Source organism: Salvelinus fontinalis, chromosome 16, assembly GCF_029448725.1.
Source record: "Salvelinus fontinalis isolate EN_2023a chromosome 16, ASM2944872v1, whole genome shotgun sequence".
Taxonomy (NCBI): Eukaryota; Metazoa; Chordata; class Actinopteri; order Salmoniformes; family Salmonidae; genus Salvelinus; species Salvelinus fontinalis.
This window is the reverse complement of record NC_074680.1, coordinates 13,452,075-13,524,163: the sequence shown is the minus strand read 5'-3', so window position 1 is coordinate 13,524,163 and position 72,089 is coordinate 13,452,075. Positions and strand designations below refer to the sequence as shown.

Genomic DNA, 72,089 nt, shown 5'->3' with positions numbered 1-72,089 from the left:
CAAGCATACTTCCAAAGTTGTGGCAAAATGGCTTAAGGACAGCAAAGTCAAGGTATTGGAGTGGCCATCAGAAAGCCCTGACCTCAATCCCATAGACAATTTGTGGGCAGAACTGAAAAAGCGTGTGAGAGCAAGGAGGCCTACAAACCTGACTCAGTTACACTAGCTCTGTCAGGAGGAATGGGACAAAATTCACCCAATTTATTGTGGGAAGCTTGTAGAAGGCTACCTGAAACGTTTGACCCAAGTTAAAAATTTTAAAGGCAATGCTACCAAATACTAATTGAGTGTATGTAAACTTCTAACCCACTGGGAATGTGATGAAAGAAAGAAAAGCTGAAATAAATCATTCTCTCTACTATTATTCTGACATTTCACATTCTTAAAATAAAGTGGTGATCCTAACTGACCTGACAGGGAATTTTTACTCTGATTAAATGTCAGGAATTGTGAAAAACTGAGTTTAAATGTACTTGGCTAAGGTGTGTGTAAACTTCCGACTTCAACTGTATGTGTGGGGAATAGAGATGAAGTAGTCATTCAGAAATTATGTTAAACAATATTGTTGCACACAGAGTCCATGCAACTTATTATGTGACTTGTTAAGCAACTTTTTTGTCCTGAACTTATTTAGGCTTGCCATAACAAAGGGGTTGAATACTTAGACACATTTTTTATTAATTTGTAAACATAATTCCACTTTGACATTATGGGGTATTGTGTGTAGGCCAGTGACAAAATGTTTATATTTAATCCATTTTAAATTCAGGCTGTAACACAACAAAATGTGGAAAAATTCAAGGGGTGTGAATACTTCCTGAAGTCACTGTATTACAGAGCGGAGTTGGCAAAGTCAGATTGAATCAACAGCACACCACAGAGTGGTACATCCCAGACTAGTTCAGCAAAGCCCAGGCCAATGCAGCACTTCATAGCCCAGACCAGTCCAAGCCAGCACAGCTCTGAGCAGTACAGTCCAGTCTAGCACAGCAAAGACTCTGCAAAGTTTGCCATACTGCTGGAAACTGTCTGTCGTGGAAATACTAATCAATAATGAGGAGAGACAAGGTAAATCACCAATCAGGATATTACTTTATTCAAAACGTATTAATAACATTGATTAATTATTGCAAAAATGAAGCAGGTCGACGAACCACCCCTAGATGATTCGTTGAGAGCCCCACAAATGGATTTGAGCCACAGCATTTTATAGCACAGTATCCTCCTAGCATGTTCCTGAATTTTCATTTCAAACAACTGATGCATAAAATGGGACACAAGGTTAGGATTTGTATGAAAGACACTAATAATTCACAGCAGACTGTCACGATCGTCTTCGTGAGAGAGAGAGGACCAAGGCGCAGCGTGTGCAAAATACATCTCTTCATTTTGGAAGAGAGAAAAACACGAAAACGAACACTATACACAAACTAACAAAACAACAAACGACCGTGAAGCTAAATAACGTAAGTGCACAGACAAGCAACAAACGTTCAACATAGACAACACCCCACAAAAGCCTACTGCCTATGACTGCCTTAAACATGGCTCCCAATCAGAGAGAGTGAATGACAGCTGTCTCTGATTGAGAACCAATCTAGGCAGCCATAGACATAACTAGACAACACTACTCTAACTCTGCCCCATACACATACAACACCCCTAGACATTACAAAACACATACCTTCCCCATGTCATACCCTGACCTAACTAAAAAACATAAAGAAAACAAAGAATACTAAGGCCAGGGCGTGACAGTAACCCCCCCCACACCCCCCCCCCCAAAGGTGCGGACTCCGACCGCACAACCTGAAATAGAAAGGGGAGGGTACGGGGTGGGCCCCATCATGGCGGCGGCTCGGGTGCGGGACGTGGCCCCCACTCCACCATTGTCAATACCCGCCTTGGTAACCTCCTCCAAATGGCCACCCTCCAAATTAACCCCACCGGACTAAGGGGCAGCACCGGACTAAGGGGCAGCACCGGACTAAGGGGCAGCACCGGACTAAGGGGCAATACCGGAATGAGGGGCAATACCGGAATGAGGGACAACACCAGAATGAGGGGCAACTCCGAAGTGAAGTGCAGCTCCGGACTGAGGGGCAGTCCTCTAACTCTGCCCCATACACATACAACACCCCTAGACATTACAAAACACATACCTTCCCCATGTCACACCCTGACCTAACTAAAAAACATAAAGAAAACAAAGAATACTAAGGCCAGGGCGTGACACAGACAGTATCTACTGTAAAGACTGTTCTCATTGTGTAGAAACCCATACCCAAGCCATCGCTCCCTGGTACCTTCCAGCACACAAACACCAACTCATGCAATGGAATGCGGTCTTTAGGTTTTTATCACCAAAGGCATCGAAAATCCACTATAGCATTAAGCCTCCAGAGGCCCAACTCAGAAGAATACAGACACAATATTGTTCTAAGAACCCCATATTCTGTTGCATAAAACAACCATTTGATGCAAAAACAGTATTATAACAAAATATTGTAATTTCGCCCACAACATGTCATAATATGAGCACTTAAAAAAAGATTCCCATTCATTTTGGTGAAGGACAAAAAGCTAGCATGTAAATCCTGTAGGGATGTGGGGTCACTTGGGATATATAGACAGAGTTGGTCCATTTGTGCAGACAATGCCCCAAAAAATGGGATCTCTGCGAAATAAAATATATGAACACTGATTCACAGAGCCATAAACTTGCACATGAAATTCTTCAAAGAAAAGAGCTGCAAAAGAGCTGAATGCTCGCTTTTTAAGAGTATATTTTTTCTACCAAATCTCTTCAGAACAGCTTACTATGTCACCTAAAAAAAATGTCCCTTCACTGACCATCCTGGGCTGATAGACCTAGAGAAGGTCAACAGTGGTCACATGGGTCGAGTCCTACATTCAAACGTGACATGTTGAGACAATATGCATTTCATATCAAAAGAGATGAGACAGGCTTTGGTGGCCAGTATCAAAAACACTAGGCCAAAACTCACTGTTCTCATCAATGAGAGCACTTATCTTAGCAAGAGGTCTTGTTTGGTTGTCTACCTTAGAACATCCATACACAACTCAGAACCACTGAGCTTTTTCCCAGATCTTCTAGAACTGGAGAATACCAATGCAGAGGGAGTCACAAATGCAACGCTCAACTGCCTTCTGACATATGGCCAGTTTCCACATCTGATTGGCTGGCATTGTTTAAATTGTCTAAAGAGTTGTCTGTTAGGGATGCAGTGAAGTGTCGTACAGAAATCAATCACTTTACATGTCTTATAGACAAGTTGTAATGTCTTTATAAGGTGTTTAATGTCTTGGGGGTACGGTGGGTGGCGTCATCATATAGAACTGTTAAAGCAATCTGGTCGATGCATGGTGCACTTTACAATTACTTCTGTGCTGCCAGTGAAGATCAACACTGCTGCTACTCGCTGTTTATTATCTATGCATAGTCACTTTACAAATGACCTCGACTAACCTGTACCCGTGCACATTGACTCAGTACCGGTATCACCTGTATAGAGCCTCGCTATTGTTATCTAAATATCTTGTTACTTTTTGATTTTTTAACTTCAGTTTATTTCGTCATTATTTTATTAACTCTGTTTCTTGAACTCCATTGTTGGTTAAGGGCTTGTAAGTAAGCATTTGTATTCGGCGCATGTGACAAGTATCATTACATTTTATGAAGAATATGGGTCTCATGATGGATGCGTGAAAGGAGTTGAAAGACATCAGAAACTTTACGGTCAAGAGACATTCGTTTGACAAACACAGTGAGTCACACAATAAAATAACAATAATGAGGCGATGTACAGGGGGTACCGGTACCGAGTTAATGTGCAGGGGTACAGGTTAGTCAAGGTAATGTGTACATGTAGGTAGGGGTAAAGTGACTATGCATAGATATTTATGCTCTTATTCATTCAGTTGTGGGGGGTTGAGTTGAGTCAGGTCTCTTTCTCTCCCCCCTCTCTCTCTTTTCTCTTCTCTCCCCCTTGTGGTGGATATCTGGAGCAGTGCTCGCAATAGTCTCTCACTTCGATTTTCTATGAATTTACTATTCTAACTTGGAGAAAAAGGAATGGGAATAATATCAAGTAAGGAACATGTCTTGCCCTCAGCTCTCCGGCCTGCTCCGGCCCATGTCAAGCACGTAGACTTACTGGCCTACTATGAAGCAACACAGGGTGTGACCCCGTCGGTGCTGGATCTAGGTAAGCACCTTTCTCCGCGTTGGCTGGCAATGTCCTGAAATCGTTTATTTTTGTGCTCAATTTTATTAGGCACAATCTTGTGTTTACTAATTTAGTTGCAACACCCCTCTCGTTTTTGCTCTCTTACACACACCTATTGTAATTATGTATTACAAAGAAATGTGCGCACAGTTCTTTTGCAAATAGCCATGAGTTAAAAGCATTTAGACTGCAGTGATACTGCTACCAAATCTTGTCCTATGCTTAGGCTACTCATCACATAAGGAATTGGATTTTGTTAGCCTGCATAGACGCATCATGCATGCAATGCTTTATTATAAAGGTGATCATTTTTTTCAGTCAGCACCCCCTGCTCAAAACAACTTCCCGCGGCTATGCCGTCTTCTCCTTGACTCCTCCGTCCTCCTCTCCTCCTTGACCGGGAGGAGAGAATCCTCCCAGCGTCTAGCATGGACAGTGGCGTCATGCCCATAGGGGGCACAAGGGCATGTGCCCACTCAGATTTGTCCTGTTTATGTTAAAATAATTACTAAACTTCCTTTTTAAGTCCACGTTTTATCATAATTAATCATAATTATTGTGGAGGGGGCACACTAACTGGACCCCCCTATTCTCCCTAGTAAGTGATTAATTCCTAGTTGCACTGAGCAAAGAAATGCTAGGCAGGCCATTGGATAGATACTCTAGTGTGTGCAGTATCGTCAGTGGAGGAGGAGAGGGAGTGTCACGACTTCCGCCGAAGTTGGTCCCTCTCCTTGTTCGTGCGGCGTTCGGCAGTCGACGTCACCGGTTGTCTAGCCGCCACCGATCCACTTTTCATTTTCCATTTGTTTAGTCTTCATTGTACACACCTGGTTCTCTTCCCATAATTATGTTCCTTAATTAACCCTCTGGTTCCCCCATGGTTTTGTGCGTGTTTGTTCATTGTAAGTTGGTCTCATTTGTGAGCTTGTTTATTTTTCCTTCTTGGAATATTCGTTGTTTTGAGTAGTTACATTTATTACTCATCTCTGTGTCCTGCGCCTGACTCCGCCTTGCCTGCTACACCTAGACGCCTTACAGTAGAGTGACACACAGAGCGTTTGATTTGATTTTAGCTGCCGGTGATGGGAAGGACTTGCAGGAGGTATGTTTGTACATTTATTTGATTAAGCTATTGATTCCTTCTTGATGAATAAATACAAAAAAAATGTTTTTTTTGTTTCTCTGTAATACCAGCCACCTAGCAATTTCATGAAGTTAGCTTTAGCTAGCCAGCTAGATAACTGTTGGAAGATTGGGAACCAATCGATCTAATAAAACTCAAATGAACTCAAAAGGTTTTCCTTAATGGAAGCTTCTCTAATGTCAAACATGTAAAGCGTGGTGTACCGTAGGTAAAGCGTGGTGTACCGTAGGTAAAGCGTGGTGTACCGTAGGTAAAGCGTGGTGTACCGCAGGTAAAGCGTGGTGTACCGTAGGTAAAGCGTGGTGTACCACAGGTAAAGTGTGGTGTACCGCAGGTAAAGTGTGGTGTACCACAGGTAAAGCGTGGTGTACCGTAGGTAAAGCGTGGTGTACCACAGGTAAAGTGTGGTGTACCGCAGGTAAAGTGTGGTGTACCGTAGGTAAAGCGTGGTGTACCGCAGCTCTCTAGGCCCTGTACTCTTTTCTATTTTTACTAATGACCTGCCACTGGCATTAAACAAGGCATATGTGTCAATGTAGGCTGATGATTCAGTTCTTAACTGACTTGCCTAGTTAAATAAAGGTTAAATAACAAAACATTAAACTATATACACATCAGCAACCACAGCTATTGAAGTCACTTAAACCCTTAACAAAGAGTTGCAGTCTGTTTAGGAATGGGTGGCCAATAATTAACTGGTCCTGAACATCTCTAAAACTAAGAGCATTGTATTTTGGTATAAATCATTCCTTAAGTTCTAGACCCCAGCTGAATCTGGTAATGAATGTGTAATGGGTGCGTGCTGGTGGCAGGGAAGTCAGGCGCAGGAGAACAAACTTGGTATAAACGGAGTTGTTTAATAAGTGCTCACAAACTCCAAAAACTAAAATATACAAAATAATAAAAGTGTGTACAAAACCTGTCGCACACCAGAACATAACTTGCACATAACATACAATCAAACAATCACCGACAACGACATGAGGGGAAACAGAGGGTTAAATACACATGTAATTGATGGGGTTGGAACCAGGTGTGACGGAAGACAAGACAAAACCAATGGAAAATGAAAAATGGATCAGCGATGGCTTGAAGGTCGCCGAACACCGCCCGAACAAGGGGAGGGACCGACTTTGGCGGAAGTCGTGACAGAATGGTGTGCCTGTTGAACAAGTTGAAAGTAAATTACTTACTGTTACCTTAGATTGTAAACTGTCATGGTCAAAACATATATATTCAATGTTTGTAAAGATGGAGAGAGGTATGACCGTAATAAAGAGATGCTCTGCTTCTTTGACACCACCCTTGTCGTGGCTGAATCAGAATTAGTTAGGTAACATATACTGTATAAATAAGATGTTTTAGATATCTTTAAGCTTGTCATTAGAATGTCTTCTTTTGGACTATACTGTTGGCAGTTGAATTTTCCTTTCTCTCTAGTGAAAAGTCACTTGGGGCCCAGAGAGGGGAGAGGTCAGGCTTGTCTTTTACATGTCTGGTAATATGTGAATCATCTGTGAAACCATGTGAAGGGCTCCATTATGTCTGTAATCCAGTCACTCCCTTCTTTTTCCTTTCTGGGGAGGAGTATGGCAGTGTCTGGAACCATTATACCACCTCTTCTGATGTTGAATTTATCTTTCATGGTATATGACCTAGAGGTTCACTCCCCTTAGTGAGCTTCTCCAGGAGTGGGGAGAAGAGGGGGTGTATTTGAGATGGAAGTATCTAGAATTGACAATTGATATATGCCATTGGATGAGGTAATGTTTTGGTACCAAGCACGAGATTGGAACCTCGTTTTAGGAGACCAAACTGAACGATAATTTATAGCTAATGCTATCTAGCTATGGGATACTCCTCTTTCAAGTAAAAGGTTCTTTGTTATGTTCCTAAGATCTGTTATTCGTCTTGTAAATTGAGAGGGGTGTATCTTGGCTATAAAAGATTCTAAGAATTGTGTTGTAAGCACTCAGAGAATTCATTTATAGACACTGAATTGATCAGAGTCAAAAAGGGCTATGGTGAAGCTCATATATAATTAAAGATGGACTTTATAATATAACTGACTTGTGTGTGGTTTGCTCTCTCTCCATTGAGTAATACCAGAAATTTCCACAACACCCTCCAAAAAGCAAGTCCTGCAGGTTCTAGTTTTGTCTTATCTTGATTATTGTCCAGTCGTGTGGTCGAGTGCTTCAAGGAAAGACCTAGTTAAGCTGCAGCTGGCCCAGAACAGAGCGGCACGTTTTGCTCTTCATTGTAATCAGAGGGCTGATAGAAATACTACGCATGCCAGTCTCCCTTGGCTAAGACTTGAGAGACTGACTGCCTCACCTATTTTTATAAGAAACATTGTATTGACAATTCCAAATTATTTGTATAGTCAACTTACATACAGCTCTGACACACACACTTCCCCAACCAAACATTCCTCCAGGGGTAATTTCACTATCCCCAAATTTAGAACAAATTCAAGAAAGCGTACAGTATTATATAGAGCCATTATTGCATGGAACTCCGTTTCATCTCATATTGCTCAAATGAACAAACATGGTTTTAAAAAACAGATAAAACACTTGACACAATGCCTCTCCCCTATTTGACCTAGATAGTTTGTGTGTATATTGATGTGTAGGCTTTTGCAACAGCTAATGGGGATCCTAATAAAATACCAAATACCTCCTACCTAGCTACCAAGCCATTTTAGGCTATCAATCCAGTTTGAGTAGCTTGTCTATGTTAGTTGGTATGCCTGCTAGACTTTAAAAAAGCAAGCGATTAAATATTCTTCTCAATATTTTAGCAGAGATGTAGATTTAGTATGAACCACCAGTCAGGATACAGCTAGCTCAAGGTGAATGCTTAAATATGCAGAAAGATACTTGGTTTAAATGGAATCTGGCATCTTATGAGTATCCTAGCAACGGTTCCATTTGGGAATCTCAATGACAGAGGTTTTAGAAGATAACAGGAAATGGGTTACTAAAACTGTGCTATCTAGAGATAGTACATTTGATTCCAAATCCAATTCCGGATTCGAAAAGCATGGGAATGTTTTGTATCTTTGAAAATGTCTAACTTATTGCGTTAGTGGTCAAAACGGTAGTTGTTCAGGAAAAGTTACAGCTGTATTGCAAGTTCCATGGTCAATATTTTGATCCCGCGAACAGACAGACATGAATATCAGAGAAGACAAATATTACATACCCTCTAACTTAGTCTGAGGTAGTGGTCAAAACAGCAGTTTACAAAAATGTTAGATTTTGATGCTGAAACTTTTACTTTATCAAAATACATTTTGTTCCAACGCCAGATTTGAGTAGCAGAGAATTAGACGGTGTAACTTTGTATAAGTTGTTGCAAAGTGGAATTAGCTGATGTGGAACACCGTACAAAACACAGCTATGCTTCCGCCATATTGAAACAATTAGTGACAGCAGAAAGGGTTCAAGTACAGTTTGACAACCACAAGTGTGACTCTTACAATGTGTGAGTGAAAGTACATATACTTCTACAAATGTATTGTAAAAGCCCATCAATGTGCAAAACTGAGGCAAAGAAAAGGTCACATTTATAAGTTTAGTAGCCTACTCAAGGAGGTGTCTTGAAATATTGGAACACTACACCTCATATTTTTAAATGTATTGTTAATCACTTAGCACGAGGGGAAGTGGAATAAGTATTTCTGAGCAGCCTACTAGAGAAGTCTTGCATTTAGCAGGCAAAGATGAGCATGTTCAAAGTGCCATGAAACTGAAAGTTGAGCTAGGCACAGAAGGCAACCCAATTAAGCTAGTCACATGTAGTTAATGGCTGAAAACCTGCCCAGAAGGCAGACATGACACTAGAGCCCATGCTGCAGGGTCTAGAGACTAAAAAGTGACAGCCATTTAGTTGGCATTTCAAGCTTTAAAAATACTAAGGACTGTTCATTTCAAATGATATTGTAGCCTATGATAAAGTGGAAACATACATTGTCACAAGTACATGTCAACTTTATTGAACAATCTATGCACATATTAGGCTGCAACAGTTATATATATATCATGATTAATTTACAATATAAATGTGATACGCAACTAAAATCACAAGTGTACAAAGTATACTTTGCAGTTGCAGGAATAGAAATACCACTGTATGGACACATGCAACAGGTCAGACGAATGGAGGCTTAAGCATCAACCAACATTTTCCCCTAGCACAGCAAAAATGTACACTGCAAAACAATCATTAACGACCCCTGTCGTCTGTACACAGGAACCAAACAAGTAAGGAGTTTCGTACAGCCTCATGGCCTGCCTCCATAGTGGACCACACGTTAGGCCATATGTGCTTGGGGCCAGTGTCCGCAGAATGGGTAGGCCTACTGGTTTGAGGCCTACTGGTTTGAAGCGCAAATATGAATTCCCATCCGTGAAGTAGAAAGGTGGTCTCATCCGGTACTTGAACCTCTTAATTTGCGCACATGACCGCCCTCAACGAAATTGTAAAAATTGATTTGTGAAACATAGTTTGGCCAGCTAGGCCGCCGATGTTAATCGTGGCTGTGTTCAGTGCACATGAGTCCTCTAGAAGCGGCCCTGTATGAGCGAAACCGCCACCGCAATGTGGATGAGGAGCGTGACCGCACTGGACTGCAAGGAGGCACTGGCTCCTTTGGGAATGGCGATGTTCTTGGTCGTGACATCGGGCATCTTGGTCGTGACATCGGGCATCTTGGTCGTGTTGGAACTCGCGCCGCCAGCTTTGGTCGTAGCATTCATGGCAGGGGACTGTGTGGTAGCGTTTTGCGCGTGGACCTAAAACAGGAGAGCAGAGGGTCGCGTCATTGACTGAGGATTGGCGACACACTTCACATGTTAAAAACAAGTCAAGCTTAAGCAATTGACGATTCGGGACAATTCTCAATATGCCTACATACCTTCCGATTAATTCCAAACGGCAATAAACATGTGCATTATGTTCGTAGAACATATTGCCATGCGCTTTACAAAACTTAAGACATGTCGTAAGTGCCATCACCTTAGGGGAATGTTATCCACAGCCTATAGGGTAACTGCCAATACCCTGCATTTGAATTGCGCAGTGGAGGAGAAAGAAAGTCGCTCTCAAGTTACATTAGCCTATGCATCTTGGAGTAACTTTATAGCAATTCAATATTTGAATATTTGATGGGAGGCGTCACCGTTTCACATCGCGCTCGCACGCTAGATTTCGCCAGTCAATCAGACAAAAAACATCGGATACCAATTATATGCGCCATCATTAGCTTGTCAATGAGAACACCCGCCGATAGTCTAAATAAAGCCTAGATTGATTCATTTTCTATGGTTCATCAACAATAATCCATATTGAATGTTGCAGCTATACTGTTGAAATGCCGTTAATCTACAGAATGGATAGCCTAATTAAATACACTTTGTTCACCCGAAACAAACATGTTAAAGAGTAAGTCATCTTAGAAAAGTTCTTACGTGTGATGAAAACTGGATGGCAAGGAGAAGGAATCCAATATAAGCCATCACAATTTTCGTCATTTTGTTATCGGTTTCTTTCTCAAGTGTGACTGTCCTGTCTTTTCTTACCGTGAATGACAAGAGGACAAATCCAGGGCATTTTATACCCCCACAGAGTGTGACGTCAGGTCAAAAGGGCACATCCCCAAAACCAACTGTCTGGCCTACCCCTCAAATAGAAACCGACAGTTGATCAGAAACCTCCCATAAACCAAAGGGCTGAGACCTCTTCCTATATATATCATCTTAGGGGGTGACTGTCAGCAATACAAATAACCTTTGTCATTTTAATTACTGTCTTTCTTTATATAATGTCAGTGAATATCAAGCAAATTCACAGTCCAATAATTTGAAGTTCGAGACTATTATTCTCTAAACCTTCCTCGGAGATGGTGGACCTCAATGAGCATGATGGGGACATCTACAATACTACTCCTATAGGTAGTTTAGTTTATGGTGCTGAAAATACATTTATGGAAGATATTTTGCCTGGCAAATGGCAAAGAAAAGTTTTACACATAAACAGGTCTTATAGCAACCTCTTGCTGTAAATCAAATCAAATCAAAGTTTATTTGTCATGTGCACCGAAAACAACAGTGAAATGCTTACTTACAGGCTCTAACCAATAGTGCAAAAAAGGTATTAAGTGAACAATAGGTAAGTAAAGAAATAAAACCAATATCAACTACTTACCACAATACAATTCGATTCATACATTATGTCCCTTCCCCATCCGTAATAGTAGGCATACTGGTCTCACATGGAAGCAATGGCGGTTCTAGCTTGTATCGCTCTCTGGGCGAACCCCCCCTTCAAAAATGCAACAATATGTCTGTGAAACTATATATTCACAGTATTATGAATGAATTGTGGTTTAATTTGGTAGCATTAGTACTGTACAAAGTTAGAGGTGCGCTATTTGATAGATTCCCCTGCTCCCCCTACCTCGGGCTTCCAGTGGGGAGACCTGAGGTCAACCTACCCCCGCACCCCCTCCCCATCTCGTACTTTGAGTGCGAGACCTTCCCAGGCAGTGGCCTACCTAGCTCACAAACTAGAATCAGGGCGCCCACTCCGATAAGGTTAATTGACCTACAGTCCCACGCGGTCACATGATATCATTGACGTAATGTGCAAATGAGAGATAGAAAACCGATCGTGCAAATGTCACAATTCCACAATATTTTTGTGCGGGCACCCCGGGCCGCCCCCAGCAAGATGACGCCCTGGGCAGCTGCACATGTCGCCTATACCTAAATCTGCCACTGCATGGAAGCAACACTTCACTGGTGGTAACTAAGGTCAAGTAAAAACTCAAAGTACATTTCCTAAAGAAAATGTGTGTGCTTGCTAGCTTGTCTTGAAGTAATATGGTTGATAGAATAGGATAGCTGGAACTAATCATACTTTGCCTCTGTCTTCCGATCTCTGTCGTGTCCTCGGAGAGGACGTTCTCCACCTTTCACCGCCTAAAGGCGTGGATGGTCTGCTTAGTTCATTGACTGTATATGAACCACAAAAAGGAGGGACTGGGATGTCTCGCTTCCTATTCAGGATCTGGATGGACGTGTTCGAACACTTTTCCATGAGAGCAGAAGTCATGTTCTGAAAATCACGCCAACTAGTAGGGAGTTTGAAGACAACTCTGGAACTCTGAGTTAAAATGTACATACGTTTTTTGCATAGTGCTTCCTATTGGTCGATTCTGATATTTTCCAAGTAGGAAATTTCAGAGTTTCTGAGTTCTGGGTTGTCTTGAAAAGGGCGTTAATTACTTGTTTGACTGGGTGGTCATATACAGTTGAAGTCGGAAGTTTACATACACGTTAGCCAAACACATTTAAACTCAGTTTTTCACAATTCCTGACATTTAATCCTAGTAAGAATTCCCTGTCTTAAGTCAGTTAGGATCACCACTTTATTTTTTCCTTTTTTTAACCAGGTAGGCCAGTTGAGAACAAGTTCTCATTTACAACTGCAACATGGCAAAGATAAAGCAAAGCAGTGCGACACAAACAACAACACAGAGTTACACATGGAATAAACAAACGTACAGTCAATAACACAATAAAAAAATCTATATACAGTGTGTGCAAATTAGGTAACATTAGGGAGGTAAGGCAATAAATAGGCCATAGTGGCAAAGTAATTACAATTGAGCAATTAAACACTGGAGTGATAGATGTGCAGATGATGATGTGCAAGTAGAGATACTGGAGTACAAAGGAGCAAAAAAAAAAAATAACAATATGGGGATGAGGTAGTTGGATGGCTATGTACAGGTGCAGTGATCTGTGAGCTGCTCTGACAGCTGGTGCTTAAAGTTAGTGAGGGAGATATGAGTCTATAGCTTCAGTGATTTTTGCAATTCGTTCCAGTCATTGGCAGCAGAGAACTGGAAGGAAAGGCGGCCAAAAGAGGAATTGGCTTTGGGGGTGACCAGTGAAATATACCTGCTGGAGCGTGTGCTACTGGTGGGTGCTGCTACAGTGACCAGTGAGCTGAGATAAGGCGGGGCTTTACCTAGCAAAGACTACGGTGACCTGGAGGCAGTGGATTTTGCGATGAATATGAAGCGAGGGCCAGCCAACGAGAGCATACAGGTCGCAGTGGTGGGTAGTATATGGGGCTTTGGTGACAAAACGGATGGCACTGTGATAGACTGCATCCAATTTGCTGAGTAGAGTGTTGGAGGCTATTTTGTAAATGACATCGCCGAAGTCAAGGATCGGTAGGATAGGCAGTTTTACGAGGGTATGTTTGGCAGCATGAGTGAAGGAGGCCTTGTTGCGAAATAGGAAGCCGATTTATAGATTTAATTTTGGATTGGAGATGCTTAATGTGAGTCTGGAAGGAGAGTTTACAGTCTAACCAGATACCTAGGTATTTGTAGTTGTCCACATATTCTAAGTCAGAACCGTTCAGAGTAGTGATGCTGGACGGGCGGGCGGGTGCGGGCAGTAATCAGTTGAAGAGCATGCATTTAGTTTTACTTGCATTTAAGAGCAGTTGGAGGCCACGGAAGGAGAGTTGTATGGAATTGAAGCTCGTCTGGAGGTTAGTTAACACAGTGTCCAAAGGGCCAGAAGTATACAGAATGGTGTCGTCTGCTTAGAGGTGGATCAGAGAATCACCCGCAGCAAGATCATTGATGTATACAGAGAAAAGAGTCGGCCCGAGAATTGAACGCTGTGGCCTACCACTGTTGTGTCATCGGCAAACTTAATGATGGTGTTGGAGTCATGCCTGGCTGTGCTGTCATGAGTGAACAGGGAGCACAGGAGGGCACTGAGCACGCACCCCTGAGGGGCCCCTGTGTTGAGGATCAGTGTGGCGTATGTGTTGCTACCTACCCTTACCACCGGGGGCAGCCCATCTGGAAGTCCAGGATCCAGTTGCAGAGGGAGGTGTTTAGTCCCAGGGTCCTTAGCTTAGGGATGAGCTTTGAGGGCACTATGGTGTTGAATGCTGAGCTGTCATCAATGAATAGCATTCTCACATAGGTGTGTTCCTTTTGTCCAGGTGGGAAAGGGCAGTGTGGATGCAATAGAGATTGCATGATCTGTGGATCTTTTAGGGCGGTATGCAAATTGGAGTGGGTCTAGGATTTCTGGGATGATGGTGTTGATGTGTGCCATGACCAGCCTTTCAAAGCACTTCACGGCTACAGATGTGAGTGCTACAGGTCGGTAGTCATTTAGGCAGGTTACCTTAGTGTTCTTGGGCACAGGGAATATGGTGGTCTGCTTAAAACATGTTGGTATTACAGACTCGGACAGGGAGAGATTGAAAATGTCAGTGAAGACACTTGCTTGTTGGTCAGCGCAGGCTCGCAGTACACGTCCTGGTAATCCGTTTGGCCCTGCGGCCTTGTGAATGTTAACCTGTTTAAAGGTCTTACTCGCATCAGCTGCGGAGAGCGTGATCACATAGTCGTCCGGAACAGCTGGTGCTCTCATGCATGTTTCAGTGTTATTTGCCTCGAAACGAGCATAGAAGTAGTTTATCTCGTCCGGTAGACTCGTGTCACTGGGCAGCTCTCGGCTGTGCTTCCCTTTGTAGTCTATAATGGTTTGCAAGCCCTGCTCATCCGATGAGCATCGGAGCCGGTGTAGTACGATTCGATCTTAGTCCTGTATTGAAGCTTTGCCTGTAGGATGGTTCGTTGGAGGGCATAGCAGGATTTCTTATAAGCTTCCGGGTTAGAGTCCCGCTCCTTGAAAGCGGCAGCTAGCCTTTAGCTCAGTGCGGATGTTGCCTGTAATCCATGGCTTCTGGTTGGGGTATGTAATAACGGTCACTGTGGGGACGATGTCATCATACACTTATTGATTAAGCCAATGACTGATGTGGTGTACTCGTCAATGCCATCGGAAGAATACTGGAACATATTCCAGTCTGTGCTAAGAAAAAACAGTCCTGTAGCTTAGAATGTGCTTCATCTGATCACTTTTTTATTGACCAAGTCACTGGTGCTTCCTGCTTTCATTTTTGCTGGTAAGCAAGAATCAGGAGGATAGAATTATGGTCAGATTTGCCAAATGGAGTGCGAGGGAGAGCTTTGTACACGTCTCTGTGTGTGGAATACACGTGGTATAGAGTTTTTTTCCCCTCTGGTTGCACATTTAACATGTTGATAGAAATTTGGTAAAATGGATTTAAGTTTCCCTGCATTAAAGTCCCCGGCCACTAGGAGCGCCGCCTCTGGATGAGCTTTTTCCTCTTTGCTTATGGCGGAATACAGCTCATTGAGTGCGGTCTTCATGCCAGCAACTTCTTGCTAGCTTGTTAGCATAATCAATTAATCAAAAGTATTTATAAAGCCCTTTTTACATCAGCCGATGTCACAAAGTGCTATACAGAAACCCAGCCTAAAACCCCAAACAACAAGCAATGCAGATGTAGAAGCATGGTGGCTAGGAAAAACTCCCTAGAAAGGCAGGAACATAGGAAGAAACCTAGAGAAAAACCAGGCTCTGAGGGGTGGCCAGTCCTCTTCTGGCTGTGCCGGGTGGAGATTATAACAGTACATGGCCAATATGTTCAAACGTTCATAGATGACCAGCAGGGTCAAATAATAATAATCACAGTGGTTGTAGAGGGTGCAACAGGCCAGCACCTCAGGAGTAAATGTCAGTTGTCTTTCATAACCGAGCATTCAGAGTTCGAGACAGCAGGTGCAGTAGAGAGAGAGAGTCGAAAACAGCAGGTCCGGGACAAGGTAGCACGTCCAGTGAACAGGTCAGGGTTCCATAGCCGCAGGCAGAACAGTTGAAACTGGAGCAGCAGCACGGCCTGGTGGACTGGGGACAGCAAGGAGTCATCAGTCCAGGTAGTCTTGAGGCATGGTCCCAGGCTCTTGTCATCCTGGAGGGGAGGGAGAGGGAGAGAGACTTAGAGGGAGCATACTTAAATTCACACAGGATACTGGATAAGACAGGAGAATTAGGTTTATTTTCTCACCTGCGTATTCTCGTCAGGGAGCCCGCTCTTGCACCGTCACTTCCCCTTTTGAGTCCCGGGGATTAGGGTCCGAAATGTGCAGTACGTCTACAGCTGCCGACTCGTTGAAATAGAAATCTTCATCCAAATCGAGGTTAGGGATCGCTGTTCTGATGTCCAGAAGCTGCTTTCGGTCATAGGAAATGGAAGAAATATTATGTACAAAAAAAGTTACGATTAGCGTAAAACACAAAATAGCAGAATCGGTCAGGAGCCTGTAAGACGGCAGCTATCGGTTGCAGCGCTGTCTTCATAATATAATTTGTTTCCACGTTCCCTCTCCTCGCTGCCTCTCCTTGATTACCTTTTTCAAAATGAGGTGAGGAGAGGACGAGGCAGGAGGCGAAGAAAACCAACTGAGATTCTCCCATTGAATCCATGAAGTTGCATATTTATGCCAATTAATTGTTTATAGTTTAAAATGAATAAATGGTATCACAAAGCTGTATACACGTAAAGTTGCGTCAGTGTGCTCATTTCAACATTGATTGATTTGATAGCTTAAGCGGTTCAAGAAGTAGCGTCTAGAATTGTGAACGTTTGACCATTAAAGTAGATGGTCATTGACATGCATTGAGGTTCATACAAATATGTTATTACAAAAAGTATAAATAGTATCAAGCAGTCTAAGTTGGGGCCATCTGTGCATTTTAAAGTTGATTGTGTTTATAGTTTAAAGCGTTTTAGTGCTCAAGGAAAAACAGAATAATAATAAAAGTAAGTAAGAGTAGCCTACTAGACTAGTCTTGCTTTCAGCAAGCACACAAAATGTCGACCAAGATGACAGTGTACAGTGCCTTCAGAAAGTATTCACACCCCTTAACTTTTTCCACATTTTGTTGTGTTACAGCTTGAATTTAAAATGGATTAAATGTACATTTTGTGTCACTGATCTACACACAATAGAATACCCCATAATGTCAAAGTGGAATTATGTATTTAGAAATATTTACTAATTAATAAAAAATGTAAAGCTAAAATGTTTTGAGTCAATCACTATTCATGTCACGATCGTCCATGGGAGAGAGAAAGGACCAAGGCGCAGCGTGTAAAAATTACATCTTCTCTTTATTTAGGAGATGACCAAACGAAGCAAAACAACAAATCGAAGACCGTGAAACCAAAACCGACTAAATGCAAAACATGCAAACTTGACACAGACCTAGACACAGACTAAGACACCGACTAACTCAATGACCCAACAAACACATGATGCCTATGGCCGCCTAAAAAATGGCTCCCAATCAGAGACAAATGAAAGACATCTGTCTCTGATTGAGAAACCACTCAGGCAACCATAGACATACCTAGAAACCCTCACTAAACCATAGACATACCTAGAAACCCTCACTAAACCATAGACATACCTAGACATACTCACTCAACACAAAACCACACACACAAAACCCAACAACCCCTTAACCATATAATCACCCAAACACAAACCTCCCCCATGTCACACCCTGACCTAACAAAAATAATAAAGGAAACAAAGATAACTAAGGCCAGGGTGTGACAATTCAACCATTTTGTAATGGCAAGCCTAAATAAATTCCTGAGTACAAATGTCCTTAACCTATTACAGTCTAAGCCGGGGGAGGGGGCTCTACTAAACTATATGGAATTGTTTTAAGGTCACACCAAGGATAATTTTGCTGTCCCCCCAAAAAATCTAAAGGAAATTTGTTATGAAATATCTGTGCTATGCCTGAGAGATATAAGATCAGGAAACATTTGTTATTTCTTTTTACATGTATTTAACCCCTTATTTTTGGTACTAACCAGTCTAAGCCCTGTCTAAGCCGGGGAGCAGGACTCAGAATAAAATTATTCCAAAACTTGCATTCTGGTTTGCAATAAACAAATATTATTGGTCGAGTACACATATTTTGCAGATGTTTCCATGGATGTAGTGAAATGCTTATGTTCCTAGCTCCAACAGTGCAGTAATACCTAACGATACAAAACAATACACAAAAATCCAACAAATAAAAATAAAATAAATATTAGAACGAGCAATGTCAAAATCCGTAAAATAAATATATACACTGAGTGTACAAAACATGCTCTTTCCATGACATAGACTGACCAGGTGAATCCAATGGCATTCAGAGGGTGAATGGGCAAGACAAAATATTTAAGTGCCTTTGAACAAGGTATGGTAGTAGATGACAGGTGCACTGGTTTGAGTGTGTTAAGAACTGCAACGCAGTGTCCCGTGTGTATCAAGAATGGTGAATCACCCAAAGGACATCCAGCCAACTTGACACAAGTGTGGGAAGCATTGGTGTCAACACGGGCCAGCATCCCTGTGGAAAACTTTCTACACCTTGTAGAGTCCGTACCCTGATGAATTGAGGCCGTTCTGAGGGAAAAATGGGGTGCAACTCAATATTAGGAAAGTGTTCCTAATAGGTAAATCACAACAAACAAACCTCCTGCAAGTTGAGTTCAATAACTACAGGCAGAGGTGTATGGTGAGATGCCGGAGGAAGCTTTGAATAGGTCAGTAGCTTACAGAGTAATATGAGAAGAATGCAATTGCTACATTTATGTAGATATTCTAAACTAAGTGTTTTGATAACTTTCAAATGTCGTAACAGGTCCATGTAAAATAAACAACCCTTTACATAATACCATAGAAGCAGTGGTCTGCTAATATAACAATGTGCACCTTTCATCTTTCATTGTCATTCCCAGCTGATACAGATACTGTGCCTATCAGCATTTTGTCTGGTGGTAATGGGGAAACATGTCAGGGTGGTCATAACTTCCCGTGTGGTGTCCAGTATACAATTGGAGTTCCCTGATCCTGGTGCAGAATACACAGGGTTTCTCATTCCCCAATTGACTGACAGCCTTCAACTCAATAAAAAAAAGACAACACAAGTATAAGTTGTGTCTAGTAACATTTGTATGCAGAGTGCCAAGTCTCTCTTCAGTCAGAGACATCAGTATCAAGTATGTGCTGGCTCCATACTTGTTTTTGTGAACACATACTGTACACACATAGTCACTGTTCTACCAGTGGCAGTTAGGATAGGAAATATCTGACACACAAACAGCTACTATGTTCCCCCTCAGGGGACTGAAAAGATTTGGCATGGATCCTTAGATCCTCCAAAAGTTCTACAGCTGCACCATCGAGAGTGGTTACATCACTGCCTGATATGGTAACTGCCCAGTACATCACTGGAGCCAAGCTTCCGGCATAGTTCAGCTTCTGACCCCTCAAAGATACTGTCTCTCTCACTGATTACATTACATCATGATTAGCCTGGTGGAACCAACCTGATCGCTGCATTCCCCTTTCTATTTCACGTCAGATATCATAACATGTGAAGTGAAGTAGAATGGTGAACTCAGTGATCAGGCTGGTTCCACCAGGCTAGATTATGCCTTGGACACTATACTGCCCTACCAAGCAAAAAGGCAGTAACTGCTCAAAGGGTGGAACTGAAAAAAATGGCTTCAAAGTTTTTTTTAAATTGTCCAGCCAAGTGAATTCTAGGGAGATCATCGGAGATGTAGTGATCTGTTGTCTTACTATGAGTTAATGTTTTATTCATGTTGACCCTGACATGACCTTTGACCCTTAAACAGCAGTTACTGCCTTCTTCCTTGGCATGATATGATACACATTGCAGTGTAATACCAAAGCAAAGAGCAGTATCTACCATTTTAAATGTGTTAGTTTACTATACTTCTCATTTATGCTATTAATAAAAAGCAGTGTAATTACTGACAGTGTAGCAGAGTTGAAGCTGCATCCTTTGTGTGTCTTCCTCTAAGACACCAGTTTCATTTCCATAGAGATGTAGGTTCTGGTCAGTCCCATTACATACTGTGTTTGACAAGTAGCCCATGTCTTGTTATAAGAATGTGAAAAGCAGCACTGCAGTTGTTTGAGGTACATTAAATTATGAACTATCTTGTAATATACAATGATGTATTGGAACATGATAGAGGTATGATGTAGGGTAATACTAATTATAATAAATGCCCATGATACTGCAAATTAAATTATTTGTATAGATTTTTTTTTGAATGACACTTACATAGACAATTTTGGATAAATAACAGCTTTAAGAATTAATTTTAAACATATTTACATATTCATAAGAGGACACAAATGACATTTAGCTACAATTGATAAAATGCAGAATAGTTTTTATATTACTTTTTTTTAAGTAAAACTTCTTCAGTGCTCTTCCATATCACTCCTCATCCTCAGCAATTATGTTCACAGTCAAGGCAAATCGAAGAGCTGCCTTCGATTTGCAGGCATCAGAGGGCACAGCTTGGTGATGATGTCCATCTCATCCATCTCATCCTTATAGCCCTAATGCTTATTTAGATTGCATGGACGGACACTGACAGGAATACAACTTAGTACTGACATGGTTATACAGTCCTAACGCGCCCTCACATGGCAACTTTGATCCGCATAGATACTATTTTCATCTAGGCCACAGGGATTGGTGGAAGTCATTTTGGCAAAACCGTTTTTTCCCGCAATCATGTAATGATGGCACCGAAGCAGACACGTTGAGCACACATTTGGCATGCCAAAGCTTGGTGTGCTAATGACAACAAAGGTGATTGATACAATTTGGGATTTTAACTTTCCTGACTGGAACAGTCACTCAATACTGGAATATAAAAGAACTAGAAACCCTGGAAATGTGACTAAATATATTATTAATGAGGTAGCAATGCTGTGCGAGTGCTCAACCGGAAAATGATCTACGAACATAGACAGGACTCTAACTTCCCTAGCTCCACAATGAAATAGGGTGCAGGCTAGGCAGCAGGCTGTTAGCCAGCCTGCCAGCTTAGTGGAGTCTGCCACTAGCACAGTCAGTGTAGTCAGCTCAGCTATCCCATTTGAGACCGTGTCTGTGCCTCGACCTAGGTTGGGCAAAACTAAACATGGCGGTGTTAGCCTTAGCAATCTCACTAGAATAAAGACCTCCATTCCTGCCATTATTGAAAGAGATTGTGATACCTCACATCTCAAAATGAAGCCTCACCTCCTGGTTACACTAGTGACCATATCCCCCGCGCATCCCGCAAAGGCGGAGGTGTTGCTAACATTTACGATAGCAAATTTCAATTTACAAAAAAACCCCAGACCTTTTCATCTTTTGAGCTTCTAGTCATGAAATCTATGCAGTCTACTCAATCACTTTTTATAGCTACTTTTTACAGGCTTCCTGGGCCATATACAGTGTTCCTCACTGAGTTCCTATCGGACCTTGTAGTCATAACAGATAATATATATTTTTTTGTTGACTTTAATATTCACATGGAAAAGTCCACATCATCGACTCAGTGGGTTTTGTACAACATGTCTCTGGACCTACGCATTGCCACAGTCATACTCTGGACCTAGTTTTGTCCCATGGAATAAATGTTGTGGATCTTAATGTTTTTCCTCATAATCCTGGACTATCAGACCACCATTTTATTACGTTTGCAATCGCAACAAATAATCTGCTCAGACCCCAACCAAGGATCATCAAAAGTCGTGCTGTAAATTCTCAGACAACCCAAAGATTCCTTGATGCCCTTCCAGACTCCCTCTGCCTACCCAAGGACGTCAGAGGACAAAAATCCGTTAACCACCTAACTGAGGAACTCAATTTAACCTTGCGCAATACCCTAGATGCAGTCGCACCCCTAAAAACTAAAAACATTTGTCATAAGAAACTAGCTCCCTGGTATACAGAAAATACCCGAGCTCTGAAGAAAGCAATCAGTTTGTCTCTGTGGATGGTTTGTCCTCTGACAAATCAACTGTAAATTTCGGTGTTCCTCAAGGTTCCGTTTTGGGACCACTATTGTTTTCACTATATATTTTACCTCTTGGGGATGTCATTCGAAAACATAATGTTAACTTTCACTGCTATGCAGATGACACAGCTGTACATTTCAATGAAACATGGTGAAGAACCCAAAATTTCCCTCGCTGGAAGCCTGTGTTTCAGACATAAGGAAGAAGATGGCTGCAAACTTTCTACTTTTAAACTCAGACAAAACAGAGATGCTTGTTCTAGGTCCCAAGAAACAAAGAGATCTTCTGTTGAATCTGACAATTAATCATGATGGCTGTACAGTAATCTCAAATAAAACTGTGAAGGACCATTAGTTAGTGCTAAATACGGCTGCTAGAATTCTGACTAGAACCAAAACATTTGATCATATTACTCCAGTGCTAGCCTCCCTACACTGGCTTTCTGTTAGGGCAAGGGCTGATTTCAAGGTTTTACTGCTAACCTACAAAGCATTACATGGGCTTGCTCCTACCCATGTTTCAGATTTGGTCCTGCCGTACATACCTACACGTACGCTACGGTCACAAGACGCAGGCCTCCTAATTGTCCCTAGAATTTCTAAGCAAACAGCTGGAGGCAGGGCTTTCTCCCATAGAGCTCCATTTTTATGGAATGGTCTGCCTACCCATGTGAGAGACACAGACTCTGTCTCAACCTTTAAGTCTTTATTGAAGACTCATCTCTTCAGTAGGTCCTATGATTAAGTGTAGTCTGGCCCAGGAGTGTGAAGGTGAACGGAAAGGCACTGGAGCAACGAACCACCCTTGCTGTCTCTGCCTGGCCGGTTCCCCTCTCTCCACTGGGATTCTCTGCCTCTAACCCTATTACAGGGGCTGAGTTACTGGCTTACTGGTGCTCTTCCATGCCGTCCCTATGAGGGGTGCGTCACTTGAGTGGGTTGAGTCACTGACGTGGTCTTCCTGTCTGGGTTGGCGCCCCACCTGGGTTGTGCCGTGGCGGAGATCTTTGTGGGCTATACTCAGCCTTGTCTCAGGATGGTAAGTTGGTGGTTGGAGGTATCCCTCTAGTGGTGTGGGGGATGTGCTTTGGCAAAGTGGTTGGGGTTATATCCTGCCTGTTTGGCCTTGTCCGGGGGTATCATCGGATGGGGCCACAGTGTCTCCTGACCCCTCCTGTCTCAGACTCCAGTATTTATGCTGCAGTAGTTTATGTGTCGGGGGGCGAGGGTCAGTCTGTTATATGTGGAATATTTCTCCTGTCTTATCCAGTGTCCTGTGTGAATTTAAGTATGCTCTCTCTCGGAGGACCTGAGCCCTAGGACCATGCCTCAGGACTACCTGGCATGACTCCTTGCTGTCCCCAGTCCACCTGGCCGTGCTGCTGCTCCAGTGTTGTTCAACTGTTCTGCCTGCGGCTATGGAACCCTGACCTGTTCACCGGACGTGCTACCTGTCCCAGACCGGCTATTTTCAACTCTCTAGAGACAGCAGGAGCGGTAGAGGTGCTGACCTGTTGCACCTTCAACAACTACTGTGATTATTATTTGACCCTGCTGGTCATCTATGAACATTTGAACATCTTGGCCATGTTCTGTTATAATCTCAACCCGGTACAGCCAGAAGAGGACTGGCCACCCCTCATAGCCTGGTTCCTCTAGGTTTCTTCCTAGGTTTTGGCCTTTCTTGAGAGTTTTTCCTAGCCACCGTGCTTCTACACCTGCATTGCTTGCTGTTTGGGGTTTTAGGCTGGGTTTCTGTACAGCACTTTGAGATATCAGCTGATCTAAGGGCTATATAAATACATTTAAAGATTGTATCACAATAAAATGTTTTGATACCAAGGTAATTGGCAGTAACTGAAGCCAAGGGCAGGTCGAAACCAAGCTAAAAGGCAGTAAGTTCAGTTACTGCCATTTACCTTCGTTTCAGTAACTCTTTACAGTTACTGCTAATATGACCCCCATTTTCTCCAAAACAATACAGGATACTTGTCCACATGATTAAGCATGCATTTAATGTAGCAAAAATAACTCATTTTTGACCAAATGAGCAGTTACTGCCTTTTTGCTTGGTAGGACAGTATAGGCATCTAAGTAGAAAATAATAAAATGTCTGTTAACCCAATTGTGAAACATTTATGTAAAATGTAAAGTAATGAAGTGGGTTACCGTTTGTATTTGTACAAATGAGCCTGTGAAAGCCGTTGCCACTGACAGGTGAAGGTTGCTGGCCAACATGTGGCCAACTGTTCCATTCACAGGAATGCTCACAGTGAGGGCATGTCTGCATGATGCTGATGAGGGCCCCCTTTTATTTAACCAGGGAGGCTAGTTGAGAACAAGTTCTCATTTGCAACTTTGACCTGGCCAAGATAAAGCAAAGCAGTGTGACACAGACAACACAGAGTTACACATAGAGTAAACAATAAAGTCAATGACACAGTAGAAAAAAGAAAGTCTTTATATAGTGTGTGCAAACCGCATGAGGTAGGCAATAAATAGGCCATAGGAGCGAATAATTACAATTTAGCAGATTAACACTGGAGTGATAAATGAGCAGATGACCAAGGACGTGCCGTCCTTGGCCAGCTCTCCTGCTATCTCTCTCAAAATGACCTTCTTGATCCAAATCAGTCAGGTTTCAAGACTAGTCATTCAACTGAGACTGCTCTTCTCTGTGTCACGGAGGCACTCCGCACTGCTAAAGCTAACTCTCTCTCCTCTGCTCTCATCCTTCTAGACCTATCGGCTGCCTTTGATACTGTGAACCACCAGATCCTCCTTTCCACCCTCTCCGAGTTGGGCATCTCCGGCGCGGCCCACGCTTGGATTGCGTCCTACCTGACAGGTCGCTCCTACCAGGTGGCGTGGCGAGAATCTGTCTCCGCACCACGTGCTCTCACCACTGGTGTCCCCCAGGGCTCTGTTCTAGGCCCTCTCCTATTCTCGCTATACACCAAGTCACTTGGCTCTGTCATATCCTCACATGGTCTCTCCTATCATTGCTATGCAGACGACACACAATTAATCTTCTCCTTTCCCCCTTCTGATAACCAGGTGGCGAATCGCATCTCTGCATGTCTGGCAGACATATCAGTGTGGATGACGGATCACCACCTCAAGTTGAACCTCGGCAAGACGGAGCTGCTCTTCCTCCCGGGGAAGGTCTGCCCGTTCCATGATCTCGCCATCACGGTTGACAACTCCATTGTGTCCTCCTCCCAGAGTGCTAAGAACCTTGGCGTGATCCTGGACAACACCCTGTCGTTCTCAACTAACATCAAGGCGGTGACCTGTTCCTGTAGGTTCATGCTCTACAACATTCGCAGAGTACGACCCTGCCTCACACAGGAAGCGGCGCAAGTCCTAATCCAGGCACTTGTCATCTCCAGTCTGGACTACTGCATCTCGCTGCTGGCTGGGCTCCCTGCCTGTGCCATTAAACCCCTACAACTCATCCAGAACGCCGCAGCCCGTCTGGTGTTCAACCTTCCCAAGTTCTCTCACGTCACATCGCTCCTCCGCTCTTTCCACTGGCTTCCAGTTGAAGCTCGCATCCGCTACAAGACCATGGTGCTTGCCTACGGAGCTGTGAGGGGAACGGCACCTCCGTACCTTCAGGCTCTGATCAGGCCCTACACCTAAACAAGGGCACTGCGTTCATCCACCTCTGGCCTGCTCGCCTCCCTACCTCTGAGGAAGTACAGTTCCCGCTCAGCCCAGTCAAAACTGTTCGCTGCTCTGGCACCCCAATGGTGGAACAAACTCCCTCACGACGCCAGGTCAGCGGAGTCAATCACCACCTTCCGGAGACACCTGAAACCCCACCTCTTTAAGGAATACCTAGGATAGGATAAAGTAATCCTTCTAACCCCCCCCCCCCCCCTTAAAATATTTAGATGCACTATTGTAAAGTGGTTGTTCCACTGGATATCATAAGGTGAATGCACCAATTTGTAAGTCGCTCTGGATAAGAGCGTCTGCTAAATGACTTAAATGTAATGTAAATGTAATGATGTGCAAGTAGAGATACTGGTGTGCAAAAGAGCAGAAAAGTAAATAAAATAAAAACAGTATGGGGATGAGGTAGGTAGATTGGGTGGGCTATTTACAGATGGACTATGTACAGCTGCAGCGATCGGTTAGCTGCTCAGATAGTTGATGTTTAAAGTTGGTGAGGGAAATAAGTCTCCAACTTCAGCGATTTTTGCAATTCGTTCCAGTCACTGGCAGCAGAGAACTGTAAAGAAAGGCAGCCAAAGGAGGTGTTGGCTTTGGGGATGACCAGTGAGATATACCTGCTGGAGCGAGTACCACGGGTGGGTGTTATGGTGACCAGTGATAAGGCGGAGCTTTACCTAGCATAGACTTATAGATGACCTGGAGCCAGTGGGTCTGGCGACGAATATGTAGCGAGGGCCAGCCGACTAGAGCATACAGGTCGCAGTGGTGGGTGGTATAAGGTGATTTGGTAACAAAACAGCTGGCACTGTGACTGCATCCAGTTTGCTGAGTAGAGTGTTGGAAGCTATTTTGTAGATGACATCGCCGAAGTCGAGGATCGGTAGGATAGTCAGTTTTACTAGGGTAAGTTTGGCAGCATGAGTGAAGGAGGCTTTGTTGCCAAATAGAAAACCAATTCTAGATTTTGGATTGGAGATGTTTAATATGAGTCTGGAAGGAGAGTTCAGTCTAGCCAGACACCTAGGTATTTATAGTTGTTCACATATTCTAGGTCGGAATCGTCCATGGTGGTGATGCTAGTCAGGTGAACGGTTGAAAAGCATGCATTTGGTTTTACTAGTGTTTAAGAGCAGTTGGAGGCCACGGAAGGAGTGTTGTATGGCATTGAAGCTCATTTGGAGGTTAGTTAGCACAGTTTCCAAGGAAGGGCCAGAAGTATACAGAATGGTGTCGTCTGCGTAGCGGTGGCTCAGGGATTCACCCGCAGCAAGAGCAACATTGATATATACAGAGAAGTCGGCCCGATAATTGAACCCCCCCCCCCCCCATGCTGGTCTTCTCTAGGCTGCAAACTGGACATTTCGAATAACTGCAGCAGACAATCTGGTAGGTCCCGGCGTCCGTTCAGAACTAGATCAGTCTGTTTCTTTCAGTGCACAGTTGGATACCAGAGTCAATGATTGTCATCCCTCAATTATAAAAATAGCTCGAGAAATACTTGGATGCTAATGTGACACTTTAGCTGTAGACTGGGTCCTGAATGGATTAGATTCAGGCCAGTGACACCAACTGACATGTTTGCTATGGCCCTGGGTCGTTTTAGGTCTGCTGCGCAGTACACTTGTCAGACGAGTACCACCATAACTGCATTCATTTTGTGCCCTAGACTGAACCCCAGGCTAATGTAACAGTTATCAAATTACACTTGGTGGCATGATAACGCCATACAACGACAATAAAGGCAAATTAGGAAACTGTCATGTGAAATTTACTTTAGAGATGGCAATGCTACAATTACTAGCAAATTGTCAAAATAGCTAGCAATGCTAATATTTGCTAGCTAAAATAATTCCAATCTTAAGGGTGTGTTCAAGCCTAGCGGTACCTATTTGTTTTAACCCCATCAAACCTTAACTTCTAAAGGTGACAGAGAAACTGAGTACTGCGCAGGAGTCAACCCAGGGTGTCAGACAGAGAAATTCAGTCAAATTGGTGAAACCAAGAGATCGTTGCATAAAGTATCAAGCAAGGTGTTCAGTATGCGCCGTTCCTACTAGGCCTAGATAGCCTAGCCAGGTCTGGAGACAAATGGAACAGAGACATTTAGTTGGCACGTCAAGCTTTTTACTAAGACACAAATCAGTTAGGCCCATTTAATTTTATTGTAGCCTACAAGAACAAATACATTTTGACACAAGTACATTTCAAAGAATTAGTTAACATGACAATTTAAACAAAAATGATATTCTTTAAAATAGTCACATACGCTTTAGTGTCCATTGCAGGATTAGAAACACTACCGCTAAAGCCATGCATGCCAAAGATCAGACAACATTATGTTCCACAATGCACCTCAACCAACTTATTTATATTAGTAGACTACCCAATCACTGTGCAAATTTACACTTCATAAGTTAAAAAAAAAACGACCCTGCCATCTACACAGGAACAGTGGTAACAAACGAGTCAGAGTCCAGTTTCACACATCCTCATCATGGCCTGCCACCATGGAGGGGGTCCACAAGGTGTATAGGCCTACTGGTTTGAAGTGGCCAGTGAGGTGGGAGCCCAAGTAAGAAATCCCATCAGCAATTTAGAAATATGTTCTTGCAGCACCCCAATTACACTGAATCTATGGATAGGTGTACACATTACTGCCTTTAAGTTATAAAAGTGTGCTCTTTCTAAAACAGTTTTCCCCATCTAGGCCGCGGATGTTAGTCTTTACAGTGTACAGGAAGGAGCCTTCTAGAAGCGGCCGTGTAGGAGAGCGCCAGCCAACACTATGGGAAAGAGCGTGACCGAACTGGACAGCAAGGACACACTGGCTCCTTTGGGTATGGTGATGTTCTTGGTAGCGACAAGATCGGGCATCTTGGTCATGTTGGAACTCGCGTCGCCAGCTTCGGTCATAGCAGTGATGGTTGGGGATTTTGTGGTACTGTTTTGCGCGTGGACCTAAAAGAAGCATGGGAGCGTCACTGACTGAGCATTGGCCAAAGTCACATGTAAAACTATTTAAAAAAGTAAATGAAACATTTGACAAATCAGTAAAATTCCCAATACATCATACTTTCGTCAGACTAATTTCAAGCTGCAAAAAAAGCATGCGTAAACTTAAGATCTAGGCTACACTTGGTGTAGTCCTGTGCCTAAGAATATAACACCACGGCAAATGTTTCCCAAACAAAATGCACTTCAGATAAAATGGTCATTAAATTAAGTCGAGCCCTCACCTTGTGGGAAATATATTCATAACATATAGGTCAACTGTCAAAACCCTGGATTCAAATTGCGCCGTTAGAGGCACGTTAGATTTCGAATACATTTTGGCATTATAATAAGACTCTGCCGAGGACAAGTATCCACGCCATCATTAAGTTATCAATGAGAAAACCCACCAATTGCCAATAAACCCTAAAATTAGATTCAGTATGATCCATTTATGGTTTCAAAAGCCAATGTTGCACCTGTTGAAATGCATTTATTATACACAATGGACACCATAATTAAAACAGATCATTAGAAACGAACATGGTAAAGAGTAAGTCAATTTATAAGATTTTAACCTACCTGTGATGAACAAGGCAAGGCAAGGAGAAAGAATCCAATGTAAGCCATCACCATTTTAACCATTTTGTTGTCGGTTTCTTTCTCAGCCGCTTAGTGTGACTGTCCTGTCGATGGCTTTTTCACGGTGAATGACTGGAGGACAAATCTATGGGATTTTATACCCCCACCGTGTGACGTCAGGTCAAAAAGGCGCATCCCCAAAACCACATGTCTTATCCTCCAATGGAAACCTACACTTTATCCTAAGACCTCTTCTTTGACAAAATGTAAGGGTGTGACTTTCAGCAATACAAATAATAGCCCTTGTGTTATTAATCATGCTCTTTTTTTTAGGCCTATATGCCTGTAAAGGTCAATGAATATCCCTATTAATTCACAGGTTTATAATTTGAAGATCTTGACATATTAGGCTAGGGTCTCCCTTCCTCCTAAGATGTATCACGGTTGTTCTCCCTGAACATGATGGGGGAATTTTCTACAATACTATTATAGGTAGCCTATGGTGTTCAAAATGTTGGCTATTGTGAAAGACATTCTGCCTTAAATGGCAAATAAATGTTTTACACGTAAACAGTTCTTATGGCCACCTCTTGCACTAAAAATAAACAAATTAACACAATGCAATTCAATTAATTTGTCCCTTCATAGTGTCCGTATAACTCTCTTATGGAGGACCATATCACAACAACAAACCAACCAAACGGTCTCTTTTAAAAGAAAATTGTACCTAGATCTGAAAATTACAAAGTGCTTCCTCTCCATGCTGCTGTGCCGCATCTCAGCAGTGAGCCTGACCGTAGTGAGATGGTGACCGAGTGCCCGGAGAGGCGCCCTACTCCACCCCCGCACTCTCTTTCAACTCCAGCTGCTGTCAAAATGTCAGCTCCACCGAAGGCACTGTTCTGTCTGCAGCCGCCGTTCATCTCAGGATCTGACTGTTTGTTCTTGTGTTGTCATTTCCAGGGGCTGATCGACCAGGACTATACACCAGTGTCCTGGTCTCCTTCCTCCCCGTAGGCAGCACTGAGTGCCTTCTGGATATCACAAGTCTTTGCTACACACCTTTGGTGGCGTTCTCTGTCCCTCCTCATTCTTAGCCCCCCTCTCACCCCTCCTTCCATTCTCCCCCTCCATACCTCTATTTCTTCCTCTACCTTCTATCTCTCCAGGACGGCTCTTTCAGAGGCAGAACTAGAGTATAACCCCCAGCATGTGAGCAAGGCAATCTACACCACCTTCGCCCTGGTCAACCTGCCTCCTAACATGGCAGAAGCTGCAGGGGAGTTGGGCAACATTTCTGTGTTGGTGTGGACCACCCAACCATGGACCATCCCAGCCAACCAGGCTATCTGCCACTGTCAACAGACTACCTCCAGACTGCACATTTACTAGAATCACTAACATAATAAGGTATATCTCCTATCTGTTGTAAATGTTGGTGCTCCCAAGTGGCAGCAGTCTAAGGCACTGCATCTCAGTGCTAGAGTCATCACCACAGACCCTGGTTCAATTCCAGGCTGTGATTGGGAGTCCCATAGGGCGGCGCACAATTGGCTCAGTGTTGTCCGGGTTAGGGTTTGGCCGGGGTAGGCCATCAATGTAAATAAGAATCTGTTCTTAACTGACTTGGCCACAGAGTGCGTTTCGAGCCTGGCAACTCTGCTGGGCACAGAGCTGGAGAGTGTTGGCACCTTCACAGGTAAACTATACAAACACTCACCTGTCATTCTATTCTAAAGCTTTTTCTTCCCATCCCCACCTCTAGGTGCAGAACTTGAGGGCGCAGTCTGCCAGCATCCCACCATTTCCGGGAAGGAGGTTCCATTGCTTCCAGCTAATCTTTTGACCATGGGAAAAGGAACAGGATTGGTCCACACAGCTCCTGCCCATGGGATGGAGGACTACAGTGTGGCCTCACAATTTGAACTAACAGCGGTGCGTTCTTTTAGTTGACTGATATAGCACCTGGATTGACAGAGCTGAGTGAATTCACCAGCTTGGATGCCAGTTAGTATCTGATGAGCCAACTCCTGAAACAGTCTGGCGTCCAGGCTAATACAGTAGGTTGTAAGTCTTTATGAACTTCCAATGATATATGTACGGCTGTGTGTGTTTCTCCTGTTCCAGGAGTGTATGGTGGATGAGGAAGGTAGGTTCAATGAGCTATCTGGGCCTGTGCTACAGAATCAGTATGTGATGGGGGAGGGAAACGACACGGGTAGGAAGAAACTGTATGTGTGTGAGCGACAGAGTTCTAGTTCAGCTTCTGCCACGCTTTTGTTTGTTTTCTGTGTGTGTGTCAGTGATCTCCATGCTGAAGGCGGTCGGTGCTCTAGTGAAGGAGGAGGAGTGTGTCCACAGCTATCCGGACGACCAGGGGAGTAAACAACCTGTAGTCATCAGACCCAGCAAATAGTGGTTCATCAACACCGCCAGCCTCAAAGACAAGGCCAAGGTAGGAGTCGTACACCGGGAATAACTCTTATAAACAGCGAATGATTCTCAGTTCTCACTGGGATAAATTTAAGAAATATTATTTCAAACAGGCGATGACTCTAACTCACATAACTTCGAACAAGTCCCACACAGTTAGTTGGACTCTTAGAAACTGAGAATGTGTCTTGCTCTAGGATTAAGACACTCTTTCTGACTGTGTGTGTAGGACGGGCTGGCAAAGATGCGTGTAATGCCAGAGTCAGCGAGAGGCAGTCTGTTTGCAAAGCTGGACAGGCGAACGTCCTGGTGTATCTCTCACCAGAGAAGCTGGGGTATGCCCATACCTGTTTTCTACCACATAGAGACATGAGAGCCTCTCATGAACAAGCAATTACATACACGCACACACACAAACCACAACCCCACTCTGACCCCTGCACTCTCCCAATGTGGCCCAGTTGTTCTCAGAGAAGGGAAGTGACTGCTGGTGGGAGCTGCCCCTGGAATATAGATATACAGTGCCTTCAGAAGGTATTCACACCCCTTGACTTTTTCCACATTTTGTTGTGTTAAAAAGTGGGATAAAATGGATTGAATTGTAATTTTTCTGTCAAAGATCTACACAAAAAGTGTAAAGTCAAAGTCAAAGTGGAAGAAAAGTTCTGTATTTTTTTATGAATGGAAAATAAAACAGTAATATATCTTGATCAGATAAGTATTCAACCCCCTGAGTCAATACATGTTGGAATCACCTTTGGCAGTGATTACAGCTGAGAGTCTTTCTGAGTAAGTCTAAGAGCTTTGCAGACCTGGATTGTACAATATTTGCCCATTATTCTTGAAAAAAAATCTGTCAAGCTGTGTCAAGTTGTTGATCATTGCTAGACAGACATTTACAAGCCTTGCAATAGATTTTCAAGACGATTTCAGTCAAAACTGTAACTAGGCCACTCAGGAACATTCAATGTTGTCTTGGTAAGTAACTTCAGTGTATATTTGGCCTTGTATTTTAGATTTTTTTCCTGCTGAAAGGTTAATTTGTCTCCCAGTGTCTGTTGGAAAGCAGATTGAACAAGAATTCTTCCAGGATTTTGCCTGTACTTAGCTCTATTCTGTTTACTTTGTCCAAAAAAAACTGCCTAGTCCTTGCTGATTACAAGCATACCCACCACCATTCTTGAAAATACCCAGTGATGTGTTGTGTTGAATTTGCCCCAAACATAATGCATCGTGTTCAGGACAAAAAGTTATTTTCTTTGCCACATTATTTACAGTATTACTTTTGTGCCTTATTGCAAACAGGATGCATGTTTTGGAATATTTTCCTTCTTTTCACTCTGTCATTTATTTTAGCATTGTGGAGTAACTACAATGTTGTTGAGCCATCCTCAGTTACCTCCTATCACATCCATTAAACTCTGTAACTGTCTTTAAAGGTCCCAAACAGTCATTCTGATTCCCATGTAAAACAGCCTTTTTAAATGACTAAAATATCACCCCTAATATTTTGGGGGGATGTAAATGCTCAACATTTTTGAAAAAGCACTCTTTTTTTTCTCATGGCTAACTACCAGGAAGTTTGAAAAGACAAGCTGAGTGGGAGGGGAGCTTATATTCATGAGCTCGCCTTGACTGACAGATCTTTGAAACGCCTATGTTAAGAAACTTGAATGCAGTGAGCCGTGTTGCAGTAATATCATCTCAAGCAAATTTGGTGATGAACAAAGCAACTCAAACAAAATTAATAGCTTTGTTTTGTTGCACAAAGCAACTCAAACAAAATTGATTGCATTTTTTTGAATACATCTCCCACTTGGCATGTCTCTTGTAATGCAGTTCACAACAGCACTGATGGATGTGTTGACATGACAACTGCGTCAGAGTTTTGAACGACCCTCCCCTCTTTTGTTCCATGCCGGCTGAAGACCTAGCTAGCCAATAACTAGCTAACACCAGACACAGACAAAAGTATATTTGCCATAGATGAATAGTGTAAACTTAATTATATTTGCTAACACCCTACAGTAAAATGTTGGCACCAGTAGAGTAGATATCTAGCTATATAAACCACGCCCATCCAAACACCTTTTCCACTGTTGGTTACAAGGGGGTACTTATTTAGATTAGGTAAGAGAATATCATGTTACCATTGGTGTATTAAAATGAGAGTTAGCGTGATGTCACCCTATCCCCTTAAAAATCCTGCCTCCTAAATCCAAATGTTTGAAATGCGAGAGTGGACCAGTAACTTTATGATCAAACTTTATCAATGTAGAAGACACAGTCATTTTTAATACTTTGATATGGTGACACAATCTTAACTTAAGCCATTTTAAATTCAGGCTGTATAACACAACAAATGTGGAAAAAGTCAATGGTTGTGAATACTTTCTGAAGGCACTGTAACTGCTACATTCACTCACAAGTCAGTGAATACGGTTGTATAATTCGGAGATGCTTTTAGCGCCGCGTGTGAAGGTTAACATGTTGTGTGTTTGTCAGAGTAAAGCAGGAGTAGGTAACTATGAGCGTGGAGAAAATGTGTTGGACATCTGGTTTGACAGTGGAACCTCCTGGGCTGCTGTTTTTGAAGGTGAAGCTCAGTGTTAGCTACCCTGGCAAAGCTACGTACTACTGCTGCCAATTATTCTTACACTAGTGATTACTTAAATGTCTTAGAATTCAAGGTTGTTTCTGAAGGTTGCGTCTTCTTAGTTAGGGCTAAATCCCAATATGGTAAGTGCCTACCTATACCCACACAGCCAGTAACGCTAAGTCTCCTTACTGCACTACGCAGTTACTGAGGACTTACAAACTGCCTGGTAATGCTATCTCTATTTGCCACATTGATCATTGTGAATAGCAATTACTTAAACTCTATCTCTACATAATATGTAGCAGCTTAGTCCTCTTACATCAACAACTAGCTTAGTCTCCCTGTGGAACACAAACTGTGACACCGTACATAAGTATTTATTGTTGATGGTGAGGATGATTGTACAAAACATGAAGAACTGCTCTTTCCATGACGAAAATGTGTATTCATTAGTCATTTCCCTCTCTCAGGGCTCTAGTGGTACATGACTGTGGTCAGTGAGAAAGGAGAGAAGGTTTTAGGCAACTTAGTAGACCCAGATACAGCCATCCACAGCCGGAAGGTGAGAGGCAGTGGATATTATTCATTTTTTCCCACCTTTATTTAACCAGGTAGGCCAGTTGAGAACATGTTCTCATTTACAACTGCGACCTGGTCAAGATAAAGCAATAAAGATAAAGCGACAAAAACAACACAGTTACACATGGGATAAACATACGTTCAGTCAATAACACAATAGAAAAATCTTTGTACTGTGTGTTCAAATGTAGTAAGAATAGGGAGGTAAGGCAATAAATAGGACATAGCGGCAAAATAATTACAATTTAGGAGATGAGATCCACTTACTGGAGAAACAGATACACACTCATGGGGTGGTAAGGCCCCAATCTCTGTCTCGTTCCCTCTCTCTCAGGACCCCAGTGTGTCTCCTGCCTATGAGGCGGATGTTTTGCTCTGATGGGTGGCAAAGTCCAACGTCTTCTCTGAGGTCCAGATCGGCTCGATCGTGCTCAACTCAGCCAGAGACAACATCGATAAGGTGAGTCTCTCATGGTGTCTTCTGTGTGTGTCTGTTGGTCTGTCAATTCGTCTGAAAATATGTCTGTCTGTGTGGAAGTTTGCCTCTCCCTGCATTAGGCGGCAGCCCATGGCGGAAGATTGACGAGGGCGGAATTAACTGAGCTAAACTGACCAAGACGCACCTCCAACAACAACACAAAACCTCACAATGCTACCCCAAAACAATTACAATTTCTCTCAACCAGTGGCATGAGGTTTTTTTAGGTGAGGGTTGATGCCGCCCTGTGATAAGCAGTGCTCACTTTGTCCCAGGGTGCTGTTGGAGAGACACATCGCTGTTCCGTCAAAGAAATCATCTCACATGAATCATGTAGCAGAAAGAGTGTGTGTCCTTTTCTGTAGCCTACAGGCTGGATATAAAATGGATGACAATGTAATGAGACAGAAACTTTTTAAATCATGCAGATTTCTCCAATCAAATAGCCTAACCTAAATGGCACCCAATCAAATAAAAAATGCCTTGTCATGTTAACAAACATCCTAAAAACAGGACAGGTCAATGTCAAATGGACAACATGGAATGGACAATAACAACTGTTGTCCAGGAGTTTCACCCCATTGTCATAATCAGTGGTTTCAAGTTTGTATCCGTCCATTTTTGACAAGCTGATCATAGTGAAAAATACTCCTGCATTTCCTGCTGTGTAAACAGACTAGACTCACTATAACTCCTGATAAAGTTGGGTAGCTGATATTCAGAGCTTAAATAGCCAAATTGATTAGTCACAAGAATCAGGACTAATGCCAATGCAACGGCCTGTTTTACCGATGCCCTCATCAGCAAGGTCAACTTTCTCATCAACCTGGAGGGTGAGTCCCAGACAAGCCGCTAACACTAACAAATTGACAGTACTGTGGCAGCTGTCTCCATAATGAAACATAGTGAGTTCAAAAGACCCAAGTATTTTAGCGGTTATACAGTAGCCTGGGTCATATTCACTACTGGAGACACTAAATGGAAGAAAATGGACCAAAACAGAGAGTAACTAACTGATCTTTTCGAATAAGAAGTGTTTCTGCTACAAAATCTTTTACTACGGTGTGCACTAATTAATACGACCTTGGTAAGCTTCCTAATCATAGCCCCTAGTAACCTTCCTTCCCTCTGTCCAATCAGATGGGGTTATCCGTGAGGACAGTGCCCACCTCTATGGTCCGGTGCCCGAGGTGTCGCCGTTACACCTCAGTCTCCCCGGACTGCCCCTGCCAGACCATCCTAACCAGGGCGCAGTGACACCCTCACCCGTCATCATTACAACCTGCAAATGACCCTCTGATCCGGTCGGTCTGCTTGAACTTAGCCCAGACAACCAGGGGTCAACAAAGAAACACCCCCTGGTTAGCAACAGTACTGAGAGGGGTAACATGGCGACAGCCACTGTCTAGCAGTGCCAAAACGACATTACCCACAATACTTTAAGTGACATTGACTCTGGCATGTTGTTGCTGCATGCAGACTGAGGATGAATGGCTCAGCACTCATTTTGTGTTATTTAAGAAAGGAGAGAATTATCATCTGCTGTAAGAGCTATGCAGTCCTTTTGGATTGACATGACACCTCTCCCAAAAAAGGGCACATGTCAGTGATGTTCTCTGGAAAGGGAAACATATTTACTTCTGAATCACTCCTATGAGGCAGAGTACAGTAAGATACCTACTGAGAGAATCAAGTCAAAGAGCAGACATGAAGTCAGATTAAAGTTTGTGTGTGTGCGTTGAGAGGATATATAGGGGATGGTACAATTCTGAGTAGATTGGTTTTTGTTTTTATTCAAGTTTAATGTTGAAATGGAAGTCATAATGTAACTCATGTTATAATGTGACAAGTAAAAAAAGAATGGGGAAGAGATGTTTGAGTTCATTAACAAACTATGATAATTATGGTTTTGGGTAATTGTTCTTCCATATTTTTACTTGTAAATGCAAACCTCTGTATTATACGCCTATACCAAACTCATTAAATAATGAATTATTATTTATTTTAGTTTGAATATTGACGAACACAATACACATGGAAGCCAGATATGGTATGTTGGGAATTGCGCTATCGTAGTGTAATCATTAAATAGTCGGTGATTCCCATCACCCTCTGGATGAGGTCAGTGAGCTACTGTACAAATCCAAGAAAAAAAAACTGTCACTCATTAGGGTACCACCCACCACTGCGACCTGTAGGCTCTAGTCGGCTGGCCCTCGCTGCATGTTCATCGTCAGACCCACTGGATCCAGGTCATCTACAAGGCTATGCTAGGTAAAGCGCCGCCTTATCTCAGTTCACTGGTCACGATGGCAACACCCACCCGTAGCACGCGCTCCAGCAGGTGTATCTCACTGATCATCCCTAAAGCCAAAACCCCATTTGGCCGCCTTTCCTTCCAGTTCTCTGCTGCCTGCGACTGGAACGAATTGCAAAAATCTCTGAAGTTGGAGACTTTTATCTCCCTCAACAACTTTAAACCTCTGCTATCTGAGCAGCTAACCGATCGCTGCAGCTGTACATAGTCCATCGGTATATAGCCCACCCAATTTACCTACCTCATCCCCATACTGTTTTTTAAAAATGTACTTTTCTGCTCTTTTGCACACCAGTATCTCTAATTGCACATGATCATCTGATGATTTATCACCCCAGTGTTAATCTGCTAAATTGTAATTACATTTACATTTAAGTCATTTAGCAGACGCTCTTATCCAGAGCGACTTACAAATTGCAAATTATTCGCTCCTATGGCCTATTTATTGCCTACCTCCTCATGCCTTTTGCACACATTGTATATAGATTCTCTTTTTTTTTCTTTTTTTTCTCCTACTATGTTATTGACTTGTTTATTGTTTACTCCATGTGTAACTCTGTGTTGTTGTCTGTTCACACTGCTATGCTTTATCTTGGCCAGGTCGCAGTTGCAAATGAGAACTTGTTCTCAACTAGCCTACCTGGTTAAATAAAGGTGAAAAAAAAAAAAAAAAAAAAAAAAAAATGTTTACGAAACGTTATAAACAGTCTGTCTACCTGAATGGTCTGGAGAGAATACTGATTGGAAAGTACCACCATGACCAGCGTTGACTGCTCTTACCCCAGACCCAGAGAGAAAGAGACCAAAGATAGACCATGCTGTCTGCCCCCAGTGGGGTTCCTCAGCCAGGGTGTAGAACTACAGAACAGTACAGAGGGTACAGGCACAGCTAGTACAGTACTGCAGCATGTATAAATAACCAGATCATCCATTCTGTCTATCATACATCATCATTACTAATCTGAGGGACAGGTGAAGAGAAAGGGATGCTTACTAAACAATGATATGGCACACAAACACACTCTGCAACCCCCTTTGATTGGATCGTTAAGTCTGTTAGAATGGGCAGTACAGGGGCTGCTAGGTATAGCTGACAGACAAAGTAAAAAATAAGTAGGAAGTGACAAAAACAAATGGATATATAACACCATGCTCATATAGCATATCCCCTTCAGAAATGCAGACTTCAAACAAAACAATTATCCCTCCATCTTTCATTTACAATTTGATTCTGAACACATGAGCATTCAACTGAACACATGAGCCTCCTCTCAAACAGGGTGGCCATTTCCCTGACATCTCCTTCCTGTACATGATAGGTGTATAATCCTATATATTTCCTACTTCAACAGTTTACTACATCACTCGCTTACTCCTATCCTGGATATTAGCAATGAAAGCAGGAACGGAATTGCACACAGGCCATCTCTCTTCCTGAGCCTCTTGCTCTCCTCCCCCCTCTCACTCAGTCCTCTCCCTGCAGGACCTCCACAGCCTCCAGTAGGTGTAGTGCCAGGCTGTACTGGCCGTGGTTCTCAGGTAGGATCTCCATGAGGCGGCTCACCAGCCTGCTGGTCTGGCTCAGGGGCACCGACGGGCACCCTAGCTCACTGGGATCCTGGGGATAACACACACAGATAAACACACACACACAGAGATAAATACAAACACCATCAGTAAACCAGGCAACACTAGCAGGTTGAATTCGGCTAAGAGAGATGCTTTGAATCACCTTGAGACAGTTGTTCTAGCATGTTGTAAGGTAACAGAGGTTGGTCTCACCATAGCCTTGAGCCAGGTGCAGAGTGTGGGGGGGAGGCGTGACAGCAGCTCCATGGCGGGCTTGGTCTGGGTCTGGGTGTGAAGCAGGGAGTAGCTCAGCCTCTGGCCTGTTAGAACCAACAGCTGAGAACCCAACACGTCCTTATCCTCCACCTCCAACATCACCTGACAGATAACACACACACCGGCTAGCTTCCGCTTTTTTTATATACTTTATGAGTGATCATATTCATTTGATTAATGTGTGTATAATGTTACTTGTATTTCGTAGTGAGGGAGTTGTTGGTGTTTATGACTACCTACCTGCTCTGCCCGGGGGTCCAGGCCCTGGTTGTACAGCTCACACACCAGGTGTCTGCGCAGGATGTCTGGGTTGACTTGAAGCAGGGTCCCCAGGTCCAGACACAGAGAGGGCCACGTCTCGTCCCCTGAGCCAAGGTCCAGCCGGGTGGATGCAGGAGCCGTCCCTGCCTCACTCTGGGTCTTCACCCAGCCTGTCAACACACTGAGCAGGAACTCCTGTCTAAGAGAGACAAGTCCAGGGTCCATATCTCCGCTGGGCATCAGCTGGATGGACACCAGCTCTCTGAAGAAGGCACTCTTACCCTGGAAGAAGGAAAGACTTGCAGTGAGTATACTGTAGGTGTTATGCATGTGTGTACTCTTTGGTTTACGCCACGTGTTTGTCTCACCTTGCTGTCGAACAGGCTGAGTGGTTTGACCCGGAGGTTGAAGGTCATAGCAGTGTGTAGTAGAGTGGCCAGGAGACAGTGGTGTTGTACAAGGGGGTAGTGGATTCCCCTCTGCTCCAGGGCTAACTCTACTATGGAGGCAGGACCCTCCGCTCCGCCCCACACCTCCTCCACACAGAGCTCTGGAGGGGTCACCTCTTCTATCCCTGAGTCTGCCTGGAGGAGGGGGGAAGGGGTTCAGAGTTACCAAGGAAAAGCCTCACTTGCCACTATCGATCTACAAATGCTTTAGTACAAAGGTCATTTTTCAATGCTGCAGCAATGGTACCAGGGCTCGCGACTAACTTTTTCCCTCACCGTCCCGAAGTGCAACTTCAACTGTCCCAAACTGAAGTTGAACTATCCCAAAATTAAAATATATATATATATATATATATATATATATTTTAATGGTTTTGATATGCCAACATGGGTCTAGGTCATTTGCAGTGCTTTTGTTGTGTGTGTGTGTATTTCTGAGACAGATACAGTCTATATTATTTATTTAAGATTTTTTTTTAAAACAGACAAACATGCATTACATTAATAATAATAATAAATTAATTGAACACGTTAACCACATGTATACAACATATCTGAAAGAGAACTATGCTATTGTGAACTGGTTACTGAATAAACTTAAGTTAGCGACATTACATTCCACAACCAGCTGCCCCATTAAACAACATAAAACAACAATAGCCTATACAATAAAGAATGTGTGTTCCCCAGCCTTCACTTTCTCTGCTTCACCCTCCCTCTTCAGTCACTGAAGAATGGTGGCCTTGACCTTTTTGAGCACCACCACTTACATAACAGCCAGGGCCTAAAATTTACTTTTTGTACATAACAGCCACTGTGGCAGGTAGATTTAAAAATCTACCAGCCACTCATATTTCTTACCAACCAAAATAAAATAAAAATCCCTCAAATTAAACAAACAAAACAGACAAAAAAGAGATGAGCATGCTTTGTAATGTTTCTAAAATAATACATGCATAACTAGTAAGTAGTAATGTGGTATATTGTTTAATGAACATGTTTTCTTTGAACACAAAACATCACAGACGAGACTAAACGTTCACCTGCCGCTTTAAAGGAGGTTACCTTGGTAACGCGATTTGAGTCATGTTCGTGAATGAGACTAAGAGTGACTAGTATCCGCGTTGCTTCTCTTCCCTAGCTGTTGAAACTCAAACATTAAAAAACAACCTAGCTTGTGAACAAAACAATGTAAAAAGCCAAGAAGCCCAAGGACAAAATGTTACTTCCGTAGACTTTCGTTTAAAGTAAATTAAACAAACTGTTATGCCTGTGCGCGGCGCTTCAATTTTTTTAATCTGTCACTCAGCTCTCCACGTGCGCACACACAGCCACCAGCCAGGCAGTATTGCAGCGCGAGGAAGAAATACTTTGCAAATTTTACAGTGTGCATTCGATACAGGCCACGGAGATACAACCATATTCTCTGGAATACCATAGTAGCTAGCCATAGCGTAAAGACAATGCAAATTCCACAGCAACTCCCGGCACACGCAACCTAAACTCCAGGCCAGCAGACAGGCTGGGAGAGAGTAGCATGTACATTTCAATAAGCCTATTTGCCCAACATTGTAATGATATTTTAATATTAAACATTTCCATAACCAAAATAATAACATATACAAAGCCTAGACAGTCATATCATTGTTTGAAACCTGGACGTTTTACATAGCCTATTTTACCTTGCTTTTAATAGCCTACAGCTAAAACTAGACCATAGACCATTGAAACCAAAGGCAGTAAGGCACAATCCTATTGTTGCATCTTTAGATATTCCCTCTCTCCAAGTTTCTACCATTAGGCAGTATATCCCGTCTGTATCACAACCGGCCGTGATTGGGAGTGCCACAGGGCGCCGCACAATTGGCCCAGCATCGTCCGGGTTTGGCCGGTGTAGGCCGTCATTGTAAATAAGAATTTGTTCTTAACTGACTTGCCTAATTAAATAAAATGGTTAAATAAATAAAAGATCCATCTCCATCGCATTTTAAAAACCGCTCGCATCAGGTGCACGTTTGGGAATGCTTTTCTCCCGTAATAACATTTTGGAACATTCACGCATATGGCTGAGAGGAGTGAACACATTGCTGCTCCTGTAATGTGAATTATTCATAGTTTAGCAACTTTTAAGCTAAATGTTGTGATCTGTTTCAGCAGCCTCGTCTTTGTGTTTAAACATTTTAGTATGGAACCACTGTTTTATGCATTTTATATTTTTCTGGCCTATCGTCCCCCAACTTCTATTTAGAACCGTCCCAACGTCTGTTTTGAACTATCCCAGACAAAAAAAATATTGTGCCCGGGAAGACGGGACACCCTTAATTTCGAGCCCTGAATGGTACATCATTGCTCTGACAAATCCTCTTGTACTTACATCCACTTTGCATGCAGCACATGCTTTTTACCGGTGCTGCAGTTAATCTGCCTAACTGTATGCATCCATCCATCTATTTGTGTGTACCTCCATCAGAATCTGTAGCAGCTCAACACAGGAGGCCAGGAATGATGTCATGGCACCGTCTCCCATTCCCACATCCTGAATACACAGAGACACCACGAATGTTATATACCGTTACGTGCACGTCTATTCACAGCCCAAGCTCAACAAGTCTCAATCAGAGAGGTAGACGTGTAGCTGAATAGAGCAGTGCTCTGCTCACCCGTCGACACAGGCGGTCTTTAGGGGCCTTCCCCACCTGTGGAGAGGAAACACACTCTTTCATGAAACAAAAATATAGGACACCAGTTTTCTGTTCTGTTGAAAACAGAACCCATTTGAGTCCCACACTATGAAATACTAATCTTGTAACAGATGTAATAGCGTGAGGATGTTCAGCTATGCAAATATATTGGTACATTTCAGTTGATGTCTGCAGAAAACCCTACAACTTCGACCAAACTAAATGTAAATCATATTTCTACACAAGTGAAATGTTAGTTATCGCCTTTAGTTGGCAAGGTAGTCACAAGTGAAGAGCATTATAAAAATAATTATGATCGTGACGTTTCATGCATCAGAACTCTCTCACATACAAACACACACAAAAATGAATTGCTGCTCACCTTCTCCATAAGGAAAGCAGCAGCTGAGAAACGTTTAACGATGAACGTGTTCCACATCATTGAGGAGATGCCTGCAGGAGAAAGAGAGAGAGAGTATTATAGTACAAAGCAAGGGACACACTGAGGAAACACCGCGTGAATATTAAATACGATTCTGTATTGTCTGACCCAGCTGGATGTGAGGACTAGAGACTAGCTTCAGGTGTTCCACTGCACAACACAGATACTGCCCCTCCTTCAGAGAGAGAGATAACAAAACATTAGATTTTACACCTTAAACTGTGTGTGCATAGATGTGTATGGATGTGAGTGTGTATTGATGTGTGTGTGTGTGTGTGTGTGTGTGTGTGTGTGTGTGTGTGTGTGTGTGTGTGTGCGTGCGTGCGTGCGTGCGTGCGTGCGTGATATGAGTGTCTGTGTGTGTAAGGGAAAGGGGGATAATCTAGTCAGTTGTACAACTGAATGCATTCAACTGAAATGTGTATAGATGTGTATGGATGTGAGTGTCTGTGTGCTGGTAGTGTTTGGAGCCAAACCTCTGGGTATTTGTTCCACTGCACCACGTACTCCCAGCAGCAGTGGGCAAAAAGCAGGTCAGGAGAGAGGGAGTCTGGGAAACGCTGACACACAGACACCAGCAGCTCTGGAGGAACACAGAAAACACACTATTTAATACAACAACCACACTTCCTATAGAGGAATCACTTTAGTGACCATAGAGTACCCACTCACCTGCTGCCCTATTGAAGTCTGCATCCTCCTGGCTTTTCTCCCTCAGCACTGGCTGGGAGGGCTGTTCTGTTCCCTGGGCCTCCCCCCTCCTCTGCAGCATGTCCTTCAGCTCCTCAGGGGCCAAGTCCTGCCTGAACACCCACTTAGCCACACTGTCTGCTATACCACCTGAGAGAAAAAAAGGCGGGGGAGAGAGAGAGAAAAAGGGATCTACTGTTCATGTGATTGGATTGGTGAAAGCAAAGTTTCACTTTACCACTCTCACCAATCCCAAGCCTCTCAGATCTAAGGTTCCTTCAAGGATTTAAGGTAAGGATTATGGGCTTTTTATTCGAAGTGGCTACGGATCTGACTTTTCTAGATCTTTCTTCCTGGGGGTTAAAGGTCTAGAAGCTTCTGCGCATGTGTGGGATTCTGTACTTTACACACAGTCTCTGCTCTACTCGTAGAGAACAGGCTACTCTGGCAAATGGTGCTTGTTTATTAGTTACCGGTAGATTAAAGCTGAATCAATGTCTGCAAGATCACAATGACAATATATAATAGCATAGTATACCGTTATTGGAATGAAGTTGAAACGGTCTAACCACAAGGACACCGTAGTGAAGAAGGCACGACAGCGACTCTTCAACCTCAGGATGCTAAAGAAATTTGGCCTGTCCCCGTGGGCCCTCTCAGCGTTCTATAGGAGCACCATTGAGAGCATACTGTCGTGCTGCGTCACAGCCTGGTACGGCAACTCCACCGCCGTGGACCGCAAGGCTCTTCAGAGGGTGATACGTGCCGCCGAACGCACCATTGGGCGCACACTGCCTACCCTACAGGGGAAGGCCAAGAGGATCATCAGGGACCCCCAGCCACGCCCTGTTTTCCCCGATTCAATCACTCAGAAGCGGGCAGTACATGGCAAAAAACTGAAAGACTGGCCAATAGTTTCTACCGTCAGACCACCCCCACCCTCAACTCTCACTTACCTGCTACTCCCCCTATGGACATTCTTTCTCCGGCCATTTCTTATGAGATCTCAGGAGGATGGTGTGAATGGTGGCATTTTTCTCTCATGCGGCCATAACTCCACAGCGCGTGCCACTGGGCAAAAATATGCTATATATATATATATATATATATATTTTTTTTTTTTAATTGGACAACCCGTTGCTGACGGGTGTATAAAATCGAACACACAGCCATGCAATCTCCATGGACAAACACTGACAGTAGAATGGCCTTACTGAAGAGCTCAGTGACTTTCAACGTGGCACTCTCATAGGATGCCACCTTAGTTATTAGTTACCGGTAGATTAAAGCTGAATCAATGTCTGCAAGATCACAATGACAATATATAATAGCATAGTATACCGTTATTGGAATGAAGTTGAAACGGTCTAACCACAAGGACACCGTAGTGAAGAAGGCACGACAGCGACTCTTCAACCTCAGGATGCTAAAGAAATTTGGCCTGTCCCCGTGGGCCCTCTCAGCGTTCTATAGGAGCACCATTGAGAGCATACTGTCGTGCTGCGTCACAGCCTGGTACGGCAACTCCACCGCCGTGGACCGCAAGGCTCTTCAGAGGGTGATACGTGCCGCCGAACGCACCATTGGGCGCACACTGCCTACCCTACAGGGGAAGGCCAAGAGGATCATCAGGGACCCCCAGCCACGCCCTGTTTTCCCCGATTCAATCACTCAGAAGCGGGCAGTACATGGCAAAAAACTGAAAGACTGGCCAATAGTTTCTACCGTCAGACCACCCCCACCCTCAACTCTCACTTACCTGCTACTCCCCCTATGGACATTCTTTCTCCGGCCATTTCTTATGAGATCTCAGGAGGATGGTGTGAATGGTGGCATTTTTCTCTCATGCGGCCATAACTCCACAGCGCGTGCCACTGGGCAAAAATATGCTATATATATATATATATATATTTTTTTTTTTAATTGGACAACCCGTTGCTGACGGGTGTATAAAATCGAACACACAGCCATGCAATCTCCATGGACAAACACTGACAGTAGAATGGCCTTACTGAAGAGCTCAGTGACTTTCAACGTGGCACTCTCATAGGATGCCACCTTAGTTCGTCAAATGTCTTCCCTGCTAGAGCTGCCCCGGTCAACTGTAAGTGCTGTTATTGTGAAGTGGAAATGTCTAGGAGCAACAACAGCTAAGCCACGAAGTGGTAGGCCACACAAGCTCACAGAATGGGACCACCAAGTGCTGAACGCGTAGCGAGTAAAAATCGTCTGTCCTCGGCTGGAACACTCACTACCGAGTTCCAAACTGTCTCTGGAAGCAACGTAAGCACAAGAACTGTTCGTCGGGAGTTTCATGACATGGGTTTCCATGGCCGAGCAGTCGCACACAAGCATAAGATCACCATGCGCAATGCCAAGCGTCGGCTGGAGTGGTGTAAAGCTCGCCGCTATTGGACTCTGGAGCAGTGGAAACGTGTCCCTGGAGTGATGACTCACCCTTCACCATTTGGCAGTACAAAAGACGAACCTTGGTTTGGCGGATGTCAGGAGAACGCTACCTGCCCCAGTGCATAGTGCCAACTGTAAAGTTTGGTGGAGGAGGAATAATGGCCTGGGGCTATTTTTCATGGTTCAGGCTAGGCCCCTTAGTTCCAGTGAAGGGAAATCTTATCGCTACAGCATACGATGACATTCTAGACGATTCTGTGCTTCCAACTTTGTGGCAAAAGTTTGGGGAAGGCCTTCTCCTTTTTCAGCATGACAATGCCCCTGTGCACAAAGGGAGGTCCAAACAGAAATGATTTGTCAAGATCGGTGTGGAAGAACTTGACTGGCCTGCACAGAGCCCTGATCTCAACCCCATCGAACACCTTTGAGATTAATTGGAACGTAGACTGCGAGCCAGGCCTAATCGCCCAACATCAGTGCCCGACCTCACTAATGCTCTTATGGCTGAATGGAAGCAAGTCCTGTAGCAATGTTCCAACATCTAGTGAAAAGCCTTTCCAGAAGAGTGGAGGCTGTTATGGCAGCAAAGGGGGGACCAACTCCATATTAATGCCCATGATTTTGGAATGAAATGTTTGAGAACCAGGTGTCCACATACTTTTGGTCACGTAATGTATGTGCTTTGATTAAATCAAAACACTTGTATGCTGCAGTTTGTTAACACCATCTGCTCAAAAGTTCGCTCCAAAAAATAATTATCATTCACGATTGACAGTGAGAAAAGTGAAGGGAGGGTGAACACACAAATTTGTGCGCCAAGTAACACATGCGCAGAACGTGATCCGGATCTTTCCATTGGGTTCCGGGGCAGAAAGGGGCGGTTAACTACGGATTCGCAGCCACAGCCTTTTTATTTCTTAAGTATTCGTTCAGTACCTCGGCCCACCTCCAGCAGGGCTTTGACTGAGCAGTGTGGTGTGGCGCCCCCTGGTGTTCCTTTAAGAGGCGCCACACACAGCAGCGTCTGCAGGGCCAGCACGTCCTCCAGCTGTCTCACACACACCGCCCACTGCTCCAGCTCCAACGACACAGCCTCCCACTCTGACTGAAACTGACACACACACACACACACACACACACACACACACACACACACACACACACACACACACACACACACACACACACACACACACACACACACAGAGAGAGAGAGAGAGTCATTGACAAAGCACACACACATCAGTGTGTGTGTGTGTGTGTGTGTGTGTATGTTACCTTGGTCTCGGCCAGGCTGGTGATGTTATCCTTGGCAGCGCGGTGAGCCACTATTGCAGCCAGCAGGGCAGCAGCAGCACTGTGTGACTGGACACACGCAGACCGCACCTGCTGCCACCAGGGGGAGACACACTGCATGTCCCACGACGACTCCACCGCACCTAAGGAGAGGAGGAAATACACACGTCTCTGAAAGTCAATGGAAGTCCACCACAGGATGCTGCTGAGGGGAGCATGGCTCATAATAATGACCGGAACGGAACAAATGGAATGGCATCAAACACTTCGAAACAATACGTGTGATCCCATTCCACAATTCTGCTCCAGCCATTACCACAAACCCGTCCTCCCCAATGAAGGTGCCACTAGCCTCCTGCGGACTCCACTACCTATTATCTAACCACAACCCAACTGCTAACTCAATTGTATCACAGCACAGACCACCTTACAAAATCCGATGTGATCACACACCTTTCATGGAGCTGAGGGCAGTGAGGAGTGTGTGTAGGTGTCTGACGGCCTTTGGTTTCTTCAATACTTCCTTCTCTCTGTGCAGCCATACACTCAGCAGCAGAGACTGAGGGAAAGAACACACACATAGACAACATGGATGAGTTACATTTCCTTCTATTTGAGTCTATTCTTCCTCCCATACCCAAATCTCCCCTTCCTTGAATCTGAGGTACGGATCAAAAAAGATGGATGAATACATAGTTGGGCAGATGAAAAAATGTCCCTGCGCTGAAGCACAGATAAAAAGCATGTGCTGCATGCAAAATGGATATTAGTGCACGTCACACTCCCATCCTTTTGCCGTACCACCCTCCTTCCTCTCCTCACCAGTAAATGCTGTGGGCTGATGCCGGTCTCCTGTAGTGTGTCACAGACTTTCTGTAGAGGGCTCTCTCCTATCAGACAGCCCCAGAACAGAAAGCTCCCTACAGGGTAAACAACAACACAGTCTTACCCTTTATACTCATAGGTTTCAAGTTTCAATGTCGCGTGCACAAGTACACATTTTGCCATGGAGCGAAGGGAAAATGTAGCAGTTTTAAAGCCAATTTCCTGCAATTTTACACATTTTCAATGTTACGTGCACAAGTACAGTGAAATGCCTTTCTGCAAGCTCTAAACCCAACAATGCAGTAATCAATAACAATGTAATACTACAAATAATAAGGTATAACAAAAACACACCAGATATAAAAATAAAAACACGAGAAAGCAAGAATACTATATATTAGGGTCAGTCAGTTCCAATATCATATTTACAGTGTGCAAGAGATACTGGAGTGATAGAGGTAGATTTGTATAGGGGTAATGTGACTGTGTGTGTGTGTTTGTGTGTGTTCATCCTACCCAGTTGTGTCCAGTCTGCGTCGGGCCCTGGGACCACCCTGATCTCCTCTCCTTCACACTCCATCTGTGACAGGAAGCCGCGTACAGGAAGTGATGCGTCAGGGGAGTCCTGGGCAAATGAGACGGAGGGGCGGGAGCCGGAGGTGAGCTCTGTGTAGCGCTGCAGGATGAGGGAGACACGGGCTAGCTCCTCCTCTACACCGGCAACCTCCGTCTGGATAGGAAGGAGGAGGAGGAAGAAAAGAGAGAAAAGAAGAGTAGTTCAGAATGCTGTACTCACGGGTTTAATGTGTGTGTGTGTGTATGTGTGTGTACTGCATGTGTGTGTGTATGGGTTGGTTCTTCTATCCTTGTGGGGACCCACATTTTTTTCATTGACAAGATTAGCAAACATATTGTAGGCATGACATGCCAGCAACAAATGCTGACACTACACATCCTAGTATATCTGACCAAATTATGAAAGACAAGAATTGTAATATTACATTTCGTAAAGTGAGTGTGGAAGAGGTGAAAAAATGATTGACAAGACAAGCCACCGGGGTCAGATAACTTGGATGGAAAATTACAGACGATAATAGCAGACGATAATTACAGACGATAATATCTTCCATTTAAGCCTACTAGAAAGTGTGTGCCCTCAGGCCTGGAGGGAAGTGAAAGTAATTCCGCTATCTAAGAATAGTAAAGCCCCCTTTACTGGCTCAATGTTGTTGTTTTTTGACCAGATACAATGCTATTTTACAGTAAACAAATTGACAACAGACTTTCAGCACCCAGCACTGATGATTGGCTGAGAGAAATGTATAATAAAAAGATTTGGGGGACTGTTTAGTTAGACTTCAGTGCGGGTTTTGATATTATTGATCATAGTCTGCTGCTGGAAAAACGTATGTGTTATGGCTGCTATATTGTGGATAAAGAGTTACCTGTCTAACAGGACATAGAGGGTGTTCTTTAATGGAAGCCTCTCCAACATAATACTCGTAGAAATCAGGAATTACCCAAGGCTGCTGTCTAGGCCCATTACTTTTTTCAAATCTTTACTAACGACATACCTCTGGCTTTGAGTAAAGCCAGTGTGTCTATGTATGTGGATGACTCAACACTATACACATCAGCTACTACAGTGACTGAAATAAGTTAGTCCTAAATATTTAAAAAACTAAAAGCATTGTATTTGGGACAAATCATTCACTCAACCCTAAACCTCAACTAAATCTTGTAATAAATAAAGTGGAAATTGAGCAAGGTGAGGTGACTAAAGTGCTCAGAGTAACCCTGGATTGTAAACTGTGATGGTAAAAACATATTGATACAACAGTAGCTAAGATGGGGAGAAGTCTGTCCATAATAAAGCGCTGCTCTATCTTCTTTACAGCACTATCAACAAGGCAGGTCCTACAGGCTCTAGTTTTGTCGCACCAGGACTACTGTTCAGTCGTGTAGACAGGTGCCACAAAGAGGGACTGTCAACGGCTGGCCCTTGGATGTACACAGAGAGGAAACATTAATAATATGCATGTCAATCTCTCCTGGCTCAAAGTGGAGTAGAGCTTAACTTCATCACTACTTGTATTTGTGAGAGGTATTGACATGTTGAAAGCACTGAGCTGTCTGTTTAAATGACTAGCACAAAGCTCAGACACCCATGCATACCCCACAAGACATACCACCAAAGGTCTCTTCACAGTCCCCAAGTCCAGAACAGACTATGGGAGGAGCACAGTACTACATAGAGCCATGTCTACATGGAACTCTATCCCACATCAGTTAACTCACGCAAGCAGTAGAATCAGATTTCAAAAACAGATGGAAACAATACACCTTATGGAACAGCGGGGACTTTGAAGCAACACAAACATAAGCACAAACACATGATAACATAGGCACTATACACCCACGTACACATGGATTTTGTGTTGTAGATATAGCGTGTTGTGAAATCTGTTATGAATGCATTGTAATGTTTTTAAAATGGTATAACTGCCTTCATTTTGCCAGACCCCAGGAAGAGGAGCTGCTGCCTTTATGGGGATCCATAATAAATACAAAATCCCCAAATGTCCCCACAAGGATAGTAAAACAAGGAAAATTCTCCCTCGTGGGGACATTTTCCACATCCCCACGAGGACAAAGGCTATTTTAAACTTAGGGGTTAGGGTTAAGTTTAGAATTAAGTTAAGGCTAAGGGGTTCTTAAACTTCTTATGGCTGCAATCCCGTTAACAGGATCGATATGACAACAGCCAGGGAAAGTGCAGGGCGCCAAATTCAAACAACAGAAATCTCATAATTAAAATTCCTCAAACATACATGTATCTTATACCATTTTAAAGGTAATCTTGTTGTTAATTCCACCAAATTGTCCGATTTCAAATAGGCTTTTCAGCGAAAGCACCACAAATGATAATGTTAGGTCACCGCAAAATCACAGACAAACACAGTCATTTTCCCAGCCAAAGACAGGAGTCACAAAAAGCAGAAATAGAGATAAAATGTATCATTAACCTTTGATGATCTTCATCAGATGACACTCATAGGACTTCATGTTTCACAATACATATATGTTTTGTTCGATTAAGTTCATATTTATATCCAAAAATCTCAGTTTACATTGGCGCCATGTTCAGAAATGCCTCCAAAATATCCAGAGAAATTGCAGAGAGCCACGTCAAATAACATAAATACTCATCATAAACTTTGATGAAAGATACATGTTTTACATAGAATTAAAGATACACTTGTTCTTAATGCAACCGCTGTGTCAGATTTCAAAAAGCTTTACGGCAAAACACAATATTCAATAATCTGAGAACAGCGTTCAGCTACAAAAGGAAGCCATTCAGTTACCCGCCAAATTGTGCAGTCAACAAAACTCATAAAAAGCATTATAAATCTTCACTTACCTTTGCTGATCTTCGTCGGAATGCACTCCCAGGACTCCCACAAGAAATGTTTGTTTTGTTCGGTAATTTCCATCATTTATGTCCAAATAGCAATTTTTGTTAGCGTGTTTGGTAAACAAATCCAACGTCAGGAAGCGCGTTCACTAAAAGCTGACGAAATGTCCAAAAGTTCCGTTAGTCAGTAGAAACATGTCAAACGATGTATTGAATCAATCTTTAGAATGTTTTTAACATAAATCTTGAATAACGTTCCAACCGGAGAATTACATTGACTTCAGATGAGCGATGGAACAGAGCTCCCTCTCATGTGAACGCGCATGGTCAGAGCATGGTCAGTTCCTGTTTGTCTCAGGTTTTTGCCTGCCATATGAGTTCTGTCATACTCACAGACATCATTCAAGCAGTTTTAGAAACTTCAGAGTGTTTTCTATCCAATATGAATAATAATATGCATATATTAGCAACTGGGACTGAGGAACAGGCAGTTTACTATGGGCACCTCTGTGCACCTTTCATCCAAGCTACTCAATACTGCCCCTGCAGCCATAAGAAGTTACTTAGATTTAGTTTATTTTATTTAACCTTTGTTTAACTTGGCAAGTCAGTTAAGAACAAATTGTTATTTACAATGAAGGTCTACCGGGGAACAGTGGGTTAACTGCCTTGTTCAGGGGCAGAACGACAGATTTTTACCTTGTCAGCTCGGGGATTCGATCCCACATTTCTGTTACTGGCCCAACGCTCTAACCAATAGGCTACCTGCTGGGTTAGGGTTATGGTAAGAGTAAATTTGATTTTGAATGGAAATGAATTTTTGATCCCAACGAGGATAGAAGAACAAAATGCGTGTGAACGCGTAGTGGCTCTGCACTCACAGGTTTAGTGTGTGCATCTGTGCTAGCCTCCACAGTAGAGTGCAGCTGTTGGATGTCGGTGTAGAGCTGGAGCAGTTTCAGCTGGGAGGAACACAACTGGAGCAATGCTTCATCTACCGCCTCAGGGTCTGCAGGGACAACACACACACACACACACAATCACCCTTAAGACACATTTGTACAAAAACATGGTTTTGATATTAATTCTCAATGAATGTCCAGAAACGCACAGTACCTTTCCCCCTGAGACTGGCCAGTAAGAGTCGGGTGATGTTGGTCAGACAGGAGACGGGAGCATTTTTATTGGCTAGCAGAGACTCCAGGGCCTAAAGGGCAGGACAGAGAGCAGCAAGTAATAAGAAACGACATTCCCTGGGTGTGCTGACCCCCCCTCTGTGTCTGAGTGTGTGTGTGTGTGTGTGTGTGCTCGTTGACCTGTTTCTTAATGGCAGGGTATTTGATGTCCAGCAGTATACGCTGGGCCTCGCTCTCCAGGTAATCTGAGGAGAGAAGGTCAAAGGTAAGAAAGAGCTTGTCGTTTGCCCTGTCGAAATATTTCTGTAAAGGGCTTCCTTCAACCTCTTCATGTTCCCCCTCCATCTCACCTGGTTCCAACTCTCTGCTCTTCAGTAGTGTGGTCAGTCTCTTCAGCAGGTGCAGATCCTTTGCTCTCTCACTCTTCTTATCACTGAAACAGGAGTCAACGCTGTTTTGCGTGTGTATCTTTGCCATGTATGACAATCGAGAGACCACAGTGTTCGAAATAGCTTTTCACGTTCAAATAATTGTACCCCTGATACAAAGTGTGTGTATGTACTCACCTGAGGGCCAGATGGAAGGGGACAGTGACAGTGCGTAGTGCTCCAGTAGCAGGGTCAAACAGACACACCTGCTGTGTGTGGAGCTGCCAGCCTTGACTGGTCACACTGTTCACCCCCATCAGCCGGTAGCCTGCATACAACAACCTGACACACACACACAAGAGAAGGGAATAGTTACAACTGCTTTAATCAGAACTGCTTTAATCAGAACTGTGTGTGTGTGTGTGTGTGTGGTGTGTGGTGTGTGGTGTGTGGTGTGTGGTGTGTGTGTGTGTGTGTGTGTACCTGCAGTGTTTCCCGACAGTGAAGGCTCCTACTCGGGGGCCCTGCTGTGTGCCCCACACCTCCAGGATGCCTCTCCTAGGGGCGTAGATGACCAGGAACTGAGCGTGGCGCCGTGGGAGGGGCGTGGACGGGGAGGACTCGCCCCTCCCCTCAGACACCTGCACCCAACCCAGCTGGGCGTCCCGGTAGCCTGGGGCAGGGGACACTCAGAATTAGATTAGAACTAGATGTATAACCAGGGCCTTTTTCAAATTCAACAAAAACTTTACCCTACACAATGTTTTCTGTCTTTATAATAAACCAAAAAACTCAGTTACTGTTGAGTGTCAAAGGGAAACTCTATTTTTCTCCCTCTCACCCTTCCACATGCGGATGGCGATGCCTCTCCCCACATCGAGCAGCATGACCCTGCCAAAGTCGTCCGTGACCCCAGCCAGAGTGTTACAGGGGGACAGACAGATGGACTCCCCATGACGCCGTGAGTCTGGGAGACCAAACCTGGGGCCGGGACAGAGAGGAAGAACAGGGTGAGGATGGGCTAGGTAATCAGTTCACTTAGAAATGGAAAACAGGCCAATTGATTCATTTGTAAGTGAAAGTGGTAAGGTAACTAGGCAAGTTGACTGTGTGTCAGAGTGCATGTGCAGAAGAATCAATTTCCTAGTTCTTCTAATAAGAGGGACGTGTTAGTCACCTGACTGCCAGGGGCGTGGCCGGTTCCACCTTGGGCTTCTGTTTCTGAGTTGGCTCCTCCTCATTCTGTTTCTTCCAGCCCAGCCACCCACTGAGAGAGAGAGAGAGAAAATTAGATGGAAGAGAAAGGGTACAGAGGCAATGAAGAAGAAAGAGAGTGAGAAGAGACAGAAGGGAAAGGAGAGGAAAAATACACGGCAAACCAAATGCAAAGACGGAGCCCTGAGCTGGAGAGAATTGTAGATATTCAACTCATGGTCATAGGCAGAATCATAGCACCCACCCCCCCGTGAGGGTATTGACAATCGTGGTACATGGTATACAGCCCGAGCCTAACATTCACTGAGAAATACACACATACCTGGCGGCGGTGAATAAGGCCGATGTGAGTTTGCTGGCCACAGCCAGAGCAACGTGGGAAAGGAGAGGCTGGGAGCTGCCCTAGAGGGAGGGAGAGAGAATAGGAGAGTCAGGAATCCCTGCTACTGGTCTGAACTAATGCTGACTGTTTTCTTAGCTAATAGTAACTACGACTTGCTCTCAGAGATAAATAGACATGTGTGAGGTGAGAAAAAGATGGACAGCAGCCAGACACAAACACACACCTCTATGGCATAGTAAAAGCCTGTGTAGGGTCCTCCCCCCACAGTTATGTACTGACTCATGGCGGGGAGGCTGCCCTTCACAGAGGCATGGAAACCCCCCAGGATAGACGCATTCCTCATCTGGTCAAACACACACAGGGTCATTATACCTGTGTAGGGAGGTACGGAGAGAGAGCACAGTTAGAATGGAGAACATAGCTACACTTTCACTTTCATTCAACCAGTATCCATCCAATCGATTCTTCATGATCTTCTCCCCCTTTCTTCTCCACTCCCTGTCCTCCTTCCCCCTCCCCCACTCCGTCCTCCTTCAGCCCCCCCACTCCCTGTCCGTCCCCCCCATCCTCCTTCCCCGTCCAGCCCTCCCACTCCCTGTGCCCATCCATCGAACCCTCCCTCCTCCTGTCTCTCACCCACGCTGCTGTGGTCTACGATAGCATCCATGTCCTGTAGACCCCACTTCTTATAAGCCAGAGGAGGAGGCTGGACCACCTCACTGCCTGCTGCTGCCGCTGGGGAGGAGAGAGAAGACACGCACAGAAAGTTAAGAATAATGACAAAGAGAAGGGTTTTGGAGGAAGAGAGGGTAGACAGAGAGAAAGAGGAGATGAGGAAAAGAGTTGAGTAAATGGTATGGAATTCCAGTATACTATATATCACATCAAGCTACAATACACAAAATATACAAAACACACTACAGGTACTATGCTAAGTGTCAAAGACTAGCTTGTGTGTGCGTGTCAGTACCTGCATCCTTTCTGGCAAACCCAGCCAGCAAATAGAGAAGATGTTTCTATTAAAACATAGGAGTTCTTTGAATTTTGCATTGAAATTTCAGATATATATTTTTTTTAAATAAAAAGTAAATAGCAAAATAACAAATAATTAAAGAGCAACAATAAAATAACAGTAATGAGGCTATATACAAGGGGTACCGGTACAGAGTCAATGTGCCGAGGCACAGGTTAGTTGACGTAATATGTACATGTAGGTAGAGGTAAAGTGACTATGCATAGATAATAAACAGAAAGTAGCATCAGCGTGGGCGTGGGGGTGGTCAATTCAAATAGTCCGGGTAGCCATTTGATTAGTTATACAGGAGTCTTATGACTTGGGGGTAGAAGCTGTTAAGAAGCCTTTTGGACCTAGATTTGGCATTCCGGTACCGCTTGCCGTGCGGTAGCAGAGAGAACAGTCTATGACCTGACTTGGGTGGCTGGAGCTTTAGGCAACTTTTAGGGCCTTCCTCTGACACCGCCTGGTATATAGGTCCTGGATGGCAGGAAGCTTGGCCCCAGTGATGTACTGGGCCATACGCACTACCCTCTGTACAGCTGTTTGAAGCTAGTGAACCAAAACCGAAAGTAACTTACCGTGAGCTTAAAAAAGCTGTAAAAATTATATATTTTTTTATTGAAAATATATTTCACAGAAAATATATTGTCACAATGATAAACTGAAATTGAGCGAACAGTGTAGAATTTTTGCAACCAGGAAATGACTTAGCGATTTTCACTAGATAACACAGTCTCAAAATCAGAACAGCTTTCCCAATTTGACAACAGATGCCTTTCCGGCGGCAGAAATCAATAGGCGAATACCACAGCCAATCACAACACTGGGAGGGTAAGTAATACTGTGAAACACTATCATTAGATTACTAGCGACAGATATATTATGGATATTTTCTGAAATGACAATGCACTAATTGTAAAAAATTTACATTTTACATTTTAGTCATTTAGCAGACGCTCTTATCCACAGCACCATTAATGCATTACTAAAACTAGTTTTACAACTACTGCTACCATACCTTAACAAACAGACACAAAAACACACACACATGCAGCAGTACCTCGAGCCACTTGGTTTCTGCAGGCCCGTAGAGACTGGAAGAGACTGAAGCCGTCGATGGTGACCAGGGCTGCTGGGTAAAGGATACTCAGCTCCTCATGCTGACACAGAGACAAAGACTCATAAAAACAAAGTGTCACCAAGAGAACCTTGGTCTCCAGGCCCAGACAGCAGTCAGGTTTTCGATGCGTGCTATAGTTGTACCTGCTCGGTGACACCGGGGTGGCGGGGGATCTCATAAGTGCGACACTTGAGCCTCAGGACAGGGTCCTCATTCAGCAGCTGGGCTAGGAGTAGGACCCCACTCTGACAAAACACACACCACCGTTAGATTAACACCAGCCAGACTCCTGATGATATTCTGCCTTCCAGGTCACAGAAGTAAATGCTGCTATACCTCGGTGTAGAAGCGTACATAGCCAGATGAGAAGCCCACTACAATACATGTCCAGTCTGGTCGACCCGTGGAACTCCTGAACGCAGATAGAGAGAAGGTTAATACTCATCAATAGAACAAACTTAAGATACACACACATTGATATGTGCACAGAAGTGAACACACATGGATGGACACATTAGGTGGCTTACCTCTTCTGGCTGGCCAAAGGTATACAGATGACGTTGCTCACACTCTCCCTGTAGAGACACACACAGTGAATCTGGAATCTCGTCTTCTTTCTGTGTCCTTTCCTCTCCTCACATTCCTCTCTCATCCGCCCCTATGTTTCTTCCCCACCTCCCTCGTCCCTCTGTTCTCCCACCCCTCCTCCCCCCGCCTCATCCATCCACCCCCATGTTTCTTCCCCTCCTCCCTCTCGTCCCCCGGGTTCTACCACCCCTCCTCGCCCTATTCTCACCCCTCGTCGGTGCTGAGAGTTCCACTCCAGGACACAGCCAGTGTCATCCCCTCTCTGCCGCCGTCATCTGTTCGCCACTTCGCTGTCGGAGAGAAAACGGCAACACACACCACCCCCAATCAACAGCAGTGGATCTGTGTCATGTCTGTGCACGTGCGTGTGAGTGTGTGTACATTAAATCTGAGCGTCTATGTTTTGGGAGACATACCTGAGAGAAACACAGCCTTGCTGCCTTTGGCGACGACCATCAGGTCTGAACAGGGAGACAGAGACACCACACAGTCCTGCAGCCAGGGGGCGCTGACTGCTGCAGTGTCCTCCTCCACCCCCTGAGGAACACACCACAACAGAACCAATCCTCAGAGATCACTGACGGCTATGGAAGAGTGCTATCTGATTTTTGTGCACAGGACAAAGGCATAATGGACGTACAGGGATTTTTCTGCCATTGTGATCCTTAGGCGTTTTTTTTTGGTTTGTTTTTTCCCCCCTCGGGTCGCCTAAGTCCAAACAGTGAAATAATAAACATTTGGGATGGAAAAAAGCTTTCAGTGTAAACTTAAACAACTAAAACCAGATATAAACTATAAGCCACGTGACTCACTGTCTGTAGGACTGAAACATTTTCGTGAACAGGGTGGTGTACCTAATAAACCGCAAAAGGAGTGTATTTCAAAATATATATACACTGCTCAAAAAAATAAAGGGAACACTAAAATAACACATCCTAGATCTGAATGAATGAAATATTCTTATGAAATACTTTTTTCTTTACATAGTTGAATGTGCTGACAACAAAATCACACAAAAATTATCAATGGAAATCAAATTTATCAACCAATGGAGGTCTGGATTTGGAGTCACACTCAAAATTAAAGTGGAAAACCACACTACAGGCTGATCCAACTTTGATGTAATGTCCTTAAAACAAGTCAAAATGAGGCTCAGTAGTGTGTGTGGCCTCCACGTGCCTGTATGACCTCCCTACAACGCCTGGGCATGCTCCTGATGAGGTGGCGGATGGTCTCCTGAGGCATCTCCTCCCAGACCTGGACTAAAGCATCCGCCAACTCCTGGACAGTCTGTGGTGCAACGTGGCGTTGGTGGATGGAGCGAGACATGATGTCCCAGATGTGCTCAATTGGATTCAGGTCTAGGGAACGGGCGGGCCAGTCCATAGCATCAATGCCTTCCTCTTGCAGGAACTGCTGACACACTCCAGCCACATGAGGTCTAGCATTGTCTTGCATTAGGAGGAACCCAGGGCCAACCGCACCAGCATATGGTCTCACAAGGGGTCTGAGGATCTCATCTCGGTACCTAATGGCAGTCAGGCTACCTCTGGCGAGCACATGGAGGGCTGTGCGGCCCCCCAAAGAAATGCCACCCCACACCATGACTGACCCACCGCCAAACCGGTCATGCTGGAGGATGTTGCAGGCAGCAGAACATTCTCCACGGCGTCTCCAGACTCTGTCACGTCTGTCACGTGCTCAGTGTGAACCTGCTTTCATCTGTGAAGAGCACAGGGCGCCAGTGGCGAATTTGCCAACCTTGGTGTTCTCTGGCAAATGCCAAACGTCCTGCACGGTGTTGGGCTGTAAGCACAACCCCCACCTGTGGACGTCGGGCCCTCATACCACCCTCATGGAGTCTGTTTCTAACCGTTTGAGCAGATACATGAACATTTGTGGCCTGCTGGAGGTCATTTTGCAGGGCTCTGGCAGTGCCCCTCCTGCTCAAAGGCGGAGGTAGCGGTCCTGCTGCTGGGTTGTTGCCCTCCTACGGCCTCCTCCACGTCTCCTGATGTACTGGCCTGTCTCCTGGTAGCGCCTCCATGCTCTGGACACTACGCTGACAGACACAGCAAACCTTCTTGCCACAGCTCGCATTGATGTGCCATCCTGGATGAGCTGCACTACCTGAGCCACTTGTGTGGGTTGTAGACTCCGTCTCATGCTACCACTAGAGTGAAAGCACCGCCAGCATTCAAAAGTGACCAAAACATCAGCCAGGAAGCATAGGAACTGAGAAGTGGTCTGTGGTCACCACCTGCAGAACCACTCCTTTATTGGGGGTGTCTTGCTAATTGCCTATAATTTCCACCTGTTGTCTATTCCATTTGCACAACAGCATGTGAAATGTATTGTCAATCAGTGTTGCTTCCTAAGTGGACAGTTAGATTTCACAGAAGTGTGATTGACTTGGAGTTACATTGTGTTGTTTAAGTGTTCCCTTTATTTTTTTGAGCAGTGTATAATCTTCGAGAACTAACAATCACCAAAATAAAATCTAGACAGGCAGAGAAAATATAAAATGCCCAAAACAATACATTTAATAGTATTGCTTTTGTTATTATGTTTGAGTAAATGAACACAGCCTTATCCGTTGCAAAATGCATAGAATTGCAGGAAATTGGCTTTAAAACTGCAACATTTTCTCTCAGTTCCATGGCAGTGTGTAGAATTGCAGGAAATTTGTTTTAAAACTGCTAAACTGTCTCTAAACTGCCAAGATGGGGGCTTATAAAATCTTCCCTACAATTTAGCTGCGCCGCCTGGCAGACCAAGGCCATTGCCCTTTTTGATCCAGAACAACCCTGACGTTATTTTATAAGAAAGACTACTGGGAGAGAGCTGGACAGAAGGAGAGTGTTGGAGACGTTGTGGCCTGTTAGTGTTGCGTATACAGTTGAAGTCGGAAGTTTACATACACCTTAGCAACATACATTTAAACTCACAATTTTCACAATTCCTGACATTTTAACCTAGTAAAAATTCCCTGTCTTAGGTTAGTTAGAATCACCACTTTATTTTAAGAAAGTGAAATTTCAGAATAATAGTAGAAAGAATGATTTATTTCAGCTTTTATTTCTTTTATCACATTCCCAGTGGGTCAGAAGTTTACATACACTCAATTAGTATTTAGTAGCATTGCCTTTAAATTGTTTAAATTGGGTCAAACGTTTTGGGTAGCCTTCCACAAGCTTCTCATAATAAGTTGGGTGAATTTTGGCCCATTCCTCCTGACAGAGCTGGTGTAACTGTGTCAGGTTTGTAGGCCTCCTTGCTCGCACACACTTTTTCAGTTCTGCCCAAAATGTTTCCATAGGATTGAGGTCATGGCTTTGTGACGGCCACTCCAATACCTTAACTTTGTTGTCCTTAGGCCATTTTGCCACAACTTTGGAAGTATGCTTGGGGTCATTGTCCATTTGGAAGACCCATTTGCGACCAAGCTTTAACTTCCTGACTGATGTCTTGAGATGTTGCTTCAATATATCCACATAATTTTCCTCCTCATGATGCCATCTATTCTGTGAAGTGCACCAGTCCCTCCTGCAGCAAAGCACCCCCACAACATGATGCTGCCACCCCAGCGCTTCACGGTTGGGATGGTGTTCTTCTGCTTGCAAGCCTCCCCCTTTTTCCTCCAAACATAACAATGGTCATTATGGCCAAACAGTTCCATTTTTGTTTAATCTGACTAGAGGACTTTTCTCCATGTGCAGTTGCAAACCATAGTCTGGCTTTTTTAAGCAGTTTTGGAGCAGTGGCTTCTTCCTTGCTGAGCAGCCTTTCAGGTTATGTCGATATAGGACTCATTTTACTGTGGATATAGATGCTTTTGTACCTGTTTCCTCCAGCATCTTCACAAGGTCCTTTGCTGTTGTTCTGGGATTGATTTGCACTTTTCACACAAGTACATTCATCTCTAGGAGACAGAACGCGCCTCCTTCCTGAGCGGTATGATGGCTGTGTGGTCCCATGGTGTTTATACTTGCGTACTATTGTTTGTACAGATGAACGTGGTACCTTCAGGCATTTGGAAATTGCTTCCAAGGATGAACCAGACCTGACTTCTTTTGATTTTCCCATGATGTCAAGAAAAGAGGCACTGAGTTTGAAGGTAGGCTTTGAAATACATCAACAGGTAAACCTCCAATTGACTCAAATGATGTCAATTAGCCTATCAAAAGCTTCTAAAGCCATGACATCATTTTCTGGAATCTTCCAAGCTGTTTAAAGGCACAGTCAACTTAGTGTATGTAAACTTCTGACCCACTGGAATTGTGATACAATGAATTATAAGTAAAACAATCTGTCTGTAAACAATTGTTGGAAAAATTACTTGTGTCATGTACAAAACTATAGTTTGTTAACAACACATTTGTGGAGTGGTTGAAAAACGAGTTTTAATGACTCCAACCTAAGTGTGTGTAAACTCCCGACTTCAACTGTATGTTGTCTGACAACGGTTATTTTTACTTGTTTTGTACACTATAGGGCACTATATGTTGGTGCCATGGGTCAGGTAGCTGTGTGTGTGTGTGTATACAGTACATTCAGAAAGTACTCAGACCCCTTGACTTTTTCCACATTTTGTTACATTACAGCTTTATTCTAAAATGAATTAAATACAAAATGTTCCTCATCAATGTACACACAATACCCCACAATGACAAAGCGAAAACAGGTTTTTAGAAATGTATATAATGTTTTTATAAAAAAACATTTACATAACTATTCATACCATTTGCTATGAGACTCAAAATTGAGCTCAGGTGCAACCTGTTTCCATTGATCATCCTTGAGATGTTTTTACAACTTCATTGGAGTCTACCTGTGGTAAATTCAATTGATTGGACATGATTTGGAAAGGCACATACCTGTCTATATACAGTTGACAGTGCTTGTCAGAGCAAAAACCAAGCCATAAGGTCGAAGGAATTGTCCGTAGAGCTCGAGACAGGCTAGTGTCGAGGCAAAAAATCTGGGGAAGGGTACCAAAACACTTCTGCAGCATTGAAGGTCCACAAGAATGCAGTGGCCTCCATCATTCTTACATGGAAGAAGTTTGGAACCACCAAGACTCTTCCTAGAGGTGGCCACCTGGCCAAACTGAGAAATTGGGGGAGAAGGGCCTTGGTCAGAGAGGTGACCAAGAACCCTATGGTCACTGCCAAAGGTGCTTCAACAAAGTACTGAGTAAAGGGTCTGAATACTTTAGTAAATGTGATATCTATGTTTTTACTTTGTCATTATGGGGTATTGTGTGTAGATTAATGGGGGGGAAACGATTTCATCAATTTTAGAATAAGGCTGTAACGTAACAATGTGGAAAAAGTCAAGGGGTCTGAATAATTTGTGATTGGACTGTAGGTAGCACAGGTGACCTGGAAGGGTTAGCACAGGTGACCTGGAAGGGTTAGCACAGGTGACCTGGAAGGGTTAGCACAGGTGACCAGGAAGGGTTAGCACAGGTGACCTGGAAGGGTTAGCACAGGTGACCTGGAAGGGTTAGCACAGGTGACCTGGAAGGGTTAGCACAGGTGACCTGGAAGGGTTAGCACAGGTGACCTGGAAGGGTTAGCACAGGTGACCAGGAAGGGTTAGCACAGGTGACCAGGAAGGGTTAGCACAGGTGACCTGGAAGGGTTAGCACAGGTGACCTGGAAGGGTTAGCACAGGTGACCTGGAAGGGTTAGCACAGGTGACCTGGAAGGGTTAGCACAGGTGACCTGGAAGGGTTAGCACAGGTGACCAGGAAGGGTTAGCACAGGTGACCAGGAAGGGTTAGCACAGGTGACCTGGAAGGGTTAGCACAGGTGACCTGGAAGGGTTAGCACAGGTGACCTGGAAGGGTTAGCACAGGTGACCTGGAAGGGTTAGCACAGGTGACCTGGAAGGGTTAGCACAGGTGACCAGGAAGGGTTAGCACAGGTGACCAGGAAGGGTTAGCACAGGTGACCAGGAAGGGTTAGCACAGGTGACCTGGAAGGGTTAGCACAGGTGACCTGGAAGGGTTAGCACAGGTGAGAGGAGAGCACGTACAGTTCTTACCGTATCACAGATACAGCTTATAGAATGCATCTCTGCACCTTTAGTATAGGAATGTGTTTAAGCTATGTATATTTTATATGCACAATAAATTGGAACTTCACCCAAAAAGATTAACGTTTGGAAACCTGATTTGAGGACATGTTATGGACAGCTCTCTCCTGTGCCAGTGGCTTTTCATAGGGAATCGCCACTACAGAGAACAAGAGTGTAAGAGACAGACAAACTGACCGTGGTGTCCCCACTTCCAATTTCTTTGGCCTCAGGGTTATCCCATGACCCCCAGTTGGAGTTGTCCCAGGCCAGCTCATTCTCTGGGGGGGGAGAAAGGCAATCACAAATTATTTGAAGGTGCAATCCATAATCAATTGTCAGTTTTAAAGGCTATAAAGTTGAACATTTATTCAGACCAGGTGATGATACACACACACACACTTGTAAAACATATTTCGAACTGGCGGGGTCACACTAACAGAGAAAGCGGAGAGAGAGAAGAGCATGAAGGACAAGAGAATTCCCTTGACCCAAGAGAGAAAATGGATGAAGTTGGAGATGCTATAAATATCAGTGAGTGGGGGGAGAGCTATTGACAGAACTCCTAATGACAGCCAAGGAAACGCCTGTTGCTATGGTCTGACTGAAACATGCATGCACAATGGCTCAGGGTTAAGAGCATGCATGTGGATTGTTTGTGTGTGTGTGTGTGTCTTCTTTTGTCCAGTATCATGCGGTAATCTGTTCAGATGCCCTCCTAGGATGACTCATAGCATACGGCAAAGGGCAAAACTCCCCTCCTCCCCCCTCTTTCTTTCCATCCCTGTCTGCCTCCCGTTGTCACTGCGGAGCGAAGCAACTATCCGGCTCACCTTCACTACACCTTGCGCATATCAACTGCTATAATCTCTAATTATATTATTCATTATGTGACAGGCCAAGGATTTAAAGAGATGCATTGTTTACATTCCGTGCCCCTGGCATTTCTAACATCTAGAACACGAACAAAAAGTGCGACTTCGAGAGCTGGCAAATTCTGCAGACACGAGATGATAGGTGACTTCGCCCATAGCTAAAACATTAACGTTTGCAGTCTCTTTTTGAAAAGCAAGCACACAAGTTGGTCATAAACAGTAACTTCTCTCTCGCAGAGCTAAACGTCAGCTACCTCCTTTCTTGTCCGCCGAGGAATTGTTGTTTTGCTGGCTCTGGAACAAGAACTCCCGGACTGCTTTGAGTTCTTGGACCCGACAGTACTCGAACAGGCAGCAGGACATTTCGATGCAGTCCCGACCAGAACGGATACAGGGATTTAGCCAGCTAGGCTAGCTAGCAGCTCCAGTCCAACGGGGGGGGAAACAACGTTGCAGTACGATTAAGTTTTCGCTAATCTATACAATAAACAAGACGTCCTCGGCGATATGTTGTGTTGATATCTGTAACGTTCCCAGGAATATCGGTAGAAAATGAAGTGTACAGGCTGTTGCCGTCATTGGTTTTCGTTACTATTTGCACCGTTTCCACTCTTTACTTGAAGTGTTTTGGTGACGACACATACCGTTGTGAAACAAGCAAGAATAACTTAACACTTTCAGGTCACGGATTTTTGGAATAGGCTACTTCAGAATAAGAGTCCTGTCCTGTATGCTTAGTAAATTGATAATTAGGTAAAAAATGATGGAAAATGTGCACAATTATCATAATACATTTTGTACACGTTATCATACAAATAATAATTTAAAGTATTTCTATAAGATATTTTGTGATTTTTTTCTTCTTCTTTTCAAGCCTAAATGGTCAACAATGTTTTGTTGTTTGTGTATGCCTTCTCCTATAATTTATTATTTTACAAAAAAAGATTGAAGTTTTGTAACTGCAGTAGAAGTGTAGTAACTGCAGTCAACTGTGGTATTTTGGAAGCAGTAATTGCAGAATATTTGCAGTTTACTGCAGTTGAACTGCAGTTATACTGCACTCTAACTGCAGTTACACTGCAAAATTACTGTAATAAAAAAACAGTGTTTTTTGGACGCAGTATTTGCAGCATACTGCGGGATCCGCTTTAAAGCAGTATGTTTTTCATATTGGACATACATAGGCCTTTGGCACCGTACACAATTTCCTGTACATTGCGTTAAATTAAAAAGGGTGATCCATTCTACTCGGGAGCCCAATCAGAATCGTTTTTTTTCATATAAGACCGATAGGTTATATTTACACAAACACATGTGCCACAATGGAGAACTTTTCAATTGAAGTGCAGTTTTCATAAGATAGGAAGGAAATAAACATGATTAAAAGATAAACATTTTACCGTTTTGTTTTGTGAATTTGGAGCAATTTCCTCAAGTATGTGGTACATTTTCACAAGTCTAAGCACAGAAACCTAAACAGATCATCAAAATGGCTCATTTTTCAAAACTTTAAGCAAACGTTAAGCACAACAATTCATTTATCGCAGATCATTTTGTGGCCATTAAAGAGTGGCAAATCAGTTGAAATGCAGTACATTTTGCATATTTAACTCTGGATATATTGTGTGTTGCTCTGTTGCATTGTATTGTGTTGTAACATACAGTTAGATACCTGCAATGACTGGGAAGGTATAAGAGAGTTGGATGTGTGTGATATGTGTAGGTCTCTGTATTATAGCCTATTGCTAGTGCCTTCAGATGTATTCAGACCCCTTGACTTTTTCCACATTTTGTTATGTTACAGCCTTATTCTAAAATGGATTTAAAAAACAAATCCTCAGCCATCTACAGACAATACCATATAATGACAACGCGAAAACAGCTTTTTAGAAATGTTTGCAAATTTATTAAAAATAAAAAACAGAAATAAGTACTCAGACCCTTCGCTATGAGACTCTATTTTTTTATTTCACCTTTATTTAACCAGGTAGGCCAGTTGAAACAAGTTATCATTTACAACTGCAACCTGGCCAAGATAAAGCGAAGCAGTGAGACAAAAACAACGATACAGAGTTACACAAACAAACGTACAGTCAATAACACAAAAAAAATAGAAAAATCTATATACAGTTTGTGCAAATGTAGAAGAGTAGGGAGGTAGGCAAGAAATAGGCCATAGAGGCGAAAATAATTACAATATAGTATTAATACTGGAGTGATAGATGTGCAGATGATTATGTGCAGGTAGAGATACTGGGGTGCAAAAGAGCAAGAGTGTAAGTAATAATATGGGGATGAGGTAGTTGGATGTGCTATTTATAGATTGGCTGTGTACAGGTACAGTGATCAGTAAGATGCTTTGACAGCTGATGCTTAAAGTTAGAGAGGGAGATATAAGACTCCAGCTTCAGAGATTTTTGCAATTCGTTCCAGTCATTGGCAGCAGAGAACTGGAAGGAAAGGCGGCCGAAGGAGATGTTGGCTTTGGGGATGACCAGTGAAATATACCTGCTGGAGCGCGTGCTATGGGTGGGTGTTGCTATGGTGACCAGTGAGCTGAGATAAGGCGGGGCTTTACCTAGCAAGACTTATAGATGACCTGGAGCCAGTGGGTTTGGCGACGGATATGTAGTGAGGGCCAGCCAACGAGAGCATACAGGTCGCAGTGATCGGTATTATATTGGGCTTTGGTGATAAAACGGGTGGCACTGTGATAGACTACATCTAGTTTGCTGAGTAGAGTGTTGGGCGCTATTTTGTAAATTACATCGCCGAAGTCAAGGATCGGTAGGATAGTCAGTTTTACGAGGGTATGTTTGGCGGCATGAGTGAAGGAGGCTGTTGCGAAATAGGAAGCTGATTCTAGATATAATTTTGGAGTAGAGATGCTGAAATTGAGCTTAGGTGCATCCTGTTTCCATTGATCATCCTTGAGATGTTTCTATAAATTGATTGGAGTCCACCTGTGGTAAATTATATTGAATGGACATGATTTGGAAAGGCACACACCTGTCTATATAAGGTCTATATACAGTTGACAGCGCATGTCAGAGCAAAAACCAAGCGATGAGGTCAAAGCAATTGTCCATAGAGCTCTGAGACAGGATTGTGTCGAGAAACAGATCTAGGGAAGGGTACCAAAACATTTCTGCAGCATTGAAGGTCCCCAAGAACGCAGGGGCCTCCATTCTTACATGGAATAAGTTTGGAACCACCAAGACTCTTCCTAGAGCTGGCCATCCGGCCAAACTGAGCAATCGGAGAGAAGGGCCTTGGTCAGGGAGATGACCAAGTACCCGATGGTCACTATGACAGAGCTCTAGAGTTCCTCTGTGGAGATGGGAGAACCTTCCAGAAGGACAACCATCTTTGCAGCACTCTACAAATCAGGCCTTTATGGTAGAGTGACCAGATGGAAGCCACTCCTCAGTAAAAGGCACATGACAGCCCACTTGGAGTTTGCAAAAAAGGCACCTAAAGGACTCAAAGACCATGAGAAAAAAGATTCTCTGATATGATGAAACCAAGACTGAACTCTTTGGCCTGAATGCCAAGAGTCACATCTGGAGGAAACCCTGCACCATCCTTAAGATGAAGCATGGTGTTGGCATCATCATGCCGTGGGGATGTTTTTCAGCAGCAGGGACTGGGAGACTAGTCAGGATTGAGGGAAAGATGAACAGAGCAAAGTACAGAGAGATCCTTGATGAAAACCTGCTCCAGAGCACACAGGACCTCAGACTAGGGCGAAGGTTCACCTTCCAACAGGACAACAACCCTAAGCACACAGCCAAGACAACGCATGAGTGGCTTCGGGACAGGTCTCTTCATGTCCTCGAGTGGCCGAGCCAGAGCCCGGACTTGAACCCATCAAACATCTCTGGAGAGACCTGAAAATAGCTGTGCGGCGATGCTCCCCATCCAACCTGACAGAGCTTGAGAGGATCTGCAGAGAAGAATGGGATAAACTCCCCACTCAAGGATGTAATCACTGCCAAAGATGCTTCAACAAAGTACTGAGTAAAGGTTCTGAATACTTATGTAAATGTGATATTTAAGTTTTTTTAATAAGCAACACTTTCTAAAAACCTGTTTTGTCTTTGTCATTATAGGTTACTGTGTGTAGATTGATGAGGGAAAAAACATTGTAATACATTTTTTAATAAGGCTGTAACGTAGCAAAATGTGAAAAAGTAAAGGGGTCTGAATATTCCGGGAAACCTCGAGGGCTGGATGACATACCAGTTGAGGTATATCAAACCTTTTTTGATGTACTCAGAGGAGCATTATTACTGTAGCATGTTTTAACCACTCCTATAAAAATTGTAGATTACCAGATAAGCAAGACGAAGGTCTGATTTTACTATTACTGAAACAAAACCCAGGTGCTTGTCACGGCCGTCAAAGGGAGGAGACCAAGGCGCAGCGTGGCATACGTACATACTTCTTTATTACAAAAAACGAACACTAAACAAACTAACAAAATAACAAACGAACCGTGAAGCTATACATAAATGAGTGCTGACAGGCAACTACACATAGACAACTACCCACAAATACAGGTGGGAAAAGGCAACCTAAGTATGGTTCTCAATCAGAGACAACGATAGACAGCTGCCTCTGATTGAGAACCACACCCGGCCAAAAACACAGAAATACAAATCCTAGAAAAAGGAACATAGAATGCCCACCCAAACCAAACCAAAATAGAGACATAAAAAGCTCTCTACGGTCAGGGCGTGACAGTACCCCCCCCCCCCCCCCCCCCAGAGGTGCGGACTCCGGCCGCAAAACCTGAAACTATAAGGGAGGGTCTGGGTGGGCATTTATCCGCGGTGGCGGCTCTGGTGCGGGACGTAGACCCCGCTCCACCTCTGGCTTGGCCCACTTAGGTGGCGCCTCTAGAGCGGGGATCCTCGCCGCCGACCCCAGACTGGGGACCCTCGCAGCGGTCCCCGGACTGGAGGGCGTCGCTGGAGGCTCCGGGCTGTAGGGCGTCTCTGGAGGCGCCGGGCTGGAGGCCGTCTCTGGAGGCGCCGGGCTGGAGGCCGTCTCTGGAGGCGCCGGGCGCAGGCACAGGAGGCGCCGGGTTGTACGCAGGCACAGGAGGCTCCGGGCTGGAAGCAGGCACAGGAATCACCTGGCTGGGGAGACACACAGGAGACCTGGCTCTAGGAGCAGACACAGGACTCACCAGGCTGGGGAGACATACAGGAGGCCTCTTCCTTGGCCGAGGCACCGGATACACTGGGCCGTGGAGGCGCACTGGCGGTCTCGAGCGCAGAGCTGGCACCACCCGTTCTGGCTGGATGCCCACTTCCACCAGGCAAATGCGGGACGCTGGAACCGAGCACACCGGCCTGTGAATGCTCAGCCGAGACACAGTGCCTATCACCCCATAGCACGGGGCCTGACCAGTCACATGTTCGCCACGGTAAGCACGGGGAGTTGGCTCAGGTCTCCAACCTGACTCAGCCACACTCCCCGTGTGCCCCCCAATTTTTTTTGGGGGGGGGGGGGCTGCCTCTCGGGCTTCCTTGCCAGCCGTGTTCCCTCATTATGCTGGTTCCCTTTTCCTGCTGCCTCCGCTCTCCTGGCTGCCTCCACCTGTTCCCATGGGAGGCGATCCCTTCCAGCCAGGATCTCCTCCCATGTGTAGGATCCCTTGCCGTCCAGGATGTCCTCCCATGTCCAGTCCTCTCTTCCACGCTGCTTGGTCCTTTGGTGGTGGGTAGTTCTGTCACGGCCGTCAAAGGGAGGAGACCAAGGCGCAGCGTGGGATGCGTACATACTTCTTTATTACAAACAACGAACACTAAACAAAATAACAAACGAACCGTGAAGCTATACAAAAATTAGTGCTTACCACGCTGTACATTGGTCCTCCGATCCTTCTCGCCTCTCCTCGTCCGATGAGGAGTACGACTTAGACTGCCGTTACAGAACCACCCACCTAACTCGGACCAAGCAGTGTAGCTACGGGCAGCGATAGCAGCGACAGCAGTGGCAGCAGGAGCAGAGAAAGGAGGAATGGACATGGGAAGATGTTTTGGACGGCAATGGTTGCTACAAATGGGAGGAGATCCTGGCTGGAAAGGATTGCCTCCCATGGGAACAGCTGGAGGCAGCTAGGAGAGCAGAGGCAACCGGAGAGAGGAACCGGCGTTATGAAGGTACGCGGCTAGCACGGAAACCCGAGAAGAAATCCCTAAAATTTCTTGGGGGGGGGGGGGGGGGGGGCTAAAGGGTAGTGTGGCGAAGGCAGGTAGGAAACCTGCGCCCACTTCCCATGAGAGCGGGAGTACGGGCAGACACCGTGTTATGCGGAAGAGCGCACGGTGTCTCCTGTACGTGTGCATAGCCCGGTGCGGGTTATTCCACCTCCTCGCACTGGCCGGGCTAGATTGAGCATTGAGCCAAGTGCCATGAAGCCGGCTCAACATATCTGGCCTCCAGTACGTCTCCTCGGGCCGGTGTACATGGCACCAGCCTTACGCATGGTGTCCCCGGTTCGCCAACACAGCCCAGTGCGGGTTATTCCACCTCCCCGCACTGGACGGGCTACGGGGAGCATTCAACCAGGTAAGGTTGGGCAGGCTCGGTGCTCAAGGGAGCCAGTACGCCTGCACGGTCCGGTATATCCGGCGCCATCTTCCCGCCCCAGCCCAGTACCACCAGTGCCTACACCACGCACCAGGCTTCCAGTGCGTCTCCAGAGCCCTGTTCCTCCTCCACGCACTCTCCCTGTGGTGCGTGTCTCCAGCCCAGTACCTCCAGTTCCGGCACCACGCACCAAGCCTCCTGTGCGTCTCCAGAGCCCTGTACGCACTGTTCCTTCTCCCCGCACTCGCCCTGAGGTGCGTGCCCTCAGCCCGGTAACACCAGTTCCGGCACCACGCACCAGGCCTACTGTGCGCTTCAGCAGGTCAGAGTCGGCCATCTGCCCAACGCCGCATGCACTGCCTGCCTGCCCAGCGCCGTCTGAGCCATCCGTCTGCCCAGCGCCGTCTGAGCCATCAGTCTGCTCAGCGCCGTCAGAGCCATCCGTCTGCCCAGCGCCGTCAGAACCGCCCGTCTGTCCCGAGCCGTCAGAGCCGCCCGCCAGTCAGGAGCCGCCAGAGCCGCCCGCCAGTCAGGAGCCGCCAGAGCCG

At 44.4% G+C, this 72,089-nt stretch overlaps 1 protein-coding gene, 1 long non-coding RNA gene and 1 pseudogene across 2 annotated transcripts; 1 reads left to right on the top strand and 2 right to left on the bottom strand.

Moving 5' to 3' along the window:
- Nucleotides 1-28,001: 28,001 nt before the first annotated feature.
- Nucleotides 28,002-30,114, bottom strand: LOC129813421 (uncharacterized). Its single transcript, XR_008753160.1, has 2 exons — nt 29,473-30,114; nt 28,002-28,857 (listed from the first exon to the last, which is right to left on the bottom strand). It is a non-coding gene; the product is annotated as an uncharacterized LOC129813421 (long non-coding RNA).
- A 118-nt stretch (nt 30,115-30,232) lies between these two features.
- Nucleotides 30,233-36,853, top strand: LOC129812490 (isoleucine--tRNA ligase, mitochondrial-like; annotated as a pseudogene).
- A 481-nt stretch (nt 36,854-37,334) lies between these two features.
- On the bottom strand, nt 37,335-65,591 carry LOC129812669 (rab3 GTPase-activating protein non-catalytic subunit-like). Its single transcript, XM_055864429.1, has 34 exons — nt 65,193-65,591; nt 64,262-64,344; nt 58,399-58,519; nt 58,191-58,272; nt 57,922-57,969; nt 57,731-57,806; nt 57,538-57,639; nt 57,335-57,434; nt 55,893-55,991; nt 55,480-55,628; nt 55,236-55,315; nt 54,876-54,965; nt 54,540-54,679; nt 54,182-54,371; nt 53,897-54,040; nt 53,681-53,763; nt 53,511-53,575; nt 53,311-53,401; nt 53,076-53,203; nt 49,293-49,506; nt 48,774-48,871; nt 48,405-48,510; nt 47,934-48,094; nt 47,592-47,766; nt 44,229-44,396; nt 44,033-44,139; nt 43,665-43,731; nt 43,497-43,567; nt 43,094-43,129; nt 42,895-42,969; nt 40,353-40,568; nt 39,964-40,266; nt 39,661-39,825; nt 37,335-39,496 (listed from the first exon to the last, which is right to left on the bottom strand). Exons 1-34 carry the CDS (start codon nt 65,299-65,301, stop codon nt 39,344-39,346), a joined length of 4,095 nt encoding a protein of 1,364 aa, XP_055720404.1. The 5' UTR covers nt 65,302-65,591; the 3' UTR covers nt 37,335-39,343.
- Between the last annotated feature and the right edge of the window lie 6,498 nt (nt 65,592-72,089).

Coding starts and splice junctions, on each gene's coding strand:
- LOC129812669 (XM_055864429.1), bottom strand. CDS start 65,301: ATGTCCTGCTGCCTGTTCGAGTACTGTCGGGTCCAAGAACTCAAAGCA. Junction 53,576..53,680: donor GAGCAGAGAGTTGGAACCAG/GTGAGATGGAGG, acceptor TTCTCTCCTCAG/ATTACCTGGAGAGCGAGGCC. Junction 44,140..44,228: donor AGACTTCAATAGGGCAGCAG/GTGAGTGGGTAC, acceptor GTGTTCCTCCAG/AGCTGCTGGTGTCTGTGTGT.